This window comes from Callospermophilus lateralis, chromosome 3 (assembly GCF_048772815.1).
Source record: "Callospermophilus lateralis isolate mCalLat2 chromosome 3, mCalLat2.hap1, whole genome shotgun sequence".
Classification (NCBI taxonomy): Eukaryota; Metazoa; Chordata; class Mammalia; order Rodentia; family Sciuridae; genus Callospermophilus; species Callospermophilus lateralis.
Genome location: NC_135307.1, coordinates 83,987,330 through 84,058,854, shown reverse-complemented (window position 1 = coordinate 84,058,854; position 71,525 = coordinate 83,987,330). Strand labels below are relative to the sequence as shown.

Sequence of the window (71,525 nt, the reverse complement as noted above, 5' to 3'; positions counted from 1 at the left end):
AACAGTTAACTGATAAAACTCGACTTGGAATTTATATTCTTATTGCATTTATCAAAGAAATGTACTGAATACCATTTTGAAAAACAGTTCCACTTTATGACATTTAGTTGCATTAAATATTTAGTTCTGTTGTGTTGCATTATACTGCTGTGCGATGAAATTAAATGCAAACTACAGTTTGAATGTCTGCAAACATTGGCAAGAATCTGCAGCTAAATTTAGATATAAGATTTGCAGTGTCTGTTGTTTTTTTTTTTTCTTTTCATCTTTGATGGGTAAAGTATAAAAATGTTTAGGAATTTGACCTGCTTTCTTTTTCCCTCTCTATTTTCAGGTTTGCAGAGCATGCCAGGGGACTACGTTTCTCAGGGTGGTCCTATGGGAATGAGTATGGCACAGCCAAGTTACACTCCTCCCCAGATGACCCCACACCCTACTCAGTTAAGACATGGACCCCCAATGCATTCATATTTGCCAAGCCATCCCCACCACCCAGCCATGATGATGCACGGAGGACCCCCTACCCACCCTGGAATGACTGTGTCAGCACAGAGCCCCACAATGTTAAATTCTGTAGATCCCAGTGTTGGCGGACAGGTTATGGACATTCATGCCCAATAGTGTAAGGGAACTCAAGGGAAAAGGAAACACACGCAAAAACTATTTTAAGACTTTCTGAACTTTGACCAGATGTTGACACTTAATATGAAATTCCAGACAGCTGTGATTATTTTTTACTTTTGTCATTTTTCATCCAGCAACAGAGGACCAATGCGACAAGAACACAAATGTGAAATCATGGGCTCACTGAGACAATTTTGTCCATGTAAAGATCCTCTGGAAAGAGACTCCGAGAGTTCTAACTACTGTAGTATAAACATAGGAACTAAGTTAAACTTGTACATTTCTGTTGATCACTCCGTTATGTTGCCTCTAATAGTTTTAGAAGAGAAAAAAAAATATATCCTTGTTTTCCACACTATGTGTGTTGTTCCCAAAAGAATGACTGTTTTGGTTCATCAGTGAATTCACTATCCAGGAGAGACTGTGGTATATTTTAAAACTGTTGGGCCAATGAGAAAAGAACCATGCTGGAGACCACGGTGGACGTTTGGCTGAACCTCATCACGCCAACTCCAGCTTCAAGAATGTGTTTTCATGCCCAGCCTTTGTTCCTCCATAAATGTGTCTTTTAGTTTCAAACAGATCTTTATAGTTTGTGCTTCATAAGCCAATTCTTATTATGATTTTGGGGGACTCTTCTTCAAAGAGCTTGCCAATGAAGATTTAAAGACAGAGCAGGAGCTTCTTCCAGGAGTTCTGAGCCTTGGCTGTGGACGAAACAATCTCAAGTTGGGCAGCTTTCCTCAACACAAAAATGTTATTAATGGTCATTGCACCATAACCAGGACTTTATCAGAAACTCAAAGCTTGGGGGATAAAAAGGAGCAAGAGAATACTGTAACAAACTTCGTACAGAGTTGGGTCTATTAATTGTTTCATGTTAGATATTCTATGTGTTTACCTCAATTGAAAAAAAAAAAAGAATGTTTTTGCTAGTATCAGATCTGCTGTGGAATTGGTATTGTATGTCCATGAAATCTTCTTTTCTCAGCACGTGTTCCTCACTAGAAGAAAATGCTGTTACCTTTAAGCTTTGTCAAATTTACATTAAAATACTTGTATGAGGACTGTGACGTTATGTTAAAAAAAGGTGTTAAGTCACAAAATGCGGTAATAAATATTTCATTTTTGATTTTTTGTTAGGCTTTGGTGTTTTTAATGGTTTTAAGGCAAGGTTGCACATGGTCAACTATAGGGTGTTGAAAGTAGGTGGTGGTTTTCTCCCCCCCAGAAGTTAAGTATATTACCAACAATATTTAAGGTCATCATCTATAACCTTGCAATGTGTATTTGGTCCATAAGTTCCACCAGCAGAAAACTTCTGAAGGTATGAAATTGTGCATGTGTTATGAGCCAGGTTGAAAGATCACCTCCAGTGTGCCCGGCCTCCTTCACAAATGCATGTCATTTTAAAAAGTACTTTCAGATCAAGCTTTTCATGTGCATCCTCCTCCAGGATAAAGGGCTTTTTCAGGGTTAATCATAAGAAATAATGTCTGTGCTCAAGGTAATTTGTCTGCCTGTGTTAAAATTAAAATTTACATATATATATTCATAGATAAATGAACAACTTTGATGGAGTTTGGAATCCTGAGTTTAAAAGATTATTATGCATTCATATTTAATATAAATTATATCATGGTATCTTTTTTACTTCAAACAATTAACTCTATATGCAAAGATGCCAGTGTAATAATTTGGTGACTAAACTTAATATTTTTCCTTTAAAAAAGAACAGACAATATGACATCATTTAAAAATTTTTCATGCCACATTCTTGAGATTTATGCTATGAGTTTGTTGTTGTTACACAAACAATGACTGCTAAAGTGTGCAAAAGTGGGGAAGGAAGTGTGAGTATTTGGATGCTCCTTAATTTTTCAAATAAACATACTACCTTGGAATTTTGTAACTCCTAAACTTTTGATCTTTTGTTTAGAATAATATCATGAACTTTAGCTAAATATGTGATGTCAATTTGATATGGAAATAGTTGACTAATTCTGCAAACTTTTAACTTGGAAGAAATCCATAGTCGTATCTTATTTGAGGTTCTTCCATCTTTCCACTTTAGACAGCAGTAAGGGAAGTTCTATACAAATGAGCAAAACATCAGCTTCTATTGTTTAGTATTATATTTAGTTGGATAAAATTTTTATAAATACATTATCAGTTTAATTAGTATGTTGCTGTTTAAACAGAAATAACACTTCTGACACAAACGAACTGTTGTTAATGGAGAAATACGGTGCCACTTGGAAAAGAGAGATAGCTTCCCTCTCATTTTTGCTACCCCATTTTACATGGAAGCTTTTTGTAAAATTTAAATATTTGCATATTTTTACTTTAAATGCTCTTATGTAAACTCTGTCAAGTTCCCCATTTATAAATTAACTGTCACATCAGTTGGAAAAAAAAAATTGGCAGCTTTTCTTCCATTCCTCTCAGGAAAGTAAAAGCTGAAGGGTTTACTTGGTAATTGGCACGTGTGTAGGAAGTGTTGTATGAAATTATTAAGTTATTTCATTGAAGATTAGAGCCCAGAGTTCTCTACCCATGGTTCTAATGAATGCAATCATCGCAGGCTTAGTTTCTTTGCCAAATCCACATCCTATCATGTTAACCTTAACCCTCTTAAATATTTGGAGATGAATGATAATTGTAATAATATTCGTTTGCATTTTCTTGCCCCTATCCCATGCTAAGACAGAGGGATGATAGACTTGTCCAATTTCTATAATGCTTTTTCATGCCACCTCAGAAGGCACTTGCTCCTATCTCGGGTTTACTATTTAGTATAAAGAGTTCCGATTTGGGTATATTTAAGAAAGACTCAGCTGTCAAAAGCAAAGAAACTGGGAATGGTGTTTTGACAACCATATAGTGTTAAAGGAAATACTGTAGACTGAATAAAATTGCTTATGTTCTCCAAAACAAGAGTAATATAAAAACACTTTTTTATTTATATGGAAAAGCAAAAGCAGAAATAAATTCCAAAGGTTTCCCTTTCTTTAAGAAATTCTGAGAGAACTGCAGTCGCCATCTGTTAAGGGTTGGGAATTGAACAAGAAGCCACATTTAAAAGGAAAAAAAGAAAAGACCAGGAAAGTAGTGTCTTCTATCCACTCCTTCTTCCTTCTACTCCCCAGGTCAGCACACACACACCCAACCCCCAGCTCCCCAGTTAGATTTGTGGAGAGGAGTCAACCAGGATCCTCTTTGCCTCCTCACCCCCTCCCGCCCCGTGGGCCTGTTAACCTAGAGCAGATTTGGGAAGGGAAATGTGGCTAATATCTCTAGCAGCTGTCAAAGAAGAGCCCTTCCTTCAAAGGGACTGGACAGGGATCCTCCACAAGTTCCCCCATTAGTCTTGCAGGCCAGCAATTTGATAAGGAACTTGGACCTCTCCACTACAACTTGCCACATTGTTAGAAAGTCCAGGGTCTGGGTGTTTGGATGCACTGAGTGGCCCTAGCTTGGCATCCACCGCTCCCGGCCGCCCAGGGAGCAGGGTTGGTGCGGACGTGTGTCCCGTACCCCGGGAGGAGGCAGGGCAGAGTCAGGGGCAGCTTCAGAGGGCTAGATGGGCCCTCTCCTGGCCTTCCCTTTGCGTGTGTGTTTGATAGACAAAAGTGCTTCAAAGTGTGTGTGTGTGTGTGTGTGTGTGTGTGTGTGTGTGTGTAACAGTTACAGTTGGCTGTAATCAAATAAGCGCGCTGCGCGTGGGCGAGCCCTCTAGGACCAGCCAGGGCTGGGAGGAAGGTGCTGCGCAGGGAGATGCGGGTCTGATGGGGGAGGCCGGTCAGATTGTGATGAGAATGGAGACGGTCGGGGCCGTGTTTGAAGGGAGGTTTTAATATTAATAGTTTCGGTGTAGAGACAGAAGGGAGATTGCGTCTACGGCTCCTCCGGGCAGACTCTGGGTGACAGGGATGATGGATGATCCGGCAGAGCCCAGCAGCTCCTCCCCTCCAGCCCCGACAGTGTCAAAGCTACTTTAGTTGAAGCTTTAGAAATAAAATAAACAGCATCACCCCCCCACACACACACACACACACTTCGTGCACCTCCACCCCACCCCCGCTTTCCGACATCGATTTATGGATCATTATGAATCAATTACTGCTCTCAATACTTTCCCATTGGCTTAAATAAAACAGTCGAAGGATGAAAACGTGGGGTTCGGTGGGGATTTTAAAAATTTTCTTCCCCTGACAGGAACAATCGCAAAATCCATTATCTCATAATCAGAGGCACTGGGTTAGGAGGTGAAGGGAAAGGAAGGGGTCACCCAGGAAATAACTGGGGGAACGCCGGAGGGGGAGGTGCGCCCAGCTGCAGCCTTTGTTTTATTTCAGATGGGTTTGGTTTGTTTGTTGTTTGTTTGGGTTTTTTTTTGAAACTGGGAGAATTCGCGTGAGACTGAGATGCCTACAAGTTTTGTGACCTAATTATTTAATTCCTTTGGAGAAACCTATTTGAATGTGTGTCTCGGCAAACATCAGCTGTTGTTGGTAGTGAGGTCGCACGTGGGAAAAGGTGTGGAGGAATGAGCCCGTCTGGAGGGCGGATTTTCACTTTGTTGTGAGCAACTGTGCGCGGGAGGGTTCGCTGCCGGGTAGGGAGGATCTCCCTCCCGCGACCGTGCCCTCTCCCCCCGCGCCGCCGCTGGCTGTTTTGTCGTTGGAACTGGTTTGGATCTGGACCCGTCGCCCCCACTCGCCCGCCCCCTCCCCCGGCCGCCCGAGGCTTTTCTTCCCTCTCTCGCCTCTTCCGCGGCGGTGCTGGGGTCCTCTAGGTGTTTCTATGACTACATTGTGTGTGTGGGAGGGTCAGATGTGGGGGTTGCCCGCGAGAGGGCCGTTCCTGGGCGATCATTTATCAATGTCACCCACATAATGATTCTCTCTGCAGCCTCCTATTGATGAGGATAATTACATTAGCTCAGAGTGACTGATCAATGAAAAACCACCACACAAAAACTTCTTTACTCCTCTATAATACCAAAAACCGATACAGAAATAACATAGAGAGCCTGATTTTTCTTTCCCTTTTCTATCCACCAATGGATTCTGCTCCCCCCCCACACCCACCCCAACCAAAGGACGGGGGAATAAAGTAAGAAAATAGATCTAGGTTTGTTTCGTTTCAAGGAGGATGCAATTTTGCCCGTGAATGCATTTTTCTCTAAATGTGTTGGCTTCATTCCTCCTTTGGTAAAGAATATCAACGGATTTGCTAATGTGAGTTGCTTTTAGACTGGTCTGTGGTTTTCCGTTCTTTTTATTTCTTTCCTTCCCTTTAGGCATTTTTTTTTTCCTGTGCTTTAAAAAAAAAAAAAAAAAAAAAGACAATTCTTTTTATAAGTAACTGGAAAAAAAGAAATGACTCCAGACCCTCCTGTTTAATATAAAGCATTTGTCTTAGTCGGGTTATCTTTTGTCTTTATCACTTCATAAAGTAGCGCAATTAAAGATGTGGTGTTGCCTGGGTATAAAGGGTGGATCCATTATACTGCGACATAATACGCTATATTCTCGCCTGAAAGTTTGCAGCTAAATTACGATTTCGCTTTTTCTAGACTTAAAAATCAATATTTTCTCAATTAAAGAGAATTTTAATGCTTTACTTGCGAGTTGTTAAAGGCGCTGTAAATTTTATTGTAATGCTTCTTGACTTCGGACTAGATACAGGAGACCGGTTGATTCTCGTGGTCTTTTTCCTCTCAGAGAACCTAGCCCAGGAACGTCCAGTGGTTTCAGATCAAATCGAAGCAACAAAGGTAAGGAGTTTTGAAAGGGACGGGGCCAAGGGTGGGGAGCCCTCCAGGGGTGCCCTCCATCACCAGAAGCCATTGTCTTCTATGTTTTCGCCTCCCTGTGTCCCGCCTCCTGAAAGTGACAGAAGTGTCCATTTTACTCTAATCTTTCTCAAAGGGGAGCACATTAGACTCCCATCTGCTCTGGGATGGTCAGAAAAGGAGCTCCATTTGGGGAGCATTCTAGTCACTTCCCAACGCCCCCCTTCTCTTATTTTGCCAATGTGTGACTCGGAACTGGCTCTTTTACAAAATCTGCCATATTTTATATGTGCTCTGGCCTCTGTGTCAGAAATCATTCCCCACCCTCAGGAGCTCGTACTGTTTACAGATGTTTTCTTCTTCCACACGTCCCACCTAGTAAAAGTTCCCGCAGAGAATTAACTGTGGTGTGTTAATAGCCCAGATCTGCTACTGTTCTCTCCTGCAAAGTTGAAATCTGGCAATGGGGAGGATGGCATTGAACTGACATGGAAGAGCAGCCCAAGGCCCCTCAGAAGCCCAGAGATGAGCATTCCCAGGCCCAGGGACTTGGTGGGAAGCAGACAGTGAAACTTTCACAAAGTAAAGCAGAGAGGAGGTTGAAAATGAGGCTAGAATTGGCTGTAATGAAAGAAGAATAGAACACGGCAGAAACTGAGCCTTGGGGACTTTTTATAAAAATAGTAATAATAATACAGGAAAATTGAATATCTAAGGCTTGCTACTAAACTTTTTTGATCCCAAAGTCTGTTTAAAAACAAGTCCTCAGGGATGCCAGGAAGGGCCTGAGTTTCCAAATGGAACAACTCACAAAGTTCCCTTTGCAATTCCTTCTTCTGTTAATTTTCTGGGAATGAGAAGACTAGGGAAAGGGCTATGTGTGTGGTGTACCAAGGGCTTAAGTAAGAGTATGATGGGAAGGGGCACCTAGATATAATGAGGCTGCTGTTTTAAGTTGAATAGAAAAAGGAGCAGAATAGACAAAAAGCCACACAGCACCATGATGCACTTTAAAACATTCCCCGCCTACCTGCCTCCTTTTTTTTTTTTTTTTCTCTCTAACTACACATTATATGGAATAGTATATACATCGGTGGGGAAAATTTCTTGTTCATCATGTTCTATCCATAGACCCACCCACTGATCCCCCTTCCCTTAGATTCCTGACATGTAAGCCTAGACCATGGCCTTTTTATCAAGTGAGTGGGGCTTTGTTAATGTATTTGTACTTTTCTGCTTTCAGTCTAAGTTTCTCTCTTTGGAGGAGGGAGGAGGTGCAAGAAAGGAGGGGGAGGGGAGCAGAACACAAAGACTTTATCTAGTTCTCACCAAGCAGGTTTCAAAATAGGAACTTAATGGGAAGAAAGAAGAAAGAATAAAAAAATAAAAGAGGGGCGTGAGAATTGTTTATTACAACAGGTTTACTTGTCTGGAAGAGAGGTAGTTCTGTGAATCTTTCCCTTTGAAGATTCTGTTTTCCTCATATTGAAACATTTTCAGATTTTAATCCTGTAGCAGACAAAACCTCAATATAAATATGACATGGGCCACTGGCAAAAAAACGAACTTAAACTCAGAGCTGGAGGGGAGGGGTTGAGGGGAGAGCCCTTTCTGATTAATAACTAGCAGGGTAATGTTGAGGGCTTTTTCTGCCCGATTGCCTTTTTGAATTAGAGCCGATTTCTTCACACTTCAATAGTGCCTGTCTCCTTTAAAATGACTGGCAGATTTGTTTCTCTTTTTTCTCTCCCTGAGACTTAATGATGTAAATTTTCTAATTAGTTAAATCATATTGCTTACAGGCCTAATATTTACCGTGTAAGAAATGATCATTTTGATTTGGACCTTTTGAAATATACTGAGAAATAACATTTGGCTTTTGGGTTGAGGGATGAGAGAGGAGGAAGCTCTATTACAGAAAGCAGTTTAGAGGAGAGAAGGCACGGGCCCGGGCAACATGTTAAATTAATAGTTAAAGTTGAGCTGGGCTCACACCCCAAGTCCGCTTTTATTTTTCAATCAGCGAAGATTTAATTGGCAGCCCTCGGGCCGGGCGATCTGATATTTTCTCATTAGTTTCCCATCACTAATCTTGAGTGTTAGATTGGCTTAAAGGTTGTCAACATTTGACCAGTTTTATTTAAAGGAAAAAAAAAATTGCGCATTAAAGCTCTGGGATGTGAGATCTGCAAATAAATCCTGCTTGGATCAGCGGAACCAACATGCAAAAAAAATGTTGACTATTAATCGTCGCATCTAATAAGTTGCATTAGTGTGTATTTCAAGACTAAGATCACACACGTGCTGTATAGATACAGAAGAACAGGACGAGTTTGATGGGGACGCGGGCGCCCTATATTGTAGGATGGGTAGGTTCAGTGAGACATAGATACATTTCGAACTGGGGGTAAATAACCCAAGTAGAATCTCTGTTGAGGGTTTAGGAACTACAATCCCTCCTCCCCTTCCCTTTGCAGCTGCGTGAAACTAAAGCCTGCCTTGCAAGCTCCAAGCGTCTCCGCTGTCTGGTCCAGAGATAACATCAGAGCGCCCCCTGCTGGTCCGCCGAGTAGACCACGGCCAGTCAGCCCCCTGCGAAGCGAATCCTATCGTGTTTTTCGGAGCCCTCCCCCGCCCTTTCTTGACTTCTTCTACCAAACCTACCTTCATTTTGCTGCAAAACGCCCCGGAAAGGGAATAACTTGTCAAGGCTGAACATTTAAATGAATAAACGATAATAATAATAATAAAATGCGAAGGAACTCCCACCTTCACTTGGCCTCCGGGGAATAAACTAACACATTTTCGTTTTCTAAATCTCTTTATTCTGTGAGGTTTTGCTGTAGTTTCTTTCTGCTGAACTGTAGATTCTAAGGAAATGTTTTAAAAGATGCTGTAGAAGTTCTTTAGTGGTTTTTTTTTTTTTTTTAAGAAGTATATCTGATGGGAAAAGCGGCCAATACAAAACGATATTTCACATCCTTGCAAAATCAAACTCCTGGGGACTCTTCACTGTTTTACAAAAGTCCAGAGGAATCAGACAGTTCCTTGTCGTGAATGACCCTTTCCTGCACCCTGCACCCCCCAAGAAATACCAGCCCCATCTGAAATTTTCTTTTTTCTCTTCTTTTCATTAATTCTTTTTTTTTTTAATTTAAAAGTTGTCACCGTACCCACCTACCTAAACACACACACACACACACACACACACACACACACACACACTTTTTATGCCCCACTTGTGTGCCTATTCTTTACTGGCCTGTGCTTCTCAATTTTGCTGGAAACGGAAAGGGTGATTGAAGTGCAGCAAAATAAACCGCGATGTCTTTGACACTTGATCTTACTATGGCATTTCACGTCCAATGCAAGCTGTGGGACTGCTACCATCTGAGTGTTTGGGTTATTTTTCAACGGTTCGATGCAAAGAGGCGTTTTCTCGGCTTCCCAATTAATCTTCAGTGGGATTTATGAGCACTGTGTAACACGAGGGCGCACAGGTAACGAGAGCCGGGGCAATCTCGGGTTGGCCGACGCGCCGACTCCACCGTCAGCCTCTACCCTTGGGAAAGAAGCTGGCAAAGCAGCCCTGACTCGGAAAAGTCTTCTGACCACAGCTAGACCCCCACACGAAGCATGTAAATCTACAAGGCGGAACGACTTCAGTTTCTGGGGGAGTTTTTGGTTTTGCTTTTGCAAGTACCAGACTGCGGGATTTTGTGAAAGCAATTCTCAGAAATGAGCGGGGGAAGAAACATGGGCAGGGAGGACAGTAGGGAAAAGGTGGATCTCCTGACTTTAATTTCCTGCCAGAGTATCAAGATCTTCGGTTTAAAAATCCGTTCTCTTTCCTCGCTTCTCTGCAGAGTCTCCCGTGTCAACCCTTCTACAATTCATGCCCCGCCCCTCTTTGGGGAAGCTCCAGGACGGGACAGGGACCCAGAAACCCCAGAGAAGGAGCTCTCTCAGGGCAAGGCAGAGAGAGGTAGGAGACCGCCTGGTTCTTCACGCTGGTGAAATGACGCCTCGGTATAGCTGTGCTTGAAAAATTGCTGGGGCTATCGTGACAACTGAGATAAAGTTAAATATTTATATCCAAGCTGTTATCATTTTGGGGGGTCTGTTTTGAAGAAGTTCATTGCATTCAAACTTACTTTAAACATAAATCCTGCTCTGGGGAAACAGAATCTACTGCCTGCCACTGCGGTTGACTTTTTGAAAGGTCCCCATTAAGCTTAGAAGTGTAAGGAAAACTATTGCAGACCACAAGTTCATTTAAATATATGTGTATATATATATGTATATATGTATATGGAATGTATATATCTGTGCATGTATGAACACAATAAAATAATAAAGACAAGTAAGGAGGTCCCTCATTGCAGCTGAATCTAAAAAATTTCTTCCAGCAATATATTTTCATAGACGAGGAAAATATGAAAATCTCATTGTATTTGTCTCAGTTCAACTTAATAAAATTTGGAGCCATTGACAGTCTGGCCAATGTTCTAAGTAAATTAATGCAAAGGTCCCTAGGAAGAGACAGAAAATACCCCCTGCCATTAATCTTAAACCACTTGAAGATTATGATTAAAAGAATGAGCTCACTAAGCATTATCATCTCAAATAGCTGTTAACAGCCCCCATCCCTTATTGTGGCAACAGAGTAAACTCTCCTCTAGAGATGGTGTTCCTTCCCCCACTTTTTATCTTTGTTTTTGGTTTGCCTTAAAGGTAAATAAGGGAAAACAGAAACGAATAAAAGTGTCTCAAAAGTCTTGGAATTGCTGCTGTTAAACGGCTTCTTGTTCATTTCTGATTTTCTCCTCTTTTTCTACAAAGGAAAAACAAATCAAATGGCAAGTCTACATCTGATGTAAAGAGAACACTAACAACAGCAGTGTAGGTGTGTTTTTCTTTTTCCCTGAAAAATATTTTTTATATTCAGCAATTTATCGAGTTGAAAGCTGTGGAGATGTAAAAGATGTTCCCTTGTCCACATCTATTCTCTGACTTTCGTCACTTGAGTTTTGTAGGCTTTTATAACAAATAGAAATTATGGGAAAGAGAATTAGACACTTGCCAAGGAACAACAATATTATACACTTTCAAGTAGCTCCCTCAAATCCTGTATTTGGGTGCCGATAGGGAGGCAGAGGGGCAGCTATTTCCCCTAACAAACCCCAAAGCCTCATTAGTCAGAGAGAGGGGTGAGAACTCCGTTACCGGGCATTCTGATAAAAATGCAAGCAGTTCTTCTTTGCCCCCAGAGTCCTAGAAAAGGACGCCCCCAAATATGCAAAAGCCCTTATGTTTTCCTGAGAATTGGGCGGACCTTTCCGATAAATACACAGTAATTAACATTTTAAAAAGCCAAATGCTAAAGCTAGAGGTGGCTAACAACAACAACAATAACAACAAAAGTTATCTTTCTTCGAACTCTGCAAATTTCCAGATAGCACAGATAATCAATGCAATGCGCCCCCTCTAAACGAGCAGTAAGCTCTCCTGCCGGGAGAGGTTTCCAGTTGAAAGAGGAATTGGAAATCCCACCTCTCCTTAGAAGGAAGAGAGAGGTTACCCGGAGGCTCTGGGAAGGGAGGTAAGGACGTTGCCCTCCTCCCAGCCCGTGCTTCCCACCTGTTCCCTTGGTCGGTCCCGGGACTGGAGCAATTTCACTCCAGGGGTATTCGGAGCGACTGAGATTCTTACCAAACCAAGAAGGAAATTCAAGATCCCTCAAGGCCAAAGGCCCTGCCACAGGGACTGAACCTCCGGGTACGTGGCACACGCAAAGGCCTGCCCAGTTCCCGGGCCAGGCTCCCGCGCACGGTGGACAAAAGGTACACAGGCCATGTTGGTCCCCGAGCGAGTGTGAAACTCAATGGAGTGAAACAGTCTTCCCGCCACGCTGCGGTGCGTGCGTACGTGTGTGTGTGCGCGCACGCGCACGTGTGTGAAACACGTGCACTTGGTGCGGGCTGCCAGCCGCAGACGTCAATTAGGAAAGTTCACCCGCGCGACTTCCCGGCCCCCAATTTACGTCTTCACTCCACCTCTCTCCTTTGCTTCAGCCATCCTCATGTACTCCCCAAGTCCTGGGTCACTCTCTGGACAGGTGTGATGCTTTACGCTCCCAGGAAAAGATCCACCAGAGGAAAGTAGGAGGCAAGAGGAGGAGGGGCTGGGAAGCCCAGACATCCCTATTTCGGAGTAATTGTCATCACACTGGATCTTTTCACCCTCATCTATGGTATCCAAAAACAGGTTGATTCGCGGGTAAATGGGGCTCACGAAAACGTCGGGATTTGCACGCAGACTCCTGAGACTTGTGCAAGCTCTGATTAGGTTCAAAAGTATGATTTTAATTTTCTTAATGAAGGCGCGCCCTAGAGCTCAGCTGGTAATGGCTGTGCCGAGTTTAATAGACTTCTGTCGAACAGGAAAAGGACGGATAACTATCGGTTATAAGTAATCTGCTCTAATGCAATTATTTTCCCAGGTTCTAAAGTCATTGTGTGGAGAAGGCAGGAGTGAATTAAGTCCCCGGGGACAGCGGACTCGGGGCAAGAAGACCGCCTGAAATATGATCCGAACCTGTTTTGTGTGATGCACTTGGGTTTGGGGGTCAGGTCGAAGGTTTCAAAGCTCTTAGTGTGCATGTGTGAATCTCAGTCTCCCCACCCCCTCCACTCCGACCTCTTCTCTTGTCCCTCTCCCCATTTCTCCCTCTTTGCCTTTCTCCACACTTCTCCCAAAACCTATTTTGTTTGTCCTGTGTATTTTAGGCTTATCTATTAAATTCAAAGTATTTCTCATAAACATTCACTCAGAAAGAGGCTCTTGGGCTGTGAGAGCCCATTTGCCGTTTGAAATAGAATAAAATTGAGATGTTTAGGATACTGATGTCATTGTACACAAACACACACAGCTAACATTGAGATTTTTTTTTTTTTCTGTTGGAATAAGAAACCAATCCAGGTCACTATGTGAAAGCAAGTTCCCCTAAATTTTAGGACTTACATAAATTGCATTTGAGGCATTTTTTCATTTGGAATTGTCCAAACTCTTCTCAGCTTTCCACTTTACCTGGTAAACATGAAGGGAAGGAAGTCGTGATTTTTAAAAGATAAAAATCATCAACAAGATTTATAATTTCCCCTCTTACAGAAAACAAGCCAGATACATGGACAGAAAGTCCTGCATTCTCATCCAGATGAAGGATTGGAAGGGAGCTCAGGCCCCAATGCAGGTGATACCGGACACTGCTGGGCACCTGAGCCACACATTTGCACCTGCACCTCATCACACCATGCTCCAGTCCCTCATTTCCAGTCAGTCTCCCTCACCAGTGCTGGGGAATAAAAATAGTTCTTGTGACCATGCACAAAGAGGGTTAAATGAACCTCAAGCTTTAGGTGTTATATTCCAGACTCCCTGGTGAGTAAGGGTAGCTTCCTGAAGATTCACAAATTCACAGATCACAAATTAGTCTTGTACATTTCTCTTTTCTCTTTCCTTTCCTCTCCTACAAACACAGACACACACACACACACACACACACACACACACACACAGAGCAACTTAGTCACGTGCATACATAACAAACCTACAAGGCTCTGTGATTGCTGTCACCGCTTCCCACCAATCCTACCCGATACCTTCTTACTTCTACAGCTAGAACACACAAAAAGGGAAAGGGAGAACAACAAAATAAGTAAAAAGCCATGTGCAAACCCCCCTCAAGACCCGCTGGAGGAAGAGTACAACTAGTGTCAAAATGCAAGAGATCAGGGTTCAATGGCAAGTGAGGATCCTCTTGGTCCCAGTCTTGTGGTAGACACCTCTCCTGAAGGGTGGAGGTTAGGTGAGGGGTACTTTTGATTTCCCTGTGCTCTTCCTAAGTTCCTAGGAAGGGAACTAGGAAGAGATCCAGTCTTTGGATCCCAGGGAGTCCCAGGACTTGGAGAAATTGCACAGGGTAAGCACCTATGAGTTGTTGGGATGTAAGGTAACTACCGGGAGGCCCTGTTGGCCAGTGCAGAAGTCTGCAGTGGTGGAGATTCATGTCCAACTCCTTGAGCCCTTTGCCTTAGCACCCTTTAAAGACACAGAAGGTTGCTGAGAATGCCCAGGTCTACTCTACTCCTGCAACCTGGTACCAGAGATAGAGGGCCTGTCTCTGGCTCCAAGGGCAAATTTGGGGCTGGGGAAAGGAAGTGCTGTCAGAATCACTCCCCAACCCACTCCCACCTTACCCCATCAGTTTCATCTCCAGATCTCTATTATCCCTTCTGAGGGCAGGCCAGCAGGATTATTGTGTAGTTTGGGAGACCTGGCAGAGTAACAGCAAAGACCTGGATGGGTCTAATTCTGCTTTTGGAAAGTAGGAGGAGAGAAGAAGAAAGAGACACTATTACCTAACAGTGAGTTTTCCAACAGCTTCCTAGCCAAGCAAGTTTAGAAAAGTTCATTACCTCCCATCTCATCCACCACTCTGGAAGGAACTTAAACATATGAAGAATCACATCTCCCTTGCCTTGATGTCTTGAGGGCTCTGACTAATGCCACTTGCAGGCTCATTCTTACTTCTGAAGCAAAGGAATAGATTATATCTGGGGAAACATAAAGAGGCCTCCAGAGTTAGATTTGCTTCTCCCTCTTTTACACTCCTGTTTTAAATGTCTGTAGAGGAAAACATTTACCCTCCTCTTTTAAATGTAGTAGGAAGCTTTTTTTTTTTTTTTTATACAGTAAATCAAATGTGTAATTGTGTTTACATAGAATTAAGGTGTAAATTATCTTTTTTTTCCAACTGTGCATAGATATGTTTAAAGGATTGGCCTGAACAGAGTGTGCTTTTAAAGAAAAAAAAAAAAAAAAACTCTGAATATAAGCATCAAAGTTAAGAATATCTTGGATAATAATGTTTCCTAAACCAAACTAACCAATACACAAAAATAATACATTATTGTGTCTTTAAAGCAAGTTCCCCTAAAAGAAATTAGAAGCAATATCTGACTGCTTGTTTATTTATCCAGGTCTCTTAATTTTAGTGCAGATTCAATAATGTGCTCAGAAAGGGTGATATTGCCACCACAAGAGAGCTAAGACAGTTATTTATACTTTGCAGCTCATTCATGGGCCTCATGACTTTTTGAATGTTCAAATGAGGTTTAAATAAAATAAGGTCCCAGGGGATTGATGAGTTCACGTTACTTTTATTTTATTTCTAAATTAGAAATTTTATTTCTAAATTATGTTCAATTTGATTTTCTTGCTTTTCTATAAAGGACCTTAGAAAATCCAATAGGAGTGCACAATTACAGCATGTCCTATGTCCTATGACATATTTGTAAAATTGTGTGGTGACGTATACCTCCTTTAATGTTTCTGTGGAGACCAAAGTATTCCCAGTTAGATTTAGAAGCATAGCTGGCATGCTAATTCAAAGGCATTCACTTCAAAGACATAATAATCACTAAATTTTGACAAATTTTCTAAACTATCTCTAAATTTCTAAGCAGAAGTTTACAGACTGTTCAGAGTCTCGTTCCCTGGATATTGGCATGCTGTATTCAATGGCCAGCTATGTTGAGTGTCTGTCTGACCAGATAATGACTAAGACAGCAGTTTGCAAATAAATTCCCTACAGTTCAGTTTTAACATAATATCTCAAAGTTCTCCTAGGCATTATTTAATAGATAACCAAGCTCTTCAGATCAAGGCCCGTGAGGCCACATCTGGAAACGCTTCCTTTGCTCTACCCACCCCCGCCCCCAGCCACCAGTGAGAGCAATAGCCAAAACCCCCCTTCCACCATTATACGATAGCATCAGCTTTTAATCAGCGAGAGGCACTCCTATTTAAATTTACAGGATGACTCTTTATTTCATTTATCTTTTCTTTTGGAGGAAAGTGAAACAAGAGCAACACCCTTATTAATTATAAGATTGATGGGGTGAAAAAAGCCAAATGAATTTGGCTTGCAAATTATTAGTAGAGGTATGAATATTTATGAATGTGCCAGGAACTGCAGTCATGAACCCTGGCTATCAAGCTTGGGAGACAGTCAGACCAATGTATTCAATGAGGGTTCAGTCTTCCCAAATCTGACATGACATAAATGGAAACTTCTAAATTAGACCCAGGGTGGGCTCCCATCAAATAAGTTACTTTTTTGTGTGTGTGGCTAATCTTGCTAAATATGAAGTTTGCAGGGCCTCCACCTTTAAACTTTAATAACCTTCTAAGGTAAAGGCAGATAAGTTTTGGGGAGAGAATTTTTGCATTTTTTCCTTCTTGATATCCATTTATATTTTCAATCAAATTCATCTGTAAAATATTTGTGACATGTATCTTTAAAATTTAAAACTTCATTCTGTGTAAAAATATTGAAAACCTAAAATACCCTGGGAATAGAGAGGATTTAAATAGACATGATCTAAGTTAGATACAGAGAGAAATAAGAGGTAAAGCGAGATCAGCAGCTGGGCACAGTGATGCATGCCTAGAATGCAAGCCACTCAGGAGGCAGAGGTAGGTGGATCCCAGGTTCAAGGCTAGCCTCAGCAACTTAGCAAGACCCTGCCTCAAAATTAAAAAAAAAAAAAAATTAAAAGGACTGGGGATGTAGCTCAGTGGTAAAGAGCCCCTGGGTTCAACCCCAAGTACCCCTCACTCCTAGTAAAAAAAAAAAGAGAGAGAGAGAACAGGACAATTTCTTATTTCTTTGCTTGTTTTCCTTTTTAGGCACCACATTTATGCAAGCTTTCATTCCAGAGTGAGGAAATATAAATGAAAGGCAGAGGCAGAAAGGGGTCAAGGTAGAAAGGAAAAAGGTCAAAACAAGGATTTAATAATTCAGTAAAAGACAAACTGTATTTTCCTCTTGATTATACATTTAAGAGTTCTGTAGTGCTTCTGAAACAGGGTTGGAAGTTTGAGATTTAATGAGCACAACTCCTATCTCATCCCCAGTTTCTTTTCTGTAGAAGAATGGTTGAGTGGGAGCTGACCCAACCCTCTGGAAACAGCTCATTCTGACATCACAGCCAGCTTTGCACATACACTTTGAAAAGGAAGACAAGTTGTTTTCAAAACAGAAATGCTAAGCATTCTAAAAAGCATAAGCAATTTAAAAAATGCTCCTCAAATTTTCTGAAAATCTCCCAACTACATGTTGTTGTTGTTGTTGTTGTTTTCACAATTGTAAGTGGATATTTGTGCTAAATTGATGCTTTATGTATATCCTGTCTCAATTTGTCTGTTCACTGTAAGGATATAATTTTTTTTTTTTTAAAGAAGCGATACCACTGACAACAATTTACTTAGATTCACAAACCTTGAAATTGATGCATCTCCTATCAATCACATTCAGTAGATACAGTAAAACACATTCAACATTTGTATATCAATAGTGGCACACACACAAATCTGTTTTGTTCAATTTAAATGCTCTTCAACATGTCATTTCATATTTTTCTGGAACATGTTATGGGTTAGTCATCCTGTTTCAGTTGATTGTTAAATCCTTAACCTAATGAAAATTCAAAATAGAATATTTACTTGTCATGGATTTCAGAGCTGAAAAGTGGGCTTTAGGGATCATTTGGCCAATCCCTTTTATCTTCTTGACAACGGATTGGAAGTGTAAAGATGTCAGCTGACCAGGCCAACTCATGAAATAAGGTAGCTCTTGTTTCTGACAAGACCCCAAAACTCTAACTGAAGGCCAATTTTTATTATTATATGGTGCATTCCCATTTCTGTTCTTTGTATTAGGGATATATTTATAATATTATGTGTAGACTTTTCTATTAATAATTTTCTTTCCAGTGCACTGACAAGGAAATTCTTATTAAAAAGTAATAAGATATTGACTGGTCTGTTTGCCAATATGAAGATTTGTTGTTGACCTGAGATGTCTATATCGATTAGGTAAGAATGAGGTCTATCTTCTACCTGCAGAATAAATAGATCTCAGGATTGGCACAAAAACAAACTTGGTATTAATAGAAATACAACCCTCTCTATTTATTGGTTGTACCTCAGTTCAATCAAGCTAGAAATAGGTATAAATAGAAACAAATGCGAGAGAGACTTTAAAATTTCCAAAAAAAGGTTCAGCAGGGACATTTATACTGATCCTCAGAGTTCCATGACTTCAGCACTAGGAACCTTCTTCTAGGTAACCTTCCCACCTTGCTCTTCTCTTTGCCCCAAATTGAATCCTACACGTGCTCATATTTTTTACATTAAGGGAAATCCTATTCATGCCTGAGATGATCTTGTATTTATGATGGCCTCTTCTGTCAAACTGTTATTTCTGTAGCTTGCTGTCAAAAATGTCACTCAAAGTTTCCTTTCCACCTCTCTTTACTCTCTGTCATAGTAACTTAGAAGGTCTAATCCTAGTGGAATCGATTTCACCTATAAAATATAGTGAGGAGAAATTTTATTTCCATTTCCCCCTTTTCCAACCCCAAATTTTCATTTTGCTTGGGTTTTAGATTTTTATGCAAGCAGTTATACTTAAGGTTCAAATACCTAACTTTTGTGTGAAAAGTTTATGTATAAATATTTTAGGGTATTTTCTGAGTCTGTGCTACTTAGGTTAATACTGAGGCAAGAGACCAAACAACACTGAAACAAAAATACCCTCTAATTATGGAAAATTCTGAAGCAAAAAGAGCAGATATTTGGTTGTTTAATATAAAAAATAAAAATATAAAATTGTTGGCATTTAAAACATTTTATTTCTCAATGGGCTCCTTTTCAGTACATTTCCATTTCATTATTTTTACATGAATATGATAAATGGTCATTAAGTCTGTTTTTATTTAATGTTCATAAAAACTGGTAGGTTTTCAAACAGATGTGGCCTGATATGGTTCAGTGAATTTAGTGGACTTCTCATATAAATGGAATAATAACCATACGGAAGATGAATTTTATACCCTTGCTTACCTCTTCCAGAACTCACTCTTATTACAAATAGTGTTTATTATGTATAATGCACTATACACATCACGTCCAGGCACTACACAGAACCCCACCTGGGGTTCAGACATGGTACAGTTACATATACTTTTTTTCTACAAAAAAAAAAAAAAAAAGTAATGGAGCCCACCCAGTTTGTGAATGAACAAGTATATATCTTCACATTTAAATATATTCCTTTAGGACCATATAGGTGGCTGGAAAAGAAAGAATAGCTCATTTTATGAATTTTCTTATTAACTGGGGAAGACTGCAGGGGATGATACTTCCTCTTCTAACTTTTTAAAAAAACATCGGTGAAGAGGAGAGCCAGAGCTGCCTGTGTAGAGGGAGGCTGCAGGGATCTAATTAATAAGGACAAGGCTGGAGGCAGTGGTTTCAGATGCAGACTGAAGTAGATTGAGGGGCCAAAGTGGAAGCAGTAGGTGTGAACTGATTTCAAGAATCTTATTCATGGGAAAAATAAAAACAAAATGGCAATAGATGAGGAAGATGTCAAAGGATGTTTGGATTCTTAGCTAAGTGTGGGATGCACACCTGTAATTCCAGTTACTGGGGAGGCTGAAGCAGGAGGATCACAAATTTGAGGCCAGCTTCGGCAATTTAGCAAGACCTTGTCTCAGAACTAAAAAAGAAAAAAAATTAAAGGGGTGGGAAAATAGCTCAATAGTAGAGCACCCCTCGATTGTGTCCTTAGTACCATAAAGGAAAAAAAAAACAGCAAGAAGAAGATAAAAGAGAACTGAACTTATTCATACAGTTGAAGGAAAAGCAATTAAAAAAAGATATATAAACTAACAGATTAAGAAATAAGAAAAAGACAGAAACTGATGGAAGAATATTATAGGGTTATAGCAGTAGAGGCTAGGATACAGAGCACACATTTTGTAAAAGTCACCTCTTCAATGAGACAAGAAGAAAGAAAGTAAAGACAGTATGCATATGAAAAGAACTGAGGTGTGGAGCCCAGAGGATGATGTGGCTTCTACTTGATAGACTGTATTTTCTACAGTTATAGGAGACACTTAGAGAAAGTGGGTGGAGGGAAAAGGACATTGGTAAAGGCTTAGAATCACTGTTGAGGGGAGTGGGTGAGGGAGCTGATCAGGATCAGGTCAAAGGATTGCTGAGCCTTGCCAAGAGAGATTTGTGGTGCCAACCATCCGTATCATTGTGTAATTTTCTCCAGAAGGGCTCAGCAATTTCAGTGAGGGAGTGAATTGGATTCTTCCAGGTCTGAGAGTTTGCAGTGTCAGAAGAGCTAGGAAGTTGAGAGGGTAGGTTGGGAGCATGTGAACTAATGAACAACTGAGTCCAAGTTAGATATAGAAGGAAATGAAAACACCAAGTAGGTGGCAGACAGGGAGAGAATGTATGACACAGGGGTTGAATATTATCTCAGAGAAAGAAAAGAGAACACAAGAAAGAGATTCTGAGAACTAGGAGAGCATAGAGAAGGTAATGAAAGATAATTATCTAAGAATTTCAGACAAAGGGGTAGGAATTTCTTTCTTTCTGCAGAGGGTATAAGTAGATCCACATTGGTGGGGTGGAAATCTTAAGAGGCATCTTAATGTGGTCTCCAAGAGCTATAGAAACATCCTCCCTCTCTCCCTCCCTCCCTCTTTTCCTTCCTTCCTTCCTTCCTTTCTCTTCCATTCTAGGAATCCCTTTCTATGCTCCTTGAACCAGATCTCTCAATCTCTCTCTCTCTCTCTCTCTCTCTCTCTCTCTCTCACACACACACACACACACACACAAAGGCAAATGAGAAAACGAGGTTTAATTCATTTAATGTCAACAAGTATTTATTGTGTGATTACCAAGTGCCAAGACATTCCTGTGAGGTGGAGGAGATTCAGGAATTGTATTTGACATACATGTTAACTTTGTTGAGAGTATGTTTGGCCAAGGCTGGAGGACACAGGTGAGATTGGAGGTGGCAATGTTTTATAGCTCTTTCACTCAGGAATATTTACAAAGTCTCTCTATGTCTTTGTCACTTCATTTGTATAGTGGGAATAATAAATATCTATTTTGTAGATTTGTTGGGAAATTGTATACTTATAAAGTCCTAAAATTATGGCCTATAGATTTGACGCTGGAGCAGTACAAACATGAGATGAACCTGAAATGTCTTCAGAGACTAAAAGTGAGACATACTCAGAAAAAATAATGGGGTGGGGGCTGTCCAAAGAGACAGAGTCAGATTGAAGGGGCTTCTATTGCTCAAATCTGGATAACTTGAGTAAATGAGGAAGTAATGGACTATTATTTATTGAAAAAAAAGAATCTGAGTCTATGATACTTAAATAATCTAGAAGAGAAAACTCTTATGTATTACCACTAATAACTATAAAAAGAATGATGAAGTTTTTTTTAATCACCATTTTGCAACCATCAGAAAAAAATTGACTTAGGCATAAGACATCAGTAGTTACTAAATTTAGTGGAGATAAGTTGATGAATAGAATATATGTGTATGTATATCAAATGATCTCATTAGAAATTACTTGTGACAAAAGGAAAAATATTAATTACATTGTGAAAAAAACAGCACCTCAACCAACGGATCAAAAGTAACATCACCAGTAAAGGTGATTTTCCTCTCATGTTACACCATGAAAAGAGAACACAATTTCACTTGATATTTCCACCCCAAGTGCACAAACTGAATGTAGTCATGTGACATAACACACACACACACACCAAAAAAAAAAAAAAAAAACCCATACTGAGAGACAGTCTACAAATAACTGGCCTGTATGCTTTAGAGGAAAGACCAAGTAACTATTCCCCACTAAAGGAAACTAAAGAGACATGACAATTGTGCTCTGTGATACTAGATGAAATACTGTGCTGAAAATATTTGCTGTAAAGGACATTTGTTAGAGTCTGTAAACAAATCAGGATGGCACCTGGCATTTTGCCAGAGGGAGTGGTTTGTAAAGTAACACCAGCGAGCCATTGAGTGTGGAGATTCCTTATTAGTTGACTGCTGTATCTAGTTTATGTTAATTAAGATAAGCTGTGTGTAATGTATATATACCCCTCTGGTCCTACAATAAACGGCTCCCACTCCTGCTGTATCAATCTACACAAGTTGCTTGTCACCCCACGCCCCGCCCCACCCCCGTTATTTTGCTGCAGCCAGACTGCCGCAGACATTATTGGAGCAGAAGATGAATTTGGAATGTGGACTCTCGATTAGATAAAAGTGGCATACCAATGTCAAATTTTCTCAGTTTCATCATTATGTAAGAAAATAATGCTGCAATGTAAATGGGCGAAGTAGCATGATCTATGCAACCAACTCTTATTTGTTTAGGAAAAATACATGGAGAGGAAGAGAGAGTGGATGCTAAAGCAAATGTTACAAATAAAAACTGGTGATTTGTCAAGTAAGTATACAGGAGTTTGGCATATCTCTTGCAACTTCTCTGTATGTTCAAAATTATTTTAATAAAGTTTTAAAAATGAATATTAAAAAGTTCCTGATCTACTAAAAGCTGTCTAGAAAGTTAATCATCATCATCCTTCTCCTCATCCTCCTCCTCATCATCACCATCATCACCACCATCATTGGAGAAATTCTGGCAGTGATAGAAGTAAGAGGTAGATGGAGCAACAAGCCATGGCACACACCCGTAATCCCTGCTACTCAGAGGCTGAGGCAGAAGGATCACAAGTTCAAGGCCAGCTTGGGTAACTTAGTGAAACCCTGTCTCAAAATTACAAATTAAAAAGAGAAGGAAGAATATTCGGCCTTTGGTATTTTGGGGATTGGCTCACTTTGCTTAGCATGATATTCTCTAACTCCATCCATTTACCTGCAATTGCCATGATTTTACTCTCTTTTAATGCTGAGTAATATTCCATTGTGTATAGATAACACAGTTTCTTTATCCATTCATTGAAAAGCATCTAGGTTGCTTCCACAGTTTAGCTATCGTGAATTGAGCTGCTGTGAATATTGATGTGGCTGCGTCACTCTAGTATGCTGATTTTAAGTCTAGGTATAAACCGAGGAGTGGAATACCTGGGTCAAATAGTGGATCCATTCCAAGTTTTCTAAGGAATCTCCATACTGCTGCACCAAGTTGCAGTCCCAGGGCTGGGGATGTGGCTCAAGCGATAGCATGCTCGCCTGGCATGCATGCGGCCCGGGTTGGATCCTCAGCACCACATACAAAGATGTTGTGTCCGCCGAAAACTAAAAAAAAAATAAATATTAAAATTCTCTCTCTCTCTCTCTAAAAAAAAAGGTGCAGTCCCATCAGCAATGTATGAGTGTGCCTTTCTCCCACATCCTCGCCAACATTTATTGTTGTCTGTATTCTTGATAACTGCCATTCTGACTGGTGTGAGATGAAATCTTAGTTTTGATTTGCAGTTCTCTAATTACTAGAGATGTTGAACATTTTTTTCATATATTTGTTGATCGAATGTATATCTTCTAAGAAGTATCTGTTTAGCTCCTTAGCCCATTTATTGATTGGGGTTTTTTGTGTGTGTGTTAAGTTTTTTGAGTTCTTTACAAAATGATGGCATTTGTAGATAAATGGATAGAGTTGAAGAATATCATGCTAAGCGAAATAAGCCAATCCCCAAAAGCAAAGGCCAAATGTTCTCTCTGATAAGTGGATGCTGATCCATAATGAGGAGGCAGGAGGCATGGGAAAAATGGAGGAACTTTGATTGGGCAAAGGGGCAGGAAGGTAGGGACGGTGCATGGGGGCAGGAAAGATGGTGGAATAAGATGGACATCATTACCCTAGGTACATGAACCACTGCATGTATGGTGTGATGCTACATTATGTACAACCATAGAAATGTAAAGTTGTGCTGCAGTTGTATATAATGAATCAAAATGCATTCTACTGTCATATATTGTGGTAAGCCATTGTTGTAGATTGTGGCCGCCATTAAAGGATGGCGCCGGCTTCCACTGTGGCCTGTGATAAACAAATTCTTTTGTGGAGAGTTGGCACGCTATCCCTTGCCACCCTATAAAAAAGATCCACGTGGCGACTTAAGATTGGTACGTGGGAGGCTTTATTAGGCTGTGCTTGGATGCTCAAAAAAAGAGGGGGGTCACTAAAAGATACTTTAATCAAGGCCTAAATAAACTGCTAAAAAAAAATTCCTGAGTTACGTCTTCCTTGCGGACAAAGGGTCACAACAATATATGCCTAATTAAAATTAATTAATTAATTTTAAAAGGGGGGTAGGAGGTATAGCTGAGTGGTAGAGTGTCCTGGGCTCAATCCCCGGTACCATTAAAAAAAAAAAAAAGGAGTACCTCATCTTAGGTACTAGGTATTAGAATTGAGGATAGCATAGACAAGAAATATTCAAGCTACATACCCCAGAAATTCTAGCAGTGATGCAGGGAATGTCCCATGACACGGCATGCCATATGACATATCACCTCAATTCATACAGCCCATCGCCAATTCTTGCTGTGTAGAATGGACTTTCTGTGGTGATTTCTCACGTGTGATAGGCAGCAGACTGTTCCATCCATCTAAGGACAGTTGGCTTCTATGCCCTATAGAACCTCTATTAGAGGCAGTAATAAAGAGTAAAGGCAAGTTTATTTTCAGACAAGAAAAAATGGTTTCCCCCAATCCTTTTTATTCTCTTAGGGAGAAAGGTGAGGGTGAGGATGAGGTGGAGAAAGGAAGAACAGTGAGAACTGTTACAGAAGCAAATCAGAATGCATGTTCTAGAAGGCCTCTTTCTCCTCCGTTCTGCAGCCTTTTTCCTGCATGCCAGCCATGCAGCCTTCAGTTGTTTGTCTAATTCCAACTCACTTTCCAGATTAGAAAATGGTGTGGTACCTCACCTCCTCTTTGAGGCTTGCTCAGTATCAGCTGTATGATCCTGCGGTTCAAGATCAACGTATCAACTCACTTCTGGCTGCAAAACTAGAGCCAGCTCAGGCACCATACCCAAGTGTGAATCAGGATGAAGAGCTGGTAAATGGAACGTGCCACTCTGAAAAAGGTTTATTAGTTGACTAAGGCTTACTAGAGCAAATAAAGAGGGTTCTATCAGATTTACATGTTATTTATAAGCTATTGTATTTTTAGTTTGTTGACAGAATAAAGTCCAAGATGACTTTCTACTATTAAAAATTGTTCCATTTTACCAGATCTTCCACATATTGACACTCATCCCACTGGACAGCTCATCAGAGCACTGCTGTCTCATTCACTTTCCTTCTCTGGTGACTTTGCTTATCCTATCATTTAAACCAGGAACGTATTGTTTTACAACTCAAATGTCACCTATTTCAGGAAACCTCCTTGATACTGCCAAGCGTAATAGAAATATATTATTTCTCTTCTTGGTCCATAAAAAATATTTCCCCATACATACATGAACATTTTGTCAGAAAATTAAACATAAATATGATAACATTTATTAAATTTCCTTTTAATGTTTTTTTTTCCTGTTTATGTCTCAAAAAGACTTGAAGATAATCCTTCTCTCTTACTCTGTACAAAAATCAACTCAAAATGATTCAAGGATCTAAATATAAGACCTGAAACTATGAAACTACCAGAAGAAACATAGGGGAAACATTTCAAGATATTAGTATAAGCAATGGTCTTTTGGGATATAATCCCCCAAAGCACAGGAAACAAAAAACCAAAAAAAGAGGCAACTGGATTACATCAAACTAAAAGGTTTCCACATAGCCAAGCAAACAATCAGCAGAGTGAAGAGATAACCTACAGAATGGGAGAAAATATTTGTGAACTATTTCTCTGACAGAGGATTAATATCCAAAATGTATAAGGAAGTAAGAATCTTAACAACAAAAAGACAAGTAAACAAATTTAAAAATGGGCAAAGAATCTAGATAGACATATCTCAAAAGAGGAATTTCAAATGACCAATAATAGACAGATGAAAAAACGCTCAGTATCAGCCATAAAGGAAATGCAAATCCAAACTAATATGAGATCTCGTTTCACCTCAGAGTGGTAATTATTAATCAATAAATAAATCCATAAAAATGCTGGCAAAGATGAGGAGAAAAAGACATTCTCACACACTATTGCTTGGAATGTAAATTAGTACAACCATTATGGAGAACAATATAGAGGTTCCTCAATCCACTATATGATCCAGCTATCTCACTTCTGGATATTGCTAAATAAAATGAAATTAGCACACTAAATAGATACCGGAATATCCATGCCCATGTTTATTGTGATACTACGTGAGATATGGAATCAACCTACGAGCCCACTGATCAATGAATGGACAAAGAAAATGTGGTATGTACATATATTTAAGTATGACTTAGTCAATAAAGTCATAAAGAAGAAAAAATTCTGTTAATTGCAGTAAAATGACAGGAACTGCAGGATTTTACATTAAGTGAAATAAGCCAGACACAAAGAGACAAGTGCCACATGCTCTCTTTCACATGTGAAAGTTAAAAAATAAAATAAAGTAGACCTGAATGTAGAATGAAGATTACTGGAGTTTGGGAAAAAGGAGTGAATAAAAGAAAGCTTTATTTGAGGGTTGGATCAGTGCATGCTGCATGTATGTATTGGAATACCACATAGAACTCCATTAATATGTATAATTAATACACATTTAATAAGACTATCAAAAAATATTGGGCTGGGGATATAGCTCAGTAGTAATGTGCTTGCCTGCCATAATGCATTAAGACCCTGGGTTTGATTCCACAGTACAGAGAAAAAAAAATTTAAATACTACTAACTCTTTGAATTATAAAATCAAGATTATCTCAAATGATTTAAATGTCAGATTTTCATTCCCATTTAATGTCAAACTATTCCATAACATTCAAACTAAATCAAAATTTTAAATGCAGATATCAAGGGACAAATGGCAAGTTATAGTACAAAACCTCTCTTCTCAATGAGACTGTATTTTCATAGACCATTTACATACCTTTGAAGCTCACTATTTTGCACTTCACCTCATCCTAAATGTGCACTCTCTCCCTCCCTAAATGCCCATTGACCTCCTTAACATTTCTATCTCAAAAGGTACTTTCCATAGTCCCTTCTATCATTTTTTTATAATTACTTTCGACTAAAATATGGAACATCTTTAGCCTTGACAGTGACAGTATTATTAATCATACCTATTTGAGTTTTGCACACAAGATTCGGTAGTGCACCACAAAAAAAATGTATCCATATTCCATTCTCTTTTATGCTTTCTTTTGAAACCAGCGTACCTATATTAATTTATCCTTTTGGGGAACTGCTATGATAATATAATATTTATCTGATAATAAATCATTTTATAGTATTTTCTGAAAAAGACTTGAAGAACTAGAAATGGAAATATTATCTAGTGAAAAAGTGATTGGATGTTTGTTAGCACGTTCTTGCATGTTTCTCATGCAAGAAAGTATGAGATTAGAGACACTATTAATTATTTGGAAAGTCAGTGCAAAATTGTATAAACCAAATAGGCAATCTAATATTGATATGTACAAATCATTTTACTTTTAGAAACATAGGGTCCTTTTAAGAGCTTTAGTTTTTCTGTGATATTGATAGAGATTTTGCTGTTTATATGCAAGAGACTTTGTTGTTGGATTAGTTGCCTTTTCTTTCAGGAATTATTGTCTTTCCAACTCTATCTTTGGGGACAAATGGTCAACTGAGTGGCATCATTAATAGAAGCATCAATTTTAGAAGCTCTCCTTATGGAAGTGAAATAAGAAAGAGGTGTAACCCAGAGTTGAAGATGCCCACTGATAATGAGGGTATTTGAGTGATGGTAATTGGCAAGGAGAAAGACTTAAAGATCTCCTTGCCAACCCTCACACACCAACCCTCACACACCAGGCATACTGCCAGATAAAGACTAAAAACAGCACATAAGATAGTAAGAAAAATATACTCCTTGGTTTCTTCATTGCCATAAAAGTCATTGAGAAGAGCTTAAAAGATATGCCATCCCCAAATGGTAACCTTACACTTCTTGTTCTATTATTTGAGTGAAACTTTTGCCATTAGAGAATGGGAACAAGGAGTGTCATCTTTATCAAAATACAGCCCTCTGTTTTATCTACTTACAGTCAAGAAAAGGAACCGTAAGTAAGATTGCAGGAGGGCCATCCATTTAAGTTCAACACTTTTCTTGGAACCAGTTCAGTAACTCAGCAATGCCTTTTCAGTCCTTTACACTGAAATATGAGACCTCTTTTGCTTTGACAATGACAGTATTATTAATCATGTGCATTTGAGATTTTCACAACCACACTAGATTTGGTAGTGCACAACAAACTTACAGAATGTGCCCACAGCTTTCTACTCTAGGATTTTAATTATTAAAATCAGTTTGATATGGATGCCCTCATGAGCAGAATCTTCAAGATGAGACAAGGCAAGCCACACTCCAGGATTGTCTTGCAGTTATTAAATCTAAGACGTCAATTAAATCTAAATTACATCAGTTCTACTCAGTGAATAAACCAGCTAAAATGGTCACTTAACTGATCAATAAGCCATTTGATACACTGTAAACTGAGATACAGAAGGAAATTGCAAGAAATGAAACTGTGCTAAGTTCCCTGAATTTGAGTTTGTTTCTCTTTCTGTAAAATGGGTATATTAATATTTTGTCCAGATGTATTGTGGTGAAGATCGGAACTAATTCATGGAAGATATCTAACTTATAGCAGATAATTCACAGGTTCTGTAGTTTATTATTATTATTTGTTAAAAATTCAAGTCACTTTGAAGAAATTAAGCAATTAATTAATGATCTACGTGGACTGAAGAAATCCTTTAGTACTGTTTTATTTATTATCACCTTAAGGATAATGGCAAGAGAAAGTTAAAGATAGAGTAATTCAAGTTGACAAGTAGCTTAACTAGCAAGCTGACCATTTATTTTAATGTTTTGTTTATCTGCCTTCATGTTTAATATCCAAGCCTTTTAATTTGAGCTGTTTTATGGATTAATTTTTTTTAAAGAATACCTGATCTAACTGGCATTCTGCTAATAGTTAAAAACTGAGTAGGAAAATAATAGTTTTTATTATTAGTAGGAGAAAATAGTTGGAGGAGTGAGGAGGCTGTTGTTTCTAGTTCAACTTTTTAGGAAATGGATTGCAAATGAAATGAAGGCAGTGCTCTCACACAGTGGAATGCCCTATACATTAAAAACCCTGGCAGTGTAAAGATTGTAAGCAAAAAGGCAATAAATATGTCAAAAGAAACTTTAAAAATGGGGTTTTTCTGCAAGCCAAGAAAACTGCCAAGTAACTTGGAGGCTATATATGCACTAATGCATTTGTCTTTCTGACCTTCTGGTCTTGATTAGTTTCTCGATGCCATTGGCATCTCTAAGGTTACAATTTGGTGGAGATTCTGGACGGCAGTTGTGCTGTCAGGGGGTCATTCTTCCTAGTAATAAGGTAGCTAGTGGTCCCTGGGAGAGAGGAGAAACAATCAGGTCTTGAAAGCTGAAACATACTGAAGTCGAGAGTAGGTTCTTGGCAGAAACCCAGCTCCTCTTTCTCAAAGCGTTTGTCATCGTTGCAACAAAGAAGAAAATGGTGGCGTTTGCACAGACAGTCATAAAGTGGGGACCTAAATAACAAGGAAACGCAACCGATGAGACACCATGAACTGGAATTGATTTGGGACTATTTTCGAGAGCACTTTGTTTTCATGTCTACCACACTGTTGAATCCCATGTGAAGGATGTGCATCACATTAAAAAGAAGCTTGCTGCTGAATTTTGAAGTAAATTATTATCAAATGACTGTGCTTCAAAACATTTCTTAATTTCAATTTGAAGTGAAGTCATTTGAGTTTGAAGCATATGCCTTTCCTAAGTGGTTGCCAAAAAAAAAAAAAAAAAAAAGACAAGTTAATTTTTGCATTCACTATGTGAAAAACTGTTGATTCAAGATGTGATAGAAAAGTTTAAATCCTGACAGTAAAGAATTATTTACTGTGGCCTGGAGTGACCTATACTCATTGTCACTAGTGAGCTTTCACTTCACAAAGCCAAAGGTAAACTTGAATAATTGTTAGAATTAGTGCATATGAAAATTGTGACTAGCCTGTGAATTGTATCTATAACTTAAACCTAAATTAAAATGTTTATAACTTATGTGCTAGGGTTGTGGCTCAGTGGTTGAGCACTTGCCTAGCCTATATGAGGCACTGGGTTCAATCCCTAGTACCACATAAAAATAAAGAAACCAAATAAAGGTATCATGTCCATCTATTTTTAAAACTAAAAATATTTTTTAAATGTTCATAACTTAATAGCAAATAATTTAAAAATAGGGAATACATATTAACGTGTGACAGTATGTTAGATCCTACAAACTATCTGCCAAATAATGTTTGAGGAGAACCTATCTCCATCCATGTGCAATCCAGCTTCATGGCCTGACTATACATGCACTGCATTTTAATCTACGTATGTTCTCCAAGTTAGGACCTTATCTGTCCTATGTTGGAGGTAAAGTTTGGATTATTTTCTTCACATTTTATTTTCTTGTTTTTCTTAATGGCTAATACCTTGACACAGTAAGAAACCCAAGCAATATAAAGGATATACATAAAAATAAGACTTCCTTTCATTCCTAACCCACAATGACATTTTCTCTTTCCGACGGTCACTGTTCCTTTTTAATATACCATTCTGAATGTATTCTCTTTGTCTCTTTTTACATATATATATATATATATATATATATATATATATATATATATATATATTGAATGTTTATTTTTTTGTAATCTATATCATTTTTCTTATTAAAATAGTAGTATATGTGGGTCATAAACAGCAAAATCAAACTTGGGAGACTGGAGAATAGTTTCTTTACAAAGAAATCATCAACAACTATATTATTGTATAGGGGAACCTCAAGAGAGTTCTACAACCCAATGTGGTAACTGTGTTACTGTTAGACCCATAACTCAAAATTTAAAAAAAAGAAGAAGAAGAGGGGTGATCTGAATTTGGAAGGAAGAAGTTATGTGGGAGAAGAACAGTAATACAGTCAGCACAGGACAGGGGGAGTGAACACCCTGATCTCTCTCTCTTTTCCTCCAGTCCCATGCAGGAGCTCCCACTGGTTAAACTACCCCACATCCAGAGGACCTGGGAACCCAGAAATGTAGTCCATATGGGTTGGTTTCAAAGGGGAGTAACAGAGAAAGGCAGAGAGTGGATAAGATTAAGCCACTGGAAGAAATCTGCCATTCATTCTCTTCTCCTTGCATTTTACAGCTAACAATATATGTTGGAGATCATTCCACGAGTCAGTATGAAGAGATCTCTCCCCATTCTTTTGAAGGAGGTAGTCTATTGCACGGATGAAATGTAATTTATTTAATTGGTTTTCTATTGCTAAACATTTAGATTGATCTCCTGTCTTTTGTGAACACAAACACTGCAATAAATATGCTTGTACATATGTCTTCATGCATATGGGTGCTATATCTGTTGTATGATTCCTAAAATGGAATTGCTTTTTCATTAATTTAGAAGGTCAAAGTGGATTTTTAGTGCTTATTTTTCCCAACAGAAAAGAAAATGAAATTACTCTCACATTTGGGTATAAAGTTGTCAAACAATAGTTGTGAGTCCTTATTGTCCCCAAATCTAAATTGCTTAAAAATCTAAATGTCTTAAAATTTTTAGAATAGTAGGATTATGGAGAAGTTAAGAAAAGAGTATGTACTCAGGGGCTGGTGAGCCTGTGCTGCAATCCTGGCTTTGATAACAGTGGATATGTCTTATAATCTCTCTATGTTCAGTTTCCTTATCTATAAAATGGGCATACTAATAGTAGTAGTAGCTAACCCAAGGGGCTTCAGGGAAGCTTAAATGAAATGATATATGTAGATTGCTAGACTAGTGCTGACCACTCTATGAAGATTTTGCTTTTACTGCTTTGTGATTAGTATCTTTCAAAAACTGCTTCTCTTGCCACCGTTTGTGGTGTCTTTTGCATACACCTCACTCAGATGTTGCAAATATCTGCGTTTCCAATCTTCTCACTTTTCTCTGTGCACCTATTTGCTTTACTTTTTTCAAGATGGTTTCAATTTTGTTTCTTCCAAGCAACCCTTTCAAGCTGGACCTAGCCTTCCTTGATATTCCAAGACTGAGTCTATCAGAATTTCTTTATATGCTGTGTTTATTTTTTTTTTATTTTTTTAAGAGAGAGAGAGAATTTTAATATATATATATATATATATATATATATATATATATATATACATATATATATATATTTTTTTAGTTTTCGGCAGACACAACATCTTTGTTTGTATGTGGTGCTGAGGATCGAACCCCAGCCGCACACATGCCAGGCAAGTGCGCTACCGCTTGAGCCACATCCCCAGCCCAATATATGCTGTGTTTATTGATGTGCTATATTACACTATAATATATATGATGCACAAAATACAAGAACCACTACTCTGTTTACTGGTTCTGAGTCTACTCTAGATCATAACAATAGCTGACCCAGCTCTTTGTTGATCTCTGCAATTATAAATTGTGCTTGTTTAAAAAGCATACCTCCCAGGGGCTGGGGTTGTGACTCAGAGATAGAGCGCTTGCCTACCATGCGTGAGGCACTGGGTTCGAACCTCAGTACCACATAAAAATAAAATAAAGTTACTGTGTCCATTTATAGTTAAAAAAATGTTAAAAAATAAAAAGCATACCTCTCAAAGTTCCTAGTTTTTTTAAAATTCTTGTTTACCAACTTATTTAACTTTTATAGAATCTGCTAATTTATCTAAATTTCTCTTTATCCTATTATATTTTTAGTAGTCACCAAACTTAGGGTAATGATTCATATAAAACTAGTAATTCCTCTTATTTATCCCCAAATTAAAATTTACATACATTAAGGGTTATGTCCTAATTCTGGAATTCTACTTTTGATGTAAAAGTTCTTGTTTACTTTCTCAAGGCTGCAAGACTTTGCAAACTTGTATCATCTACTCTTCAAACAATCATTTCCAGATTTATCCTGAAAGTAGGACTAAATAAAATTCAGATGGGCAGAGAAAACAACTTCCCTACATTTGAAGTCTACAAACTTGAAGTCTACTCTGGTTTATTACTTAATCTGATCCAATGATTTTACAATGTCTATGGGTCATCCTTAATATCTAGGGGGAAAATGCTTCATATCTCAGAAATTTCAGTTTCCCTCCCTCTGTACCTTCTCCTCTCCAAGATGGTGTATTAGTTTTTGGAAAGAGACACTTTGGACTTTTGTAGGTGGGAAACAGGATAAAACCAAGATGAAACAGAAGGGAAATGCTAATTTCATTGCCTCTGCTTACTCACTAGGCAGGCTTCTGTGGCTGAACTTTGCAGTTGGCATGATACATAGGAGGGATTCTCTTTTGTAGGCTGGGAACCAGTGGTACTTTCTGGACCATTGGTTCTTCCCTCACCTCTCATCAGCCCCTCTCAGGCACGTCCTGCACTGCCTCCAATCAACTTCTGCTACATAGTCAGCCTTTACTGTGGAGCTACCCCATCCTTTCTAGCAGGTACCCTTGAGGGCCCACTGTATTCTTAACAAGTTGCTTCCTAAGTGAGCACAAGCTAATCCATCTGGCTGCCCATCTGGTCGCTGAGGTGTCCCTTGATAGCATAGGACCATTTTCCTTTTTTTTGTATTTTCCTCAATTTTATCTATCTATCTATCTATCTACCTATTATAGGTATATAGAGATATAGATGTAGTTGTAGATGGACACAATACTTTTATTTATTTATTTTTGTTTGGTGCTGAGGATTGAACCCAGTGCCTCACACAGGTGAGGCAAGCACTCTGCTACTGAGCCACAACCCCAGCCCTTATCTGTATATATTTGAAGACAACTTTCTCTAAAAAGTCACCTCCAAATTGGGGTAAGGGTGGAATGATACTTTCTTTCCCCTTCTCTTGTTCTTCATTTTCCTCCTAACACCCAAGGTCTAAAAGGAGTAGATTGGCTTATCACTCTCTTTCTTTCTTTTCTTTTTTGAATTTGATTGATAGTGGGGATTGAATCCTGGAGTGCTCTACACTGAGCTACATCCCAGTCCTTTTATTTTTTATTTTGAGACAGAGTCTCACTAGGCTGGCTTCAAATTTGTGATCCTCCTGCCTTAGGCTCTGAGTTGCTGGAATTAGAGGCATGTAGCACTGCACCAGGCTTGATCACCCCCTTTCACTATGTCATTGTCTTCCTTCTTACTAAGTTTCACAGGCAGAAGGAATAACTTCTGGGAGAAACAGAGGGAATGCCTTGAGCTAGGGTTGCTTCTTAGAATTTTTTAAAATTTATTTAGTTCTGGGGATTGAACTCAGGAGTTTTACCACTGAGTGACATCTCCAGTCCTTTCTATTTTTAATTTTTATTTTTTAATATTTAATTTTTAGTTGTAGTTGAACATAATACCGTTATTTTATTTGTCTATTTTTATGTAGTATTGAGGCTCAAACCCAGGGCCTTGCATGTACTAGGCAAGCGCTCTACTGCCGAGCCACAACCCCAGCCCCTTTTTATTTTTTATTTTGAGTCAGATTCTTACTAAATTGCTAAAGCGGCTAATCTCAAACTTGCTTTCCTCCTGCCTCAGCCTCCAAAGTCACTGGATTACAGGCATATGCCACTGTGCCAAGCTGTGGTTCTTATAATATTAAGGGGAAAAATGAAAAAATAGATATTCCTCTCTCACAACAAAGGCTTTTTGTAAAACCATTATAAGACAATTTTACTGCTATTTTGTTATTGACATTTTTTTTTTTCCACACTGGAGACTAAATCCAAGGGGCCTCTGCCACTGAGCTACTTCTCCAGCACACCTACTTCCCCCTTTTTAAAATTTTGAGATAGGGTCTTACTAAATTTTCCAGGCTGGTTTCAAACTTGAGATCCTCTACAGGCTTGCCTCATGGTGCCCAGCACATATTAAAATCTCACTGATACAAAATGACATTGGAAATGTCAGAATCTGAATAATCTGGATCTTTCTATAATAATTCTACTTCTCTTTTACAGTCATATCATCACTTCCTTTTTTTCTTTACCAGGTAGTTTTTATTTGGTGGGGGTAGGAGATGGCTGGGGATGTCAACCAGGGAGGAGGTCATGAACTAAACATGAACTAAAGAAACAAAACAGACCATTTTAGAATTACCTTAATCAGTTGGCCTACTTGGTAATACTTACGTTTCTTATAGCAAATTAGGTGAGTCTACTCTTAGATCTTCATATACAATCATTCAGTGTCTTGCCTCTGCAAAAGTTTCAACTTTTCTTTCCTACCATACCATGACTATCATGCAGAACAACATTCCTAGTTCAGATGAATTATATCAAGCAGAGGTTCAGAGAAGGAATAATGTCTTACTTTTTCCTTATGATAATGATATTTATGCATCCTATTTATTATGGTTTCCTATAATTGATGACTGACACCAAATGTGGGAACTCAAAGCTGCTCCTTCTCAATGGGAAGTCTGTGGCCTGCAATAAGGTGGTCATGGTGAGGCGCTGGGAAAAGAAAGGAAAGTAGAGGCTGGTATGTTCCCTTGTTTACTCTGTAACTCTCAGCAAATTATATGAGGCTGAAGAAGGAGCTGGACAAGGCTTACTAACAGTTGATATGAAGTCAACATTGCATGTTATTCTTCAGTTTCCAGATTGATTAATTAATTGAAACAATAACTCCATAGAGCCAGTCTTATGACAAGAATTTCAGAAGTATAAAGAAGAAAAAAATGCTGTGCCTTCACATTAACATGTGAAGGGTTTGAATTTTTTATTATTTGCTCATTCCTATCCATATTTATTACATCATTCACAATATAGATAAAATCACATGAAAGTAACATTTTCAACATTATTTGGGTTTCTCATAATATGTTTATGCCCTAATTAGAGATAATTTGACCTTGTAAGATTTTTGAAAACAAAGTATTCCCTGAGAAAGATGTAAGAAGATTAACTTATAAAATTACTGAACTTGTGATCACTAGTTACTAAGTTGATTTCATTTTTTGTATGTTTGTATGGATACATAATAATGCAGAATTCTTTGATTTATTTGTATTAGTCCAAAATGATAAATGAATGAAGACAACTTATCTGCTTCACTCCTTAGTCATGAGGATTACTGGCCCAGGAGGTAGAACTCAGGTAACTTCCTGGAACAGAGAGGCCCCTGGTGAATTCTCTAGAAACTGAAAAGAATTTTCTAAATGCCTTTGTCCTCTAGTTGACAGAGGACAACTCACCTTGGAAGACTCCCTTTAAAGAGCTCTTACCTTAGCCCACAGAGGCAGTCTCTAGCAGGGAAGAACACAGATAGTAACTTTTGGCATATGAACTAGGTAGGGGGAAAGGATGAGTCAGTAACTTAGGACATCACACACCAGGGCTCTAGTTCTTGCCTTTCTCTATCTATTGTGCTTCCCAATTCTGACCATTAGAAGAAAATGAAGTAAGAGGAATGCTGCAGTCAGTACTCTAGAAGAATACCGGGTCAAGATGTTAAGATTCTGTGATATTTGTTCTGGCCTCTGCCTCAAGAAAGATGATTTTTAGTTGGGAATGTTCTTTCAGGGTTCCATCAAATAAATAATAAAGTTTGACAAAACATTTAAGACTATTACACCAGGAATTTAATTGCCTAGTGTTAGAAAAATTGCTCTCTTTGTTTTTCATATTAAAAATTGACGACTGGGCACAGTGGTGCACACCTATAATCTCAGGCACTTGGGAGGCTGAGGCAGAAGGATTGCAAGTTTGAGACCAGCCTCAGCAACTTAGCAAGATCCTAGCTCAGAAAAATGAAAATAAAAAATAAAAAATTCCATGAAGTTGTTTGTTTTTGTAATGGAGTACAGATGCTTTAAAACTTTTGTCATTTAGTCATTACATCATTGCCAGTCTTACCCAACAGCCTTCAAAGATAATTAATCATTCTTGAAATTTTTCTTATTTTTTTGCCATTTGCTTTTTGATTGAAGGACAATCAGTATTATATAATATTGGGTTTGCCAGTCTATGAATATGGTAAATCTTTCATCTATTTCAATCTTCCCACATGTGTTTAATAATCGCTTCATAATTTTCTCCATAGTTTTGCATGCATGAAGAATTTCTTTACAGTTTTCTTATATCTTTGTTGCTATAAAATTTGTAATGTTTCTAACTTTTAAAATCAATATTGTTGGTGTGTAATTTTCATATAACAAAATGTATTCATTTTAAGGTGTACAGTTTGATGAGTTTTCACAAGGGTTTACACCCATGTAATTGCCACTCTAATTAAGATACACAACAATTCCTTCATGCTTTTTGTTAGTCAGTAATAATCTCTACCCCACCCTCAGGCAAACATGGGTCTTCTTTTTGTCATTTTGGATTTGTTTTCCCTCTTCTAGAATTTCATACAAATAAAATCATAGACTTCATTCTATTGTTTCTGACTATTTTGCTTAACAAAATGATTTTTGAGATTTATTCTTGTAATTGTGTAAGTAGCTCATTGCTTTTTATTGCTTAGTAATATTCATTGTATAGTTATACCACAATCCACTTAACTGTTGATGGAAATTTGAGGGGTTCTAGTTTAGGTCTATTAAGAATAAAGCTACTATGAACATTTGTGTACAAGACTCTTTGGACATCTGGCCCTAATTTTGAGTCCGGAGCAGGAGAATATAAACAATCATTAATGTGGAACAGACTTTAGTTCAACATCAAAATGTGCTTTGGTATAATTTTTTTTGTTTGTTTTTACTCTGCTTTGGGTTTATTGAGATTTTTGGATCTCCAATTTTATAGTTTTCATCAAATTTGGAAAATTTTTAGCCAAATATTTTTTCTGCTTCCCACTTTAACCTCTTAGGATCTTCAATTTACTATATATTAGATAATCTGTAATGGTCATACAGGTTATTGAGGCTCTGTTTAAAAATTTCTACTTCCTTTCCTCTGTGCTTCAATTTATATAACTTTTGTTCTATTTTCTTCAAGTTTATTGATTGATATTTTCTCCTAGAATGTATAATCCAGTGAATGTTTAATTTTAGACACCACATTTTCATCTCTAGAAATTGTTACTTTAAAAAAATATTTCGTACTCTCATCATGGTCATGCTTTTCTTTAAATCCTTGAACATATGCATAATAGCTGTTTCTAAGTTCTCATTTGCTAAATCTATTATCTCTCTTGTTTCTGAGTTGCATTTCTTGTATTTATGTTTGGTTGTTTTTGTGACCTGTTTTTCTGTTTATTTGCCTCTAGTCATTTTTTAAAATTAGATGCTAGATATTGTGAATGTTATACTATTGAGCATCTGGGTTTTGATGTTTTTCCTTAAAGAATGGTGATTTTATTTTGGCCAGTACTTAATTTACTTGTAGAACAGCTTGATTTTCTTCAGTTGTGTGTGGGTTTTTTGTTTGTTTGTTTGTTTTACGGACTGCCCTTCTCTTTATTCCCCTTTGTCTACTCCACTGATCTTTTTTCTATTCTTTTTTTTTTTACCCACCCCCACCTTACTTTGGTGTTAAGGTCTGTAAACAAGTCAGATTGGCACCTGTTATTTTGCCAGAGAAATGTTAAAGTCTGTAAACAAGTCTGGATGGCGCCTGGCCAAATGCCAGAGGGAGTGGTTTGTGAAGTAACAAAAGCGAGCCATTAAGTGTGGAGATTCCTTATTGGTTGACTGCTGTATCTATTTTATGCTAATTAGATAAGCTGTGTAAAATGTATGAATATTGCTCAGATCCTACAATAAACGGCTCTTATTCCTGCTGCATCAACGTACAGAAGTTATTCATCACCCCCCCCCCACACTTATTCTACTGCAGCCGGACTACAGCACTTTGGATTAGTTTCTGCATATCAGAGAAAGCATTCAACCTTTGGCTTTGGGGACCTGGCTTATTTCGCTTAGCATGATAGTCTCCAGTTCTATCCATTTATTGGCAAATGTTGTAAAGTCATTCTTCTTTAAGGCTGAGTAATATTTCATTGTGTGTGTGTATATATATATATATATATATACACCACATTTTCTTTTTCTGTTCATTTGTTGAAGGGTACCTATGTTGGTTCCATGGCTTAGCTATTAGGAATTGTGCTTCTATAAACATTGATGTGGCTGCATTACTGTCAAATGCTGATTTTAAATCCTTTGGATATCTACTGAGAAGTGGTATATCTGGGTCAAATGGAGGATTCATTCCAAATTTTTTAATAAACCTTCATACTGCTTTCCAGAGTGGTTACACCAAATTGCAATCCCAGCAACAATGTATGAGTGTACTATTCCCCTACATCCTCACCAACATTTAATTGTTACTTTTATTCTTGATAATTACCATTCTAATGGAGTGATATGAAATCTCAGTGTAGTTTTTATTTGCATTCCTATAATCGCTATAGATGTGGAACATTTTCTCATATACTTGTTGCCCATTCATATTTCTTTTTTTGAGAAGTACCTGTTTACTTCCTTTGCCCACTTATGTATTGGGTTATTTGTTTTCAGTCTTGTTTTTAAATTTTGTTCGAGTAGGTGTAGTGCATTTCTTACTAATTAAACCTGCTGCTAAGAATTCTCCTTTGGGGGTCTTTAATGAATGAGCAAGGTGTTCAAAAACACCTCTCCACTTTGATCAGAATTCAATTGTCTTTCAACCATTTGTGGGCTTTGAAAATTGTTCAGCTGATTGCTTTCTGGTAGTTGTTCTTCGAATAGCCTCATGAATTCTCATACTATATATTTGAATAGAATGACATTTATCCAAGACCAGGTACTATGGATCTGCTTGTGGTCACAATACTTATGGTAGTATTAGTCCTTTGGGTTGGTTTTCTTTTCAGAGTTGTTTAAGGTAGGTCTTGTTTTCAAGGTTTGTTAGGTGGTAATAGAGCATCCTTAGCTTATGGCTAATTGTTTCCCAATAATAAATAATGAAAGACTCTTCCAAGTAATCTGCAAAATGCACCATTGTTAGTTTTGCATTTTCCAAGGTGGCTGCTGGTACAGAAACTACTTGTTTCTGGCCCTGTCATTTCCTCTAATCTTTTTGATGATGGTCTTTTTCTTGGCCTCAACTAGTTTCTACACATCTGTACTTGGCTTAATATATTAGGGTATCCTATATATTTATTTTACCCTAAGCAAATAAAATAAAACATTCCCCTCAAAGATTTATTAGAAGATTATTTATAAGGCTTTGGGAGTTTGTATTATATTTGTTTTAAAGCCAAATTAATGTAATGTTATTTCCATTTGATGACTTACAAAATGCTTCCCAAAATGGGGTTGAACAATGCTTGAGTCCTCAGGGCATCTGGAGAGATACAATGCAATGATTATTCCGTATCTTGAGTCAATCTGGTTAGTGATGAACCACTTTTTCTAATGAAATTCCTGAATTTCACTCTGGTCAATCTTGCCTGGTGTCCAACTATAGAAAATCTGGTTAATGTGCTAATAATCCTAGAGAGTTCTTTCTGCCTTTTTCTGACAAATTGCTTAGCACAATAAGAGCAGTTCCCTTTAGACTGGCAGCAAGAAATAGTGCTTTCTGTTCCTCAGTCCGATGGTTCATTTGGTTTATTATTTTAAATTGGGCATAATAAGCTTCCCAGGATGATTTTCCTTCAGCATTGACTGGTCTCCGAATTGGCTGATTACACAAATTGACCATATTGCCACTTGTTCTGGTTCTTAGGGCTAGAAACTTGATTCAGGATTCCATGATGGAAAAGAATATTGCACCATGGCTTAAAAGAGAAGTTCTTTGCTTTACAGCTGAAGAGGAATGTAAGAAAGTTGCCAGAAATTTTCTTGTTTTCCTTTTATTAAGACAACACTCTGTAAATAGAAGGAAGGTCAATAGAATAGAGGAAGAGAATGGGGAGGGGAAGGAGAGGGAAGAGGGTAATACTGAAATTGAAATGGATAAAATTATGTTATACACATTTATGACTACATTAAAATGAACCCCACTCTTATGTATAACAGTAATGCGCTAAAAACCAATATTCTTATAACTAATGCTTCACTCCTATTAAACTGTTGATATTTTGCTTCTGCATTGTGAGCTTATTGATATAGGGTTTGTATTTTATTTTTTAAGCAGAAGAGCTTTGAGTATATAAATTTCTTTTCACGAATCTTATTTGACATCTGCCATTTAACCTGAGATGTTTAGATTTAGTCTATCATTTACTGTGTTAATTTATTTGAAGTTACTTGAAATTTCTTTAGTTTCTGAGAATCTGCATCAATCTTGCATTAATAAATTCAGAACATTTTAATTGTTTGCTTTGCCCATTTATATGTGTACATTGAGCTATGTGATTTCATAGTTTAACTATTGGGAGAGTTCAGTTGAGGAGAGGCCATTAGATGTATTTCCATTCTCTGTTTCTTTCTCAGGAGATTGTTTCATGATGGAAAGCAATATGTAGGGCACATGCCTTTACTGCAGCAAATAATATAAAAGAAGCATATGAGGTCCTTATGACATAAGAGGCAGAATTCTCTTGGATATTTCCTGATACAACTTCCATGGTGTTTATGTCCTCTTCGTTGTTCTGCTTTTAACTCATGTAAGATAACTTTTTATTTTTATTGGTACTAGGCATGATTTACCATACATCTTTTTTTTTTCCTTCTTGGTACTGGGAATTGAACCCAGGGGAACTTCACCACTGAGTTATATCCTCAGATCTTTTAATTTTTCTTTTATTTTGAGACTGAGTCTCATTAGGCTGGCCTTGAACTTGTGATCCTCCTGACTCAAACTTCTGAGTAAATAGCTGGGATTACAGGTATGTGCAATCACGTTTGGCTCATGTAAGATAACTTCTACTGAGTAAGACAGTAGTTGGTTTCAACCCATTTAATCAGACTCACTGCCTTTGGGACAGGAGTCCCCTGTGTTTCTCCTTTGCTAGCAAAGCAATAAAACTTCTTTTTCCTTTTTCTCAAAACCATGTCCTTGTTATTGGATTGGCATTGGGGACAAGGACCAAGCTTTCAGCAACAAATTTGGCATCCCAGATGGAACCCGACAGCAGCCCCCACTCTAGCTTTCTTGGGCAGGCCTGGCTTTCCAAGAAACCCCTTTTTCCATGCTAAGGATTCAAAGTGCTGGTGAAATTGTTGAGAGCCAGCTACAGGGGAGTTAGGAGATGGGTGAGTTTGCCTCAAGTGGAACCAAGGAACCCATCCTGTGAGTAAAGGGCGGGACTGAGGGACCACCCAGCAGCTGCTGAAGCACCTTTTGCTTTGTGGAATTCCCGCCTTCTCTCTCTGGATGGTAAAGGTTGGTCCATCATGTCCACTTTGAGAAAAAGGAAACTGAATTTAGTAAAGTCATGACACCCTTGGCCATTTGGTAAGTCCTTCAGTGTATACACCGAGACCCTTGATTCTACACATCTGATCCTTCTTTCTGGGGACCTCTGTGGCACCACTGGTGTAGGAGTCATGGTTAAGTGGGACTTGAGAACGTAGGGATATTTACTTCCTTCTGATCTGTTCTCATCTGTTTGTTGACCTTGGGCTTGGGAATTCCCTCTGGTTGTCTGTTTTGTTTGTATCTGTTACTGCTCCTTTTAAGACACAATACAGCCTTGATCCTATAGGTAGTCTCTTGGGAAAGATCTTGACTACTCAACTTAAAGGTTCCCATCTGTTGGCCAGGGTTTTGGTGGTCCTTTCTGATAGTCCGTCTCTGTTTTTTTCTGTACAATCTTGCAATTGGAGTTGGTCTGTCAGAGGAAAAGTCAGTTGGAAAAAAAGACATCTATAGGTATAAGCCTGTCTAAGATAGTGTTTTACTGTAATGATCTGGCTTTTAAATAGCTTTCTGAATTATTGTATAATCTTGCAAAGGTAAAGTAAATGGAAGATATTGTACATGCATGTTTGTCTGTTTTAAAGGTTCCCATCTGTCAGCCCTGGTTTCAGTGATCCACTCTTGTCTGTCTGTTTTTTTTTTTTGTTTTTTTTGTTATTGTTGTTGTTTTGTCTGTCCCTGGTCCTTTAAGACATGAGCCGTGCTGTCTTCATCTTACTGGTAGTCTCTTGAGCATAGAGATCTTGGCTGCATGGGCCACCTATAGGGACAAGTCTGTCTAAGAGGGTTTACTATAACACACTTTGGACTTTGAATAGTTTCCCTGAATTACTATACAATTCTGAAGTCAAAGTTGGTCTGTCAGGGGGTAAAGCATATGAAAAAGATTCTGCAGGTACAGGCATTATTGCAGTTGCCTGATAAGGGGTCTGAACAGACGGGAACTAATTTGAAGGTGCCAAAAGGCACTGCCCCTGGTATACAAGGATAGCAGGACATCAAAAGAAAGGGTTAAAAAATATTTCAGTCTTTTAAACCCAGTGCTGGCACTTCCAGCACTGTTTCTCAGCCTGGTTCCAGGCAGCTGCAGATCATCTCACTGTGGGTCAAGTAAACCAGCTCTAAACTGGGGGTGGTGGTGGTGGTGGTGTGCAGAAGAATTGCCTGAGCTGTAAAAAAAAAAGGGGGGCCAAAGTGAACCTGGCCTCTCCCCTGCCTTCCAGCCCCTTTTGACCCTGGAGGAGGGCATAGATGCTGCTGGCCACAAAAGTGTGGCAGTAAGTTCAAACACTGCCAGTTTATGATTTAAGGACAGGAATAATCTCTCCCTTAAAAATCTTACAGGACACCCCATTTAGCCAGGGGATATTCATCACTGAGGCAGAGCAATTCTTGCTACAACAGTATTCCCATCAAACTAAATGTCCTGGGAAACTGGCAGAATAAATAACTGCTCCCAGCAAAGAAAAAGACAAAAACTAAGCCCACCCAGTGTATTTCAGGCAGCCTCTGCAAAGGGTTCTTCGTGAAAGCCTAAAGAAAGAATGGAAAGGGCCTCCTCCATTGTATATAAATATGTCTAGTATAAGAAAAAGGCCCAAAGGAGCCTCTGGGTACAATCGACAGTGGGTACAACTGAAAGTTGATGGCATCATGATAACGATAACAGAGACAGGTCAGGGTCAAAAATATCCTGTGCCCCAACCCCTTGAATGCCACCTGGGAGAGAAACAGTTAAGACACAGTTTTTGTATAATCCAGATTATCTGATCCCTCACCTAGGATGAAATTTGTTGTGTAAATTAAATGAACTGTAAGGAAATAATAAAGGGAGACAGAAAGACAAGGTGCAAAGACAGGAAAGTGGCTCCCTGTCCAAGTGGCCATGTTTATTTATATCAATAGGTTACATTAGGTCATTAGTACCATAACTATATTATTGTTTAGAGTATCAGTAAGGTTGCTTATTCTGCAGTTACGTTTCACAGTTACAAAATGCAACATCAGGAGCTTTGTGCAGCTCTCAAGAAAGTCCATTGTCTACAGTGACTGTTAAGTTGGTAGATCTAGAAGCACTGGAGCTTGGTGAAACATTTCAGTTATCTAGCAAGCAAGTTCCTTTATTCCCAGGAGTTACATGCCTAAGATGAAGGTGAAAACTGATAAAACTCTTTTTTTTAATGTTTATTTTTAAAATTGTAGTTGGACACAATGCCTTTATTTATTTATTTGTATGTGGTGCTGAAGATCCAACCCAGGGCCTCACATGTGCTAGGCGAGCACTCTACTGCTGAGCCACTATCCCAGCCCTGATAAAATTCTTAACACAGAGCTTCCTCATGAAGAACATTATTACAGTGGCCAGGCATCCCATGTCTTTGACATGGAAGTTTCCCAGCAGCCAGGCATTCTGTACCTTTGCACAGAAACTTGCTAGCCACCAAGCATGCCACAATCACAAAGAGTATCAGAGACCCAATCCCAAACACAGAACTCCTACAATGCACAAAAAACATCTATAAGGATTATTTTAGAATAAGAATTTAGGAAAAGGTTGAAAACTAAAAAAGAAAATAAAGTTATAGGAATTGAAATATATATTTAGTATGGAAAATTAGAAGGTAAAAGAAATAGTTTTGGATGAGAAAGTATGTTGTCTGGTAAAGCAATATTTTGAGGCAAAAGTCCAAGATGAAAGAGGACAAAACTAAGGATGTAAACAAGTTGTGGATGTTTAAGTAAGTTGCAGAAGGTTTATGGAAGGTAAATCTCAAAAAGTTTGTGTTTGTGATTAAATTGACTATAATCAGCACAGTCAGAATTATTTGAAGTTTTTTAATGTAATGATATGAAACAAAGTCTGAAACATTGATCTGCTCTTATCTATCAAGATAATTTTCTTGTATTTGTTAGGTTTTATTATTTGGGGATACTAAGTCTTAAAGGAATTAGGGTTTGTATCTGTTTTAAAGTCATAAATGATTACTTTGTAACTGGTTAAACAAACAACTGTTACTCAGGTTATAACAATATAGTTGACACTCCCAATATATGTGACTAGGTATATGTATGCATCTGAGAACTATATCTGTCTAAGCCTTATCTAAGTGTCATGTAAAAGTTTATAAAATGAAAGTTTATGTAAGTTTACCAGCAAGATAAGCAATAAGTGCTGTCTTATACATTGTATTTGACATAGAAAGGTGACACTGTCATTTGAAGACGTGTCTTATATCTATTTGCTTTAACTAAGTCAATTTCTGATCATTAACACTATTTCTTAAATGTATACAAGATTTAAGGCTATCCTTTTATTTTATTTTATTTTTTTACCCATGCAAATCTGTGATTATTGTTACTGTACACTCTGGATTCTAAATTGTACATTAAGTTAAAACTTCTTTAAATGTAAAGCTGGGAGGGCGCTTAACCAAGTTGGTGTTCTCCAATCTAAAATTATTTGTTGCAAAAGTTTTAGATTTATATAGAAATAACAAATTTGGTTGGTATTTATTCATGTCATTTGATGTTTTATAGCTGGATAAATTAACCAGTTGTCAATAAGTTTTATATACAATTTTGTGTTATTCTTCACACTGGACTTAAATGCATTTTTGAAAGATAATAAGGAGAGCCTTATCTGTTTAAAGGTAACAGTGTAAAACATGGAAACGTTCTGCCACTTTTTCCACAAAAAGAAAGTTAAAAGCTCTCTTAGTCTTTTTTTTTTTTTTTTTTTTGATTCATGTTTCAAATGTAATGTTGTATTTTTATTTGGGAAGAGCTCTATCTTACCTCAGATAAGGCTCTGTCTCCTAACTTACTCCATGTTAGAATGGCTCCAAAATAGGCTACACTTTAGTTCATTTAAAGTTGTGTTCAAAAGATTGATTTTTGTTGTAATGATTAGTGTGATCTGAAACAAGGGATATAATATCTAACTAAGTAAGGTTCAAGATCATAAAAGTCATTTTTCTTGGTTTATAGCTATTACACAAACTGAATATGTTTTTGCTCTGTTAACTTCATTTTGTATTTTCCTTTGTGAACTTATAACTGTTGCCTGTTAGTGTTTCACAGAGGTGCTATTTCTAAAAAAGAAAGAAAGAAAAACAAAAATAAAAGCAAAACGAAACCAAAAAAAAAAAAACACACCAACCTGGGTTAATTTGAGATAATAAACTATCACCTACAGGACAGATAGTATCTATGCTGATTTCCAGGACTAATACTAACCCCAATTAAATGAAAGGGGTAACAGTAAAATTATAGATATTGAAATTATAACTTATTACTTTATCTTTAAGACTGGTGAAACTGGCTTGCTGGCTGTTTAAAACCAAAAACTTGGAGATCAAAGTCAAGGAAGTAAAAGAGCCAAGGAAAAAGCAGCCAACATTTTTGGTCCTTGCCCTCTAATGTGAGCCAAGTCCCAAAGAATGATGGGACCCCCTCTGGGACCTGCAACTTTGGTGAGTCACTTGATCTGCTGATCAGGGACATCAATAGGACCCTAGAGAACAGGAAGCCAACCAGTGCATATTCTGCAAAGAGGAGGGTCATCGAGAGGAAAATGTCCCTGGTGCTTCCAAAAGAAGCCATGTATGGTCAGCAGGACCCTGCCCCATCCTGGCAAATAATACCACTGGTAAAGGAAACCTAAAGCAACCAAGAGGCTTGGCCCAAGTCCTCAAGAGTGATCTCTGAGGACTCTCAGCTGACTTTTTAGATAGGAAGAAGTCAGTTTTGACAAACATGGTCTTAAAACACCTGGCAGGAGAGTATAGCCTAAGCACAGTCCTATGGGACATTTAAAAGAAAAAACAATTTCTTTAAGTGTAACTTAAGATGTACACTTGTGTCAGCCTTCCCAAAAGTAATTAAAGCTGTAGGGTAGAAAGGAAAGGTTCTTGTGTGAGAGTGCCTAATAATAAGGATCACAATGGACTCTAGAGTCACAAGTTTGTCCTGAGTTAATTTGAGCCCGATCTCATTAGCTTACAAATCTTCCTATCTTCCTGCATTCATAAACTTGATCTGTTTTTCACAGATATGATTACGAGTTACCATTTTTTCAGAGACTAGCTTAAATACTAATTGCTTTTTTGCTAATTGTTTATGAAAAAAGTAATGCTATGCTGTCTTAGCATGATCATTGCCCTATGTATGCTTTGTCCAGTCAACAGCCATTATGGACCTCTGAACTGCTCTGATGCTGAATACCCATAACTGTCCAAACCCCACCTAATAGAGAAAAAAGACCTTGGCTTTGCTCCCTTTCAGCAGGAAGCAGCTTGGAGATGTCATTGTCCATTTTTCCATATAAATGAAATGTAGAAATGGACAGTGGGGAAATTTAACAATTGTCCACTTTATGTTTTGAGTATAGCCCTTGCTGCTCTGTCACTGAGACTTATTTTTAAAACGGACATATTTCTTTCTCTTCCTCTCTCCCTGCTCTTCCCTAATCTCTACCCTGTCCTAACCTCAGGGGAAACAGAAGTAATTTTCTTTCCCATCGTAGGCAGATTTATCTGTCCTTGAGTACACCCCCGTCCATAGGAATGAAGTAATCCATACTTTGGGGCTGGTACCAGAAGATCTCAGAAATGACTATCTCCCAAATTAACAAGTAGATTACAACTCCAAGAGAGAACACATGGAATGCAGTCTTTGATTAACCTCTTTAAATGCCCCCTATTCCTATTGATGGGCAGAATCAAAGCCTTTGGGACAGGAGTCTCCTGGTCTCCTGTGTTTCTCCTTTTCTCCTTTGCTAGCAAAGTAATAAACCTTCTTTTTCCTTTTTTTTTTTTTTTAAAAAATCATTTAATCATCTAGTCACCAGCAATTATTTTTATACCCAGCTATCAATAACTCTGATTATTAATCTTTTCAATCTATACTCACTTGTTAGTTTAGTTTATAACTCTTGGAATGGTGACCCTTAGAAATTAATTTCCTTGGGGCTGGGGATGTGGCTCAAGCGGTAGCGTGCTCACCTGGCATGCGTGCGGCCCGGGTTCGATCCTCAGCACCACATACAAACAAAGATGTTGTGTCCACCGATAACTAAAAAATAAATATTAAAAAAATTCTCTCTCTCTCTCTCTCTCTCTCTCTCTCTCTAAAAAAAAGAAATTAATTTCCTGTCTTACAGAATATTTATATCAGCCTATTATGTCAATGACCATCAAATGTTATAAAAAGTTAACAACATGATACAAAATAATACAAGTTAACTATAAAGAAAAATCCCATATATTTTAAAAGATATATAATTTTACAGCCCAGTGTGATGGGACTGCTAATCCCAGTGATTTGGGAGGCTGAGGCAGAAGGATTGCAAGCTGGAAATCAGCCTCAGCAACTTAATGAGTCTTTTTGTTTATCAAAATTAAAAATTAAAAAGTGCTGATGCTGTGGTTTGGTGGTAAAATGCCCCTGGATTTAATCCCCAGTACAAAAACAAAATGTATAATTTCATGGAAACAATGAAAGTAATGTTGATGAACTGCAAAAATCACTTTTTAAGTCATTATTCAATATAAAACAATCTGGCAGTGTTTATTTAACAACTGGAAAAGAAAAATTAGAAAGCACAAGGATCACTAAATAGAGAATGTGATTATCAAACACTTTTAGTGATATCTTTAGAAAAACCAAGTGAAAAAAAAAAACTTCCAATGTGTTCCAGCTGACAACACAGGACAACAGGAGTGTGAAAGAATGAGTAGGATTTTCTGTATCACAATTTTATTAGGAAAATTAGAACAACAACAACAAAAATCAATACTTGATTCATTCTTCTTGATTCTAAGAAGAACTGAATTGAAATATTTCATTACTAATACAATAAAATGCATTTGCTTCATCATCATCATTGTCATCATCAGCATTTTGTTGTACTGGGAATCTAACCCAGGTCTCTGCACACAAGTGTTCTACCACTGTTCTACCACTCCCCAGACCCTTTTATTATTATTTTTGAAACAGGGCCTTGTTCAGTTGCTGAGGTTATTCTCAAACTTGTGATCCTCTTGCCTCAACCTCCTGAATATCTGGGATTACAGGTGTGGGACATTGCACCTGGCTATCATAATTTTTACTTTATTTTAGAAATAATTAAAAAACAATCCCTTTGGGACTATTGATTGTCAAATTATGGTTTCGGGTTTTTAAGCAGATTCACTGGTAGATGCTTTTGCAGGAAGCAGTCAACGTGTGTAATGAAGTGATCCACTTTCCTTGTCTGTTTTGTCTTCCTCAACTCTCCACCTCTCTTTTGGCTCCTTGTTTTCTCTATTTCTGCCCTTGCTATTCTTGGTTTTATTCCATCTTTTCCATTATCATTTCTTCTTTGGTGAAGTCACAGCACCTAGAAAACCAGATGAGCGAGTCTCTTTCCTCAAATGTTGGTTGACCTGTGGACTTCTTCCAAATTTCACTTTATTATATATTATGGAAAAATAAATGTATAAATATGAGCTACTTTCCTTACTTCTAACATTGTTAACCAAGTACACGTTTCTGACAGCTGCTTTGTTTTCACTTAATCTAAGAAAAGAGAAAATTCACCACGGTAATTATTAGCTAGCCTCTCTTGAGGAGAAGCTGGGTGGAAAGTTATAGATTTCTGAGTAGGGGAAAGTGCTTTCAGAGAAAGGGTTTGATTTTTTTTTTTTTAAGGAGAACATCACAGGATCCCTTTGGAGAAGCAACCTCTACTTCTGTACATGCTAAATTCTCAATAACTATTTGTATATCAGCTAATTGACAAGTAAGAATCTAATTCTAGGACTGGGTGTTTCATTGTCAATTCACATCTAGAGTCAAGTCATAAAACATCCAGGAGACAGTGCACACTCTTACTGCCTTGGGTGCTGAGGTTATTTTAGTCGCTATATAGATCAGTGCTCTTCAACTAAACAGGGAGCTTTAAATTCTGATGCTCAGGTCACACCGCAGACCATACTTTTGGAGTGGCAATGAGCATTAGTATTTATAAAGCTTCCTTGGTGATTTCACTGTGTAGCCAGATTTGAAACACCATCTTTAGGATGATACCTTTGGGTACTTTCCTTCAGGTAGACCCTTCATGGCTTTTGGGTCTCAAATAATCCTTTTAACTTTCTATAGCAAACAGCAATACAGGTTGATATAATTCTGATGGGCAGGTGTTATGCTTTGGATCTGGAATTTGCCCAAAAGGCTCTTGTGTTGAAGGCTCAATCCTCAGTGCAGCAATGTTAGAGGCTTTGGGGAAGTGATTGGGTTATGTGGGCCCCAACCTCCTTGATATCAATCAATTGATGGATTCACAGTTGAATGGACTAGTGGGAAGTGGTAAGAAATGGTGTATCTTATATGCGATTGTATCTTATGCTGGACCCCTTTCTTTCTTTTTTCTCTTTCTGTTTTCTGATAGCTGCCATGAGAAGATCAGCCTCTTCTGCCATACCCTTCTTCTATGATGTTCTGCCACACCTCAGGCCCACAGCCATGGAGGCAGCTGACCATGGGCTGAGACCTCTAAAACTGTAAGCCCAAATAAATCTTTCCACCTTCAAGTTGTCTTTCTCAGGTTTTTGTCACATTGATGAAAAGCTAATCAACACAAGAGGTTCACACTCACAATTGGCAAAAGCAGAGATTATGGCAAAGCAGAGATCTCAGCGTGAATGCTGTCATTCATCTAACTGAGCACCAGGGTCAGGAGAAGGAAAGCTCCCCAACCAAGGAAAGCCTTTATCGTGTGCACACATCTCAAGCAGAACTGCCATGACTCCTGATCTTCTTTTAAGCAGACAACAGCCTTTTTAAAGGGGCCATGGCTCAGAGATTAACTGAGGCGACATCCCTCGTGTGATTGTTCTCTTTCTCCTAGAATCAGGTTCTCTCTTCCTAAGATGTGAAGGATAAAATACCTCTCTGGTCTTCTTCCCTAAAACCCTCATTTTGGGGGGGGGGGTGTGTTAGGCAACACAAAGCATTCTCAAAACATCACTCCTACCCTCAACTATGGTTAAATATGAACCTATGAAGCAAATCAAGTGTTCAAAGCTTCTGCTCTGGCAAGAAGCCTACAATTTATACAGTGCACATTGCAAAAAACATTCACTAGGATGTAATGTAAACATTGACTTACAAGCTTCGGTGTGCTCAGTGTTTGTGTTGTATAAGTAGCTTGTTGAAACTGAAGGGGAAAGAGATTTATCATCTTACTTATACAAGTCAGGCAATGTTCTGTGGGGAAGAGGGATTTCAGGGGCTCTCTAAGAGGGGAAGAGCAGGTATTTGATCTTAATATGAAGTGAAATCAAACAAGAGGATAATATTCGGAGAAAAGAGATTAATCTAACCAGGAAAGCCAAATCAATGTACTAAGAGATGGTATAGAATTGTAAACTACATTTTGTGCCACACCAAGCAGAATATAGTTGCAAACTCTCTTGTGGATGTTTATTTAAGAAAAATTATTATTATTATTATTTGGTACCAGGGATTGAACTCTGGGGCACTCAACCACTGAGCCACATTCTCAGCCCTGTTTTGTATTTTATTTAGAGACAGGGTCTCACTGAGTTGCTTAGCGCCTTAAAGTTGCTGAGGCTGGCTTTGAAATCACTATCCTCCTGCCTCAGCTGCCCTCGCCACTGGGATTACAGGAGTGTGCCACTGCGCCCACCTAAGAAAATATTTTGACATTCTAATAAATCTAGTTAATATACTTTGAGTCTTAGCATACATAGAACATATTATTTCTCAGGACAATTCTATATGGTAATCTATTTTACTCATTTTACAGATGAGGCATTGAAAAGTTATGCAACTTGCCCAGTGTCACACAGCTAATCAAGAGCAAAGCCAGAATATCAAATTAGTTTGGTTCTAGATTCCATGAGCATTAAGTTGACTTTATTCTGTTGAGCATAATTACTGAAATTTATTTGTTTTACTTTCTTACAACCAAAATAAAATCTTGTGGATTGAGTCTCTTCATTCTACCGGGTTCATTTGAGATGAAAGATAATTACTAATGCCATCTTCTGATGTTTATTCTGCTGATCTGATATAATGAATGGAGAAATTCAAGCAGAACATCAGAATATCAATTAATTGATTTACTCACAGTATTTATTTTCCTAAACTGAAAATTAGAGTCAGCTATTTAATGATTTTTTAAAAATAAAATGAGAGAATTAATAATTGTTAGGTAACCCCAATTTGCTTAATATCTTAATATCTAAATCAAATTCAGAAATTTTAAAGAGGAAAATTTGCATGAATAACAGAGAAGACTACAATAGTGTGCAGAAGGTAGGAAACATACAAATTGATGGTAGATCCTCATGTACCTTTTTTTGGTCCTGGGGATTGAACCCAGGAGTGCTTGACCACTGAGTCATCACATACCACACTTATTTTATTTTTTGAGACAGGGTCTCTCTAAGTTGCTTAGGACCTTGCCAAGTTGCTGAGGCTATCCTTGAACTTTTGATCCTTCTGCCTCCGTCTCCCTAGCTGCTGGGATTGCATCTGGTTGTTCCTTTAGGCTTCTGCTGTCAGTTCAGACATCTGCCAGCACCTAGCCTCCATTTTTATTCAGCATTTTCACTTTTCCATGCGATGCTTTTTGAATGTATGTTATCTCTATCATTCTTTCTAGTCAATATCATGTTGGAGATTGGCCCTAAAGGAAACAAAACAAAACAATCAAAAATCCAAGTGGGTGTCAAGTATTCCTGTCTGCTCCTCCCAGCTAATGGATGGCACCGTGGAAATCAGAGGTGACAATTTTGTGCTATGGTTTCTGCCCTATTATGATGCAGAAAATGCTACTTGCCTGTTGAGTGGTTGATGAACCTCAGGTGAAAGTTATTGCAAGTAAGAGCCACAGGGCTGTATTGTTTTAACTCGATCCCCTGTTGAATTGGAAGCCCAGTCCAAGGAGAAGAGCAATGATTTTTATCTTGAAAGGGTTTAACAGTTGTTTTTCCAAACCTGAAAAGAAGAACACTCAGGGCCTTTCTCTGCCTGAGCTTTTGGTTGGGGCAAAGAGGCTTGAAGTTCTAATTTTCAGTCTGTATCTCCAAGGTAATGTCTAGAAATCAATTTTCTGCTTGTCCTCTTGTTTAGTCAAGGGGAGAAATTTGCTGCTCATGAAGGCTGGAGGGCCTGACACCACTTCAAGAGAGCTCTCTAGGATCATGGGTTAAGGTATCTTCCACATAATCCCGCCCTCCTCACGCTGCCGAGAGCCTCAACCTTGACCTAGAGGGAATTTCCTTTCTGGAGGAGAGCAGGGAAATTCTGTTTCCATGTTAACAGAGGGAGGTCTCCTCCTGTCACTGACTGCCGCTGTTAGCTCTGTAGGCTCTGGGAGCCCAATTATGTGTGGAAGCATTTAAAAAAAAAAAAAAAAAGAGTCAGTGTTCAAACCAGCATGCAAGACACAGACACCAATCCGCCAACAAATAACGAAATATGTTGGTGTGTTGGTGCAACACATATGTGGCTTGGAAGATTACCTTTCAAAGTGGACTTACTGTGCAATCGGAAATGAGCTGAGACCCCTATTTCTATACCTTTCCTGCTTGGATGGTCTGGATGCCATCGGCACAGGCAGCAGAGAAAATAACAGCAGGGTTAACTGTTCAGGCAAGTGTAATAATAGTCTTTAACAGAAGAAGAGTAATTACCTTTGTCTAGTTTTTCCTGCTGTAAAATGTAATAAAATAGAGACCAGTGTCTACTGCTGATGTGCGCCATGCTTCTCTTCTAAAATACACGCTGATGACTCTGAAACACCCTTTGATCGCAAGCTAAATTCACATCTTAATTTTGAAAAATCCATTACTGTTGGGTAGATTCCCTGAATGCCTTTGACAGCTTTCAGGCCCGTGCTATTAGGCGAGAAATCTCAAAGCCATGAGATTTACAGCCTTGGAGATCACAGAGCACGAGTGGGTGGAGTCCCATCCCCCATCCATTCCCCAGCATCACCGTGACAGGAGGTATCTGTGTAGCAGAAGGAAGAGCTTGAGAGGGGTGGCTTCATTTGGAAATAGAAGCCCCTGTTAGCAGCCGGAAGCAGTGGTGCTGAAAAGCAATCGCTAGTGTCAAGAACTTTCTTAGCTAAGCAGTGCAGCTGGTGGCAATAAATAGCATTCTAATAAAGGAGGATGTTCAATCCATGGCATAGGCGCACCCTGTTTCAACTACCCAATGTAATTTATGAGGCTTCATATGTCTGAAATGGATTCCCCCCATATATTTATAAATGAAAATGCAAAGATTTCAATAGGAAGAAAAGATCTGCATTTTAAATCAAAGTAAAATGGGAAGATCAATGAGAAGTGCACTGCTTTTTTTAAGTACACTATGATACATAACATTTTAAAGATGCTTGGGGTGTCACATTGTACAACTACTTCCATTTCGAAAAAAGATGGATGCTATTTTCTACGATAGTGAATGCTGTATTTATGGCAAGAGGTCTTAGAACACTCTGCCTCTTCCCAGAAGCTGCAAAAAGGAATATGCTTACGTTGACTATCTTGGACCTTCCTTTCGAAGACATGAGCACATGTTCTCACATAAGCCATTAATGAAACCCAGTCAATTTCACATAATCCTTAAAATGGTTCTGAAGGCACTGTTGAAAATGAGGAACCAGAAAAAGCCATGTGTATTATTAGTAAGGCTTAAACGCAGGGCTCATCTGACCTCTTAACTCATTGACTCTGCATGAGTCAATAAGTTATTAGTTTTGACATAACCAGTGGTTTATTTTACCATCTACTGCTGTTCTTTGTTACGTGTTCTATTCATACCACATGTTATTGCTCTTTATAATTACTGTGGAACATAGCAATTGCACAGACTGTATCACATCCCACTGGGATAAACATTGTGGATGAGGGACCAGAAGAACTTGCCTTTGACTTAAAGTTTATTCCTACTGCTTTCTTTACATGAGAAAGATTTTTCACTGATGCCATTCACAAAACCAACTCTATGTTTTAATGACTATGGAGTCACTTTGAATAGCACTTTATCCAGGAACTCCAAATGCCAATTTGTTTTCTACTGTGAGGTGTGTGTTCAGGCTTAGGAAATGAATAGCTGGTTAATCTTTTAAGCTATTACTCAAGATAAAAATCTGCCGAAGCTGAAAGCAAAATACAGCATTTACACTGCTGTTCTTTGGAATTAATTTTCCATACTGTGCCTCTATAGCTGCTTATGAATATCACATTTCTGCTTTGGGAAAGAAGGTATGGTAAGCTCAGATGTCAATGAGTCCCAATATTTTTTTTTATCATTTTATTGACTTTGAAATGAATTGCTTATTGATAGAAGAGCTGAATTTCCCCTCTCTTCATGATGGAAGCATTAAAATTGGTAGTGTTACCCCATAAGGACATGCTAAATGAATATTATTTTTATGTGTCTTAATTTTAAGTGCAAACGTAGATTAAATAAGAACAGAAATATTTCAAAGTATCGTATCATAAAGCCAAGAATGACTACAGAGTGATGTGAAAGTTTTGACATGTTCTACTCAGTGAAGGGAAAAACACTTGAGATAATTAAAAGGTATAGAGCTACAAGAAGGATTTTTGCTTGACGGTGTTCCCTAAACTGTTCCAAACCAGATGGTTTCAGAGATATTATATATGAAACTGATAAAGATTTGAATCCAGTGGCTTCTGGGGAATTCTAGGCAGATGCCATCAGGATGTGCTTAAAAAGTTAAACAGCAGTAATGAATTCCCTTAAATGTCTCTTAAAATGCATATGGATTCTCCAAGTCCATACTTTGATTTTGTGTGCAGGGCTGAGAGCTGTAAGTCAAAACAGAGGAATGGAGATTACTCAAGATTTTAAATCACTTGCATGCATGTTCTTTCTCTAAGTCAGCAACAGGGAAAATCTGAAAGTGTGTCTTACTTTTCAAGGAAGCATACATGAGCATATGGTGAACATTAGTTATCTTTAAAAACAATAAGTTTTGGTCGTGGCTGAATCTTGCCTCCCCCGACCCCATCTCCATCAGAAGTCATTACCTCAGCACTGAACTAACTTGACACACGTGTACAGCATTAAAGGAAGTGGTGACAGAAACTTCTCAGTCATTGTCCTACACAGTAGGGACTAAAACACACCTTTGCTGTTGATTGTAGGTGGGACTTGGTCAGTTTTAAGTGCAGAAGTGAAGTTATGAGTGGTACCACTTTCACCCTCACATATGTGAGTTTCACCGTGTGATGAGGTCTAGAATCATCTGAACTTCCTTTTGAGAAATAGGACTTGGAAGTTTTCTTGGCATAGTCTTCCATTGATAATCTTCAATGTTCTCATTTGTTTTTGCTAATAAAAAATTGTATTTACACCAGCATTCAGAATGTCAACAAAACAGCTGTAACTTTTTTTTTTTTTTTTTGCAATTACAGAGTGGAATTCAGTTAACAGAACAACAATCATTTTATATAAGCTTCACCAGAGACAACTGAAGATATTACTATCCCCATATATATAACTACTTTGTGCTCTGCACCAACAAAAACCTGCTTTAAATTTCCATGCCATTTTACAATTCACATACTGCACCAGGCAAGTTAGTGGCTATTGAAAAAATATCACCAGGACAGGGTTATCTAAAGACACATTTGCTAGTGTGTTAACTATACAAAAAAAAAAAAAAAGACACTGTAGTATAAAAACAAAAACCACACAGCCTTACATTTCAATTTTTCTTTAAAAGGAGTGAATTGTGCACAGGAGTGTTAAATGCTTTATAGATAAAAAAAAAAAAAAAAAACCTGCCCTAGAAACAATTTATTCATCACCATCTTCTTCCTCATCATCTTCATCTTCCTCATCTTCCTCCTCTTCCTTCTTTTTCTTGCTTTTTTTCAGCCTTGACAGCCCCCCTTTTTGAACCATCGGGTCTTTTTTCCTTTAGCTCAGTAGACAGCAATATCCTATTTATGTTTCCTTCATCGTGGCAGCTTTCTTTATCATCTGCAGCAGTGGGATTCCACCTCCCAGTTTCTTTGCAACATCACCAATGCATTGGCCGGGATGTTGTCCTTGGATTTTTAGGTGATACTCAGAACAGAACAAGAAGGTTGTCGGGGGCCTCTTGGGTGCATTGGGATTCTTGAACTTCTTTTTTGTTTCCCCTTTAGGAGGGGTATAGGTTTTCAATCTCTTTCATAACGGGCCTTGTCCTACTTTGCCATGGCTTCAAATTTTTCTTTCTCTTTAGCAAACATGGTCTTCCATCTCTGAGCACTTCTTAGAAAGCTCTGAGAAGTTGACTGAAGCATCTGGGTGCTTCTTCTTGTGCTCCTCCCAGCAAGCTTGCACAAAGAATGCCGAGGGTGATTTATCTATCTATCTATCTATCTATCTATCTATCTATCTATCTTTCTATCTATCTTTCTATCTATCTATCTATCTATTTTGCCTCTGGGCTTCTTAGGAGCTCCTTTACCCATGTTTAGTTGTTTTTCCTCAGTGAGGCACACAGTTGTCCAGTGCCTATCCGGGTCTCACTTGCCCCTTGCTGGCTCTATGGATCTCAATGTACTGCAATGGCTGTGGGAGCAGGAGACAGACGCCAGTGTTCTCATTTTTAATAGGAGAAATGTATTTCTACTGCTAATGAAATTCTTGCAGTAGTGAAGGAGGTAACAATGAAAAATGTTGACGTTCATACGCATCTGTGACAATGATTCCCATACCTGGGTGAGCACACCTGACTTCTCTCTTGAACTCGGGATTTACATTTTTTATCTATGTCCACTTGTCCCAGTGATTCTTCCAGCTTGATGTGTACCATTTGGCTCTTTTCTCCATTCTCAGGGACAGGGAATGCTGGGTTTTTATCTTTACTCCTTGGGCACTGTGAATATTGCACTGAGGTGATATCTCTCTTTGCTCTGGCCGTTAAGAAATTCCAAACCAAATCTGTCTCATATCAAGTGATTGTATAAGTCATGCAGCATGCATTTTGGGTGCCAAATTTAAATCTTGATTTCAATTACTTCTCTTTACTTCCATTTTCTCATTTATTTTATTTTTTAAACTGTTGTAAACGTTTGTCCCTGCAAAGCACCCCCAAATCCATTGGTACAAAAAGAGGAACATAAATAATCTAAACAGTTAAATGACATCGTCTTACCCATCTTCTCTTCTGCACTTGATGCTGTGAAGTATTTAGGGAGTTCTCCTTCTCCTCAACTACTGTTAGTAGTTTATATTTCCTAAAGCCACTCCTTATTTTCCTGCTTAATTGCTATTGCCTTGATTGGGGGAGACACTTTTTAGATTCCTTTTAATAAATTCCATGAACATGGTTATCCCCTTTCTGCTTATAAATATAAATTATTACGTCTTTGCTTAAAAGCTTTTAATTGACTTTATATTTCCCATAGGATAACACCTAAATTTCTGCCACGGTGCAGAAAGCTGATCAGTACCTGGCCCCATATATTCTTCCAGGCTTTTTCTCTGCTCCTCCTCATAACGCCATGCACCTGTCACCTGCTAACTCTGAACCGTCAATAATGTCCTGAACAGGCTGTATGCTTCTTGTGCTTCCATGTCTTTGGATATGCTAGTCTTGTTGACTGGAAAAAAATTTCCTGTGCCTTAACCCTTGGCCCTGTCCTTCCTAGAGAAAGAATGCCTCTTCTGGTGCCTGCAACTCAAATGTCACCATCTTCTAGAAATACCCAAGCATGAGTAGTCACTCTCTTCTCTCTGCCATCTATGAACTTTGAAAAAATTCCTATGGTGGCACATTTATATTTTTAAAATTATCAATGGATCTTTTATTTATTTGTTTGTTTTTATGCGGTGCTGAGGATCGAACTCAGGGCTTCACACATGCCAGGAAAGCGCTCTACCACTGAGCCACAACTCCTGCCCATCACAAGATATTTTAAGTATTTATTTACTGGTTCTCTTTTCTTTTTTAAATTTTTTTATTGATTTTTTAAAGATAAATGACAGCGGAATTCATTACATTTCTTATTACATATATAGAGCACAATTTTTCATCTCTGGTTGTATACATAGTATATTCACACCAATTCATGTCTTCATACATGTACTTTGGATAATGATGTCCATCACATTCCACCATCATTTCTAACCCCATGCCTCCTCCCTTACCCACTCACCCCTCTGCCCTATCTAGAGTTCACCTATTCCTCCCATGCTCCCCCTTCTTACCCCACTATGAGTCAGTCACCTTATATCAGATAAAACATTAGGCATTTGTGTTTTGGGGAATTGGCTAACTTCACTTAGCATTATCTTCTCCAACTGCATCCATTTACCTGCAAATGCCATGATTTTATTCTCTTTTATTGCTGAGTAATATTCCATTGTGTATATATGCCAATTTTTAAAAATCCATTCATCAACTGAAGGGCATCTAGGTTGGTTCCACAGTTTAGCTATTGTGAATTGTGTTGCTATAAACACTGATGCCGCAGCCCGGCTGGCTGGGCAAAATTACCAGGGGGGGGGGTGACGAATGACTTGTGTACGTTGATGCAGCAGGAATGGAAGCCGTTTATTGTAGGATCTGAGCAATATTTATACATTTTACACAGCTTATCTAATTAGCATAAAATAGATACAGCAGTCAACCAATAAGGAATCTCCACACTTAATGGCTCGCTTTTGTTACTTCACAAACCACTCCCTCTGGCATTTGACCAGGCGCCATCCAGACTTGTTTACAGACTCTAACACACTGATGTGGCTGTGTCCCTGTAGTATGCTGTTTTTAAGTCCTTTGGGTCTTTTCTTTATGAGATCTAAGTTTTATAACAGTAGGTCTTTTTATTCATGTTTTTGTCTGTAGGGTCCAGCTCAAGGCCTGGCATATTATATGTATTCTATAAATGTTCAGTTAATGAATAGAATACATATGACTGTGTCCTTACTAGAAGATGGCCAGGTGAGGATGTAGACAGACAGGAAGAATGCCATATGACAACAAAGTCAGAAACTGGAATTCTGCACCTGTTGTCCAAGGAAAGCCAAGGATTGCAGCGAACAACCACAGGCTGGGAAAAAACAGAGAAGTTCCTTGACAGGTTTCAAAGGAAGCACGGTCCTGCCAATGCCTTGGCTTCTGGATTCTGATTTCTAACTTCCAGAACTGTGAGACAATAAATCTCTGTCATTTTAAGTCATCTTGTTTATGATATTTCGTTACAGTATCCTTTGGGAACTAAGCTCACTTTGTGGGTTATTTTTATAGACTTTTGTTTCATTTACTTATGATAATGTACACAATCCACTTCCATTTATGTTAACTTCCGTAAGATTTCTAAATACTGTTTCAAATATTTCATTAAATACTTACCCAAGTACTATTAAGAAGAGTCTCCTTCTTACCTTGTACTGGTGCATTAAAGTCTCAGTGACCAGAGTTAATAGAGTTTTTGAAAAATATCAACTTTAAGGAGGTATCATTTACATATAATAAAAAATGAATCTATTTTAAGCATAAAGTTTACTTACTTCTAACCAGCATCTATACTCCATGTAATCGCCAGCACAAACTCTAGAACATTCCATTATGTTCCCTGTGTCCCTCCCCATTCCATCTAAGCCCCAGGTAACTATTGATCTGCTCTGTTCCTAAAATTAAACTTCTCTTTTTAAGTGTTTCATGAGTTGGACACTCTTTTGCATAGGGCCTCTTTTGCTAATCGTCACATTTTGAGGTTTATTTATAAATGATGTGCATTTGCCAACAGTACATTCTCTTCTATTGCTGAATAGTATTGTATTCTGTGGAAGCACAAGGATTTGTTTATTCACCTGTTGATGGACACTTGGGCTGTTCCCATTTTTTTTAGCTATTATGGATAAAGTTCCCATAAATATTCATTGTATGTCTTTGTTTCTCTTAACATATGTTTTTATTTCTCTTAGATAAATACCCAAGGGTAGAATTGCTGGGTTATAAGGTGACTATGTGTTTAACTCTTTAAGAAATTGGTCAACTGTGCTAAAGTGGTTGCACCATTTTGCCTTCCTATCAGCAATGTATGAGAATAATAGGAATCTATTATCCCATATTTTTACCAAACCTTGAGATGGTCAGTCTTTAAAATTTTGGTCATTTTGGCAATTATCAAGAATATAAGTAACAATAAACATTGGTGAGGATATGGGGAAAAGTTTTACTCATACATTATTGGTGGGACTACAAATTGGTATAACCACTCAGGAAAGCAGTATGGAGATTCTCAGAAAACTTGGAATGGAACCACCCTTTGACCCAGTTATCCCACGCCTCAGCATATACCAAAAGGACTTAAAAGCAGCATACTGTAGTGATGCAGCCACATCAACAATTATAGCAGTTTAGTTCACAAAAACTGAAGCTATGGAACCAATCTAGGTGACCTTCAGCAGATAGGTGGATAAAGAAAATGTGATATATATACATAATGGAATATTACTCAGCCATAAAGAAGAATGAAATTATGGCATTTTATGGTCAATGGATGAATAATTTACCTACCTTCTTCAATGTAATAAAGATGGTGTTCACAGAGTAAAGTTGAATTCTTACACCATGCAGATGCGGATCACTTAAAGAGATCACTTTTACTTTTACAGTCTCAGAAAAAAAAATACACGGACCAAAAAATACTTGTTGGCCACTAAATTTTAACATTATTGAGATGAATTTAGTCGATGGGGAGGTATCCAACTTTTTTTTGAACATCCAACATATGACATGATTGTATCCCTAAATGACCTAGTTGGAAGACAGATGCTCTTTCCATGTTCTCAATTTTCTTTTTGGCCAAGGCCATGTGACAACAACTAAAGACTTCACAGTTAGTTGTATATTGCTATTTATACAGTTATAGATTACAGGTTGAGAGTTTGTAGAACAAATTGTAAATCATAGATTTGAGTTTTTTTGTTTTTTTTTTTGAGAGAGAGAGAGAATTTTTTAATATTTATTTTTTAGTTTTCGGTGGATGCAACATCTTTGTTTGTATGTGGTGCTGAGGATCAAACCCGGGCCGCATGCATGCCAGGCGAGCGGGCTACCGCTTGAGCCCCATCCCCAGCCCTAGATTTGAGTTTTTGATGTAGGGTTGTAGACTATAGAGAATTAGCCAAAATCATTTTTGTTGAACTAATATGAGATTTACTTTGATTTCATGGTAAATTTCAGGAAAATTGAAACTCATTGAATTCACTGAAAATTTCAGGGAAAAGTATAGTCCACCTTCCATTATCTATAATTCTGAAATCCAAAAACTTTAAAAATTCCCTAGTTTGAAAATACAAGTAATTTGATAGCAAAACCCGACCTGACCTAAACTCATTTAGTGCCCCAAACTGACCTAGGTTACATGAGGCTACTTTTTGCTCCTATCTATTATTTAGCCTAAATATTCAAAAAATTCACTACAGAAATGTTTACCCATTTGGTTATGGGAGGCAGTTGCATACCCTGCTGGAAGATTACAAAATACATGGTATATATACTATGTTATCTTTCTAAAATCAAAAAAATTTTGAATTCTAAAATGCATGTGGGCCCAAAGGTTTAAGTCAAGTGATTTTTTTTGACTTGTATATTCAGTTTCCTAAAGTCATGCAACAAGCTGTAGTGAATTAGCAGGAAAAAAAAAAAAGCATATATGTTTTTGTCACACATGATTTGTAAACAGCCATGAAAATGGAAATGTAGAATTCTTTCATTTTTTGGCAGCACAGACTCTATTCTCCCTTTCTAATAGCATCTGGCTCTCTTTGGGAACTGGCTTCTTCCTTGTTGGGATGCAAACCGAAGTGTCTCCTCACAATATAGTAATTGAAGGGGGCAGAGTCTCTCCTTCACGTCCCCAGTGCGGTTCAGAGCTGGGCACATGCTAATCTAAACTTGGCCATTCAGATGCCCAAACCTGCAGATTGCCTCTTGGACGAACAACAGAAGAACTGCATGAAAAACAGGACATCATGCATCTTAGCAGCATGTGCTGACCAGCACTTTCCTAGGTCTCAGCCCCCTGGACTTACCATTTTGAGCCTTACCCTACCTCTTGATATCTGTGTATGGGACCTTACTTGGAAACAAAGTCTTACAGATCTAATCAAGTAAAGATAAAGTTGTACTGGATTAGGCTGGACCCTAATGCAACATGACTGGAGTCCTTATGAAAAGAGAAGAGACACACACAGAGAATGTCACTGACGGTGGGGGCAGAGTGGAGTGAGCCATCCACTGGAAGAGGCCAGGAAATGATTGACCTTAGCGATTTTGGGGAGGGCATGGCCCTGCTGGCACCTTGATTTTGGACTTCACCAGAATTGTGAGACAATAAATTTCTCTTGTTTTAAGCCCCCGAGTTTGTGGTATTTTGTTACAATGCTCCTTGGAAACGAATTCTCTCTCACAGTATCTTATGGCAAGCCAACCAGGGTTGGTTTCTTTTCGGTTGCCAGGCATTCCAATCAGCTAACTCATAATCTATGCACTCTTATGCCATCTATGGATATTATAAAATATCTAAAAATTCTAGACAGGAATGTTTTTCTTTTATTTTCTTTCTTTTTTATTGGTGCGTTACAGTTGTGGAGTACAAATTGTGCCACATTTGTATATGTACATAATTTGATCAATCTCATTCCCCAGTACCTCCTCTTTCTCTATCTTCTTTTCCTTCCCCCCGGTCCCCTTGCTCTACTCCAATGGTCTCTCTTCTCTTTTTACTCTTAAAATCAGTGTGTGGTAATTATATATGAAAATGGGACTCACTGTGATATATTCCACGTGGACACAGCATCATTTGGTGGATTTCTTTCCCCAGTGCTTCTCGAAGCCCTCTGCTCCCCCTTCCTCTTGGTTCCCTTCCTCTACTCTACTGGTCTACCTTCTATTTTCATGAGATTTTAAGCTGTGATACTTTTAGATTAAAAAAAAAAAAGTTGAACTTTCCTACCTGGAAAACCACAGGTACCAAAGCTAAAAGAAAGAGTTGGAGAAAAGGGAAAGAAAAGGAGAAAGAGGGAGGGAGGGAAGAGAAAGAGAGAAAGATGAAGAGAGAGAGAGAGAGAGAGAGAGAGAGAGAGAGAGAGAGAGAGAGAGAGAGAGAGGAAGAAAGGGAGTGGGAAAGAGGGAGGGAGAGAGAGAAAGAATGAAAACTCAGAAATTCATATTCAACCCTATGGAGTGACTAAAACTCTAAATGTTTCAAAAATAAAATATTATATTGCTCATAGCAACAAATTAGTGAGTAGCCAATTAGGAACTGCCATTAAAGTATATCAAAATAGGCTGTCCTTTACATAAGAGAGAGTCTTCCTTATGTTATGATTGCTTTCTAAGATACATTACATTATGATAAATGATCATGTACATTGTTTTGACAATCAGAGAATTTATGAATGAGAAATTGATTTGCCTGCAGTGATGAACTGAATTGTAAGAAAAAAAAAAGCATTAGCAATGATGATACTATTAAAATTTGTTTAAGAATTGTGTTGCAGTTTTGTTTCTTTTTAACAGGAGAAGGGAAAAAAAATAAAAAGCAGCCAACAGACATTTATTAGTAACAAGCATCTGACAGCTCTCATTATGAATCCAAAGCTTACTTAGGAACCCAAAGGTGAAGGATGGTTTGCTTCTGCTGTGTTGTCTCTGTGAACTCCAGGTATAATATGGAGATTACCCACTCATGTTTTTAACCTGGTACACAGGGGAATGTCACAGACCTTTGCTGCTATTTGTTCCCAGGTTCTTAGAGTGAAAAATGATGATTTTTTTTACAAGTGTTAGTGGGGATATGTACAGGACCCATATGAAATGCCTCCTTGATTTGTAAGAAGCATATCTCAAGATGAAACAGATTATTGCCACTTTTTTAAAAAAAAATCATGCCTAGAAAAACACAAAATAAAACAAATAAGAACTTCAACAGCTTAGATTACCTATTGAAGAAAAAAGAAAATGTCAAGAGTGAAAAAGTATTATTAACAGTATGATAAGATTATCCATATTAAAATACCTAGGGAATTCTACTGGGGCTTGAACGTGCAACTGTGCCATGGCTAGGCTGTCACTGGGAGAAGATGGTTGGCTGCCTGACAAAGAGCCACATGGTTTAGCATTTACCTTGGTGAATTTCAACTAAAACCTTCAGATTTGCAGACTCTGAAATTTAAATATTCAGCACCCTGAAATGTATGTGAACCAAGGTCTCAGGAGCCTCATACGTAAATCAGAATTCCAATTTACTGAGTAAAAACAAAGTATAACCTGGGTGCGATGATGTGTGCCTATAGTTCCAGTTACTCGGAGGATGAAGCAGGAGGATTGCTTGACCCAGGAATTTTGGTTAGCCTGGGCAACATAGCAAGACTCCATCTCTTAAAACAAAAAAATAGATCAGATAAATTCAATTTCTCACAGATAAAGAAAAATATAAGGGAGAATCTGTATTGTAATGGGAAATATGCTTGATACGTATACAATTATAACATGGGAGATTAGTTGTATGGTTCAAATTTTGGTAGCTTCAATAACCAGATGCATTCTCCTCCAGGGGTACCTGAGGGGTTTTGTTCCCTTGGACCACCTGGCCTCTAGCCCTGGGTAGTGCTGGTCACATGCTACCAGCTGCTTAACTTCTGACTCCTGTCCTCTGACCTCTAGTCTAACTACTCATCTTCCAAAATTCCACCTGCTTCTCTAGATGTTTCAATGTCACTGAAAAATGGCTGCTTGTAACATATCCTCTTCATCCTAGTCTTTAGGCTGGGAGAAAACTTCCAGGCATTTGATAATACATTACTTATCAATAAATCTGTTTTTTATCATGTAATATTTTAAAATTTCCCAACTTAATAAATTCTGGTTTGGAGACAAACCTTGCTTTTGCTCTGTGTACTATTCATAGGCATTAAGATCCTACTAGACTGTGAACACAGCTGGGTTACTTGAGAAGTGAGGGTATGATTGGGAATATGTGTTGAGTGAATGTGTGTGAATGATCAGTGAGTGCTGCTGACCTGTTTTGAATTGGACCCGATATAGAGTAACAGGGTGCATTGATCCACCGAGATTTTCCTGCCTATCACTTCATGATAATCAGAGATACTTTAAAAAAAAATTAAATAAAATATTTACTAATGAGTAACCTTTCAAGCTCCTTTTGTGCCAAATATTCAGTTTGCAGAGAAGAAGCAGCAATGACCTTTTGAATTTGCCATTTCATTTGAATAATTTATACTGTTTTCTTGTTTCTAGGTAATTTCAGCAAAGAAGTAAAATGTTGCCCCTGGGAAAAAATGGTCAACAACTGCATATCATGTTTCTGCCTACTGTTTTCTTCAGGGTAGGAAATTCTTCTCCTTACTGGAGAACAAACTTCCTAGTTCACAAAGTCCATCAGTGTACACACGTATTGAGTATCTTTTATGTGCAGGGTGTGGCATTAATTGTAGACATGACACATACATGTTACACATGTTCTTCATTTGAGGACAATGAATTGGTTGGAAAGCTGACATCTACACAAGTAAAGTTAGTTATCATTACAGAGTAAATAAAAATAAGGTGGAAGAGACATTTAGAGACCCTAAGAATTTATACGTTACCTCCGGACAGAGTTGGGGGCATTCTTCGGGGGCTTCATGAAGAGTTCATTTTCTTTTCATCTTATCTCAATTTTCTCTTGTTTGCAAGGAGAGAAACTCTTTATATATTTAATATTCAAAGCTATTCTGCTTTCTTGGATTATAGAGTATATTCTGAACTTTCAAGCCAAGTGTTTTTTGTTTTTTTTTTTGGCACTGGGGATTAAACCCAGGATACTTTACCACTGAGATACATCCCCAGACCTTTCTATCTTTTAAGACTGGGTCTAGATAGTTGCTTAGGGCCTCACTAAATTGTTGAGACTATCCTAGAACTTGGGATCCTCATGCCTCAGCCTCCGGAGCCACTGGGATCACAGGTGTGTCCCACCACACCTGGTGCACTATTTTCTTAGGGGTTTATATACCAGTGACTAGCAGATTCTCATCTTCAGGACAGCCTGCCCTCAGATATTCATACTTGTTATTTGACTGTCAACTTGACACTTGCACTTGGCTGTATTCTACTAGGCCCTGCAAACTCAATACACCCCAAACAGAACTCTAGGTTTCTAATGGATCCATTCGTCCTCAAGGCTGAATGGCACCACCATCTAACCACTTGATAACATCCCAAACTTAGAAGTCCTTTCTTTGCCTCACTTTTCTTCCTCTTGCCTTCCCCAATTTATCTGGAAGTCCTACCTGAAAAATATATCCCTTATCTATCCACTTCTACTGATCTACTGCAAGAAACCATCACTTCTTGCCTGGTCTCTTTCCTCTTTTTACTTCTTTTTTTATTGTTTAAAATATACAATTACTCCTTTAGCCACCGTTAAGGGTACAGTGCAGGGGCATGAGGTCATTCACATTGTTCTGCAGACATTACCACTGTGTTGGGAACCTTTCATCTCCCCAAACTAAAACTCTACACCCATAAAACAACTCTCATTTTCCCCCTTCCCCTGCCCCTGTCAAATACCATTCTACTTTCTGTGTCCGTGAATTTGATTATTCTAGGTATTTCATATGAATGAAATCATACATTTCTCTTTTTGTGACCAGTTGACTTCACACTGAATGATGTCCTCAGGGTCCATCCATATTGTAACATGTATCAGAATTCCATTCCTTTTTTCAGGTTGAATGATATTTCATTTGTGAAATATCACGCACACATTTTCTTTATCTAGTTTTCCATCAGTGGACACTTGGGTTGCTCTCACCTTTTGGCGGTGTGGATAATGTTGCTTCTTGCCTGATCTTTGCTTCCTTTTTTCTCCCAAAATTGATTTGCCCCATAACTGCCAGAGTAATATTTTAAAACGTAAATGAGATCTTTACACTCTTTTACTTAATATCTTCCAAATGCACTCAGAATAAAGTCTAAACTCCTTGCCGGGATTTATGGGTCCATATTTTAAACAGCCATTTTTATTTTTTATTTTGTTACAGAATCTCACTAAACTGCCCAGAACTTAGCCTCAAACTTGCGATTCTTCTGTCTCAGCCTCTCAAATTGCTGGGATTACAGATGTGCACTAAGCGACATTTTCTTTTTATTGAATTGAACCATACCATAAATGTACCATAACTAACTACAGTTTGGTGAAAGCTGAGGTGTTTGGGGCTATGTGGGTATTAACAGTCATTTGCTCAATGAGTTGATTTTTTTCAGTTATGTCATTTTCTAATGAAGAGAGAAGAATTAGATATGCTTCACCTCATAGAATTTGAACTATTTCTCTGTGATCAGATTGTCTAAATAGTAGCTGCCAAATAGAAAATTTTCTTTTGCTAGGAGCTTTTGTTGAAAAAAGAAAACCTTGCCATCTCTGGAGGTTGGAGAGAGAAAAGGCAGATCTGTCTCTGTGGAAGCCTGGGCTATCCTTGCTTTTGTCAGTAATTAGTGTGACCTCCTGCAGGTCCCATCACCTCTCTAGTATGGATGACTTCTTATCTATCTATGATTTCTTTTCTATCTTATTCCTGTTCCCCTACACATTTTTTAGGAAGTGCTTTGACTCTGTAGGGGTATGCATCATTTTCTTTGTTCTATCTTCTGTGTTTTTTTTTAAATCACTATTTTAAAATACACTTTTGAGTTTGTAATGGTTTAAGATTTAGAGAAAAGTTGTGAAGATACTTACAGGGAGTTCCCATCTACCCCACATCCAGTTTCTCCTTTAATCAACCTTTTTTGATTAGTATTTTATCCTCACTTTTCATCACTGAGATAAATATTCTTCTATGCTTTCTATATACTCAAAGTCTAAAACATGAATGTGGATGTTCTGCGTCCTTTTCTGTGACTTGAGCTCCCCTTTGCCAACCCATGAAAAGCAGTGTATTTGCCATAAGTAGATGTATCAGTCATGACGTTTCTGGCTCAGAATAACAGAAAGCCCTCACTCAGCTGGTTTAAACAGTAAAGACAATTTATTATTTTGGATTGTGGGAGGTGTAGAAGCAGGGCAGTCCCGGGATTGATGCAGGGACTCAGTGACATCATCAGAGCTTGAGGCTTTTCCATTTTTCTGCCTTGTCATTCTCCCGGGGTTGGCTTGTCTGCAAGCTCCTGGTTACCAGATGTTGCCGCAGGTCAGGCATCTCAGCCAGATGCAACGACGACCATGAGAAAAGAGACGCTTTCTTTCTTTGTGATTCTTTTTATAAAAAATTTTTATTCCAGTTTGTCATATATGACAGCAGAATGCATTACAATTCATATTACACATATAGAGCACAATTTTCACACCTTTGGTTGTACACAAAGTAGAGTCACACCATTTTTGTGTCTTCATACATGTACTTAGGGTAATGATGTCCATCTCATTCCACATTTTTTTTACCCCCTTAATCCCTCCCTTCTCCTCCTTCCCCTTTTCCCTCCCTAGAGTTCATATAATCTTTCCATGCTCCCCCTTCCAACTCCACTATGAATCAGCCTCCTTATATAAAAGAAAACATTTGGCATTTGTTTTTGGGGGATTGGCTAACTTCACTTAGCATTACATTCTCCAATTCCATCCATTTGCCTGCAAATGCCATGATTTAATTCTCTTTTATTGCTGAGTAATATTCCATTGTGTATATATGCCACTTTTTTTTTTTTATCCATTCATCTATTGAAAGGCATCTAGGTTGGTTCCACGGTTTAGCTATTGTGAATTGTGCTGCTATAAACATTGATATCCCTGTAGTATGCTGTTATTAAGTCCTTTGGGTATAGACCGAGGAGTGGAATAGCTGGGTCAAATGGTGGTTCCATTCCCAATTTTCCAAGGAATCTCCATATTGCCTTCCAGATTGGCTGTACCATTTTGCAGTCCCACCAGCAATGTATGAGTGTGCCTTTTCCCTGACATCCTTGCCAATACTTATTGTTATTTTTATTCTTAATAGTTGCCATTCTGACTGGAGTGTGATGAAATCTTAGAGGAATTTTGATTTGCATTGCTTTAATTGCTAGAGATGTTGAACATTTTTTCATATATTTGTTGATTGATTCTATATCACATTCTGAGAAGTGTCTGTTCAGTTCCTTGGCCCATTTATTTATTGGGTTATTTATTTATTCTATTTGGTGTTAAGATTTTTGAGTTCTTTATATACCCTAGAGATTAGTGTTGTATCTGATGTATGGGGGGTAAAAATTTGCTCCCAGAATGTAGGCTCTCTATTCACCTCACTGATTGTTTCTTTTGCTAAGAAGAAGCTTTTTTAGTTTGAATCCATCCCATTTATTAATTCTTGGTGTTAATTCTTGCACTATAGGAGTCTTAACTTATTAAGGAAGTAGGAGCCTAATATGATATGATGAAGATTTGGGCCTACTTTTTCTTCTATTAGATGTGGGCCTCTGGTTTAATTCCTAGGCCCCTGATCCTCTTTGAGTTGAGTTTTGTGCATGGTGAGAGATAGGGGTTTAACTTCATTTTGTTGCATATGGATTTCCAGTTTTCCCAGCACCATTTGTTGAAGAGGCTATCTTTTCTCCAATCTATGTTTTTGGTGCCTTTGTCTAATATGAGATAATTATAATTATGTGG

At 38.2% G+C, this 71,525-nt stretch overlaps 1 protein-coding gene and 1 pseudogene across 8 annotated transcripts in view; one reads left to right on the top strand and one right to left on the bottom strand.

The window, feature by feature from the left end:
• Meis2 (Meis homeobox 2) overlaps positions 1-1,761 on the top strand; it is a 203,822-nt gene extending 202,061 nt beyond the window's left edge. For 4 of the 8 annotated variants that reach the window (XM_076850530.1, XM_076850528.1, XM_076850531.1 and 1 more), the window contains exon 12: positions 335-1,761. In XM_076850530.1, the coding sequence (XP_076706645.1) occupies positions 335-621 (287 nt within the window). In that variant the 3' untranslated portion in view covers positions 622-1,761. The remainder of the gene's footprint in view (positions 1-334) is intronic. The other 4 variants (XM_076850534.1, XM_076850532.1, XM_076850535.1 and 1 more) reach the window with 1 other exon arrangement.
• Positions 1,762-11,376: 9,615 nt separating this feature from the next.
• Positions 11,377-58,334, bottom strand: LOC143641533 (uncharacterized; annotated as a pseudogene).
• Between the last annotated feature and the right edge of the window lie 13,191 nt (positions 58,335-71,525).